Source organism: Physcomitrium patens, chromosome 1 (assembly GCF_059467195.1).
Source record: "Physcomitrium patens ecotype Gransden chromosome 1, ASM5946719v1, whole genome shotgun sequence".
Lineage (NCBI taxonomy): Eukaryota > Viridiplantae > Streptophyta > Bryopsida > Funariales > Funariaceae > Physcomitrium > Physcomitrium patens.
Genome location: NC_143410.1, coordinates 2,410,315 through 2,482,403, shown reverse-complemented (window position 1 = coordinate 2,482,403; position 72,089 = coordinate 2,410,315). Strand labels below are relative to the sequence as shown.

Here is a 72,089-nt window from a genome sequence, read left to right as displayed (position 1 = left end):
GTGGTTCGGAATGCAGTTAATTGTATGACCCTAACAAGTGAAACTTATGCACTTAGTCTTTCCTTGTGTTTAAATTCTCCTATACAGGTTTATTCTGGAAGGAATTGTAGAATAAGTAAAACGACAATCATATTTTTGGCGCCGCTGCCAGGGATCAAAAATAGCATTGAGTGTTAGGAATTAATTGCTGGATGAGTAGATGGGAAATAGGAAGTAAATTCAATAGTATATAATGAAAGATTATGGTTATTAAGAATGTGAACATTATAGTAAAGAAAACACGCCAGTCAAAAGAAAGACAAGAGAGAGCGCAAGCAAGAGAATTGTTGTGAAACAAGTAAGAACGCAAGTTAAAAAAGAAGCATCGACAAAGTTGAATTAAGCCATGGTTGCATGCTTGTTGGCATATCCGAACATACCCAAAAGCTGACCATTCTCTAATATTTCAGACATATATACTGTTAAGAAAATTACGAAGAGCACTCGTAGAAAAATTTGTCAACAGTCCAGCATATCTCTTGAGCTCGTTAACTACAAGTAGAGGAAATACAGAAGAATTGAGTACTTTGTTGGGTACCTTCTCAATAGCAAAAATTACTGATTCTGTAAAAATTGGTTACGTAGAATGGCATAAATTGCTTGCTCATAAGAGCCAATTTAGCGTATTTCAAAATCCGTTGTTTTTAACTCCAATTCAACTAATAAACTTATTTATGGATAATAATAGTAAATTGAGGAGGTTAGAAAGACTGAAAAAGATAATTGGACAAGGCAGTGGTAATTTTAATAAGAGATTAAGCAGCACATTGTCCTCTTCAATGGCGACAGGTGGTACAGCGATTCCAATAGCAGTACAAATGGATGATGCAAGCAATCGAACAACAAACATGGCTCTATTACTTACTTTTAGGGCCTTTCTCGGTGCGGATCCCAATCAACATTTGTCTCAATTTTTGACAGCATGTGTAGCCAATAATGGAAGAACCGAAGATATTTGGTTACGATGGTTATCAGCAACCTTAAAGGATACGGCATTTGAATGATACAACCGCCAATCAGTGGATCAATTTTCGAATTGGGAAGCATTGAAGAATATATTTTTAACCCATTTTTGGCCAATAGGTTTTGAGGATCGTCTTTGAGAGAGGTTACAGAACAACAAAATGACCCTAGGGGAGGCAGTGGAATCGTATTATGGCCGGGTGGCTGATATACTCAGTAAGTGGCTGAATCACCAAATATCGAAGACATTTATCTTATCCATATTAATCAATGGTTTGCAACGACCAGAGTTAAAAATGTTTGTGAAAGAAGCTCAACCCATTACGGTGTCTATATCCCTTAATAGAGCCAAGGTTTGGAAAGAATGCCATTAGGATCAGTTTTTAACTGTGAGAACTACGTTGATTCCAGTTCAAGGCAGTTGTCAAAATCCGGCTTGGAACGGATGAATTGATGCTTATGCATGGATGTTAGATACAAGGACCAATACCGATGCCAATATTCAGGGGCCAGTTAATGTCACTCCATTGCAAGCTATACCACCAAACGTCACAACAACGTATGCTTCCTATTTTCCATATCAACAACAAGCATTAATTGTGACAGAGTTACCAATAATATAAGCCCCAAAAGATTCCAATGAAGCCTTGTTGTCGAACTTGACGAAAAAAATGGAGGAAATGGCTATCAATATGGCCAAGGATAAGGAGAAGAGGCAAAAGCCTACCAATACTAGAACCAATGTTTGGTGGAGTAATTGTAAGGGCTACGGTCATTTGGTAACAGAATATCCCTCACCCTCACAAATGATGGGTCAATGTACATTTTATAGAAGAAAGCACTTAATAGCTAATTATTGGAATTTGCAAAGGCAACAATAATTCAGTAATCAGACCATGATCCCACCAACTCACTGGGACGTCAATTAAGTTCAATCGGAAAATACGTTTGGATGGAATGGAAATCGATCTAATCGATAAAATCGAGCATTCAATAACTTTCAAAGTTCCAATTTTAATCAAGGGTGTGCATCAAACCCCCAGAACTACGGGAAGGAGCAGCATAGGTATCAGTAATATACTCCACTAGCATCATCGAACCAAGTTCCCTCCATTCCAATGGGACAACCAGGATCATTTTCTAACCCTACATGGAACAAGCCTAGTAGATATATACCACTAGAGACATCCAATATGCCTGATGGAGGTACAAGAAGACCACTTTGTTGTTTCCGTTGCAGACAAATTGGCCATTATGCCAGTGAATGTCCCAATCCTAGAGCCAATGATGATTATGCGCCAGTTTGTAGAAATTGCAAGCAATCGAGGCATACTTATCAGCAATATAATGCTAGTTCAATTTTAATAATCAGGATCAGCAGATCTAAAACCAAGGAAAAATGGAGGAGATATATCAAGGGCCTCAAGATTCTCCGATAAATCGAGTGGAATGTGTCCAAGCCATTCTTGCTAGGAGTTAGCAAAAAGGGAAAGGACCAATTCAATATTTGGTTGATCTTGAAGCGAAGAGCCAATTTGACCCAATTATGGGGACATCCAATCTAGGTCTTGTTCCAGGCCTCTTATCCAGTATGCGACCTGACTCGGTTAGTCTACCCAATGAGTTATCGATTACAGAGGCTTTGGATCTATTTCAAGCTGTTTCGTTCTCGATGCTGTTTTGAAAAATATCCTGTCCATTGAAAGATCCTCTAGGAGGCTTGAATTCCAAGGAAGCTCTATCTGATGTTCCAATTTTGAGTCCAGGATGGAAGAATATCTTACCTCAAGGAGTTAAACTCCAACCAATGAAAAGAAAGAGGGTATTGGATATTATCCTAAATATGGAACTCTATGACATATTGAAGGATCTGGATGCTATTCGGCCTTCTATTTCTATGAAGCAACTTCTAACGGTCGCACCAGAGTGTTGTTCTATATTGAATTCATCGTTAACACGGCATTCGCAACATAATAAGGAAGTTTGTGAAGTCAGTTTGAAACCTGACCCAGGTGCACCAACCATCAATGTTTCGATTGACATTATTATGATCTCGGATGTTCAGGTGGATGGTGGTTCCAGTGTCAATTTAATGAACGTTGATACAATGGATGCTTTAGATTTGGAACACTTAATATCCACGACATTGATATTACGGATGACAGATCATAGCTGGGTTAAATCAATGGATATTTTATAGCGTGTTCAAACTATAATTGCTGGTATTACATATATAATTGATTATATCATCTTTTGGCTACAACGTTTGACTTTATCGTATCTAATTTTATTGGGACGATCCTAGCTTTATTAGGCGAAGGCCAAAAATGCTTAGGGTCAAGGTACTTTGACAATTGACAAGGGCAACAACAAAATGATATTACAAATATATCCAGTACACTATCATAGGGAATCTTGATTGCCAGCATCTGAATTGACGTCGAACGATGAGCTTAGCTCTGATGATGATGTAGTCACACCGATTATGGAGGCGTCCGTGGATGCAGCGCAACACCATGGAATGGTGTATCAATGTGGAGGTCCGAGAGAGTACTTGATATACCAAATGGATTCAGAAAACTCTGAGTATGTTAGTATTGATTAGATAACCAAGTATGATGTGTACCATGTTAGTATCCTAGATACAAGATTCAGTACTTTGCACATGTCGGAGTTACCGATTGATTTTCAACCAGCGTGGAGGTTGAAATAAAACATCACCGACGCACCTTTATGTCAAACTATTAACTTGGCGATCAGAGCAGAGCCAGGGACAATTAAGGTCTATGAAGGTATTAAGGACCAAGAGTTGACCTGTTGGACAAAATTTTTCTTACATCATAAGTCCGCTTTTGCTTGGACTTATGCTGATTTAAAGGATATTCCTTCTGACGTCTGTGAGCATCGTATCATTTTAGAGGAGAACGCTAAACTTGTATGGCGAAGGCAACATTGCCTTGATCTTAAATATTCCTTCATAGTGAATGAGGAATTAGACAAGCTTCTTGAGATTGGTTTCATTTATCCGGTGCCAAATAGCGAGTGGGTTTCTCCAATTGTCATGGTGTCAAAAAAGAATGGAAAAATCTGCATTTATTAGGATTTCTAGAAACTTAATATGGCCACCAAAAAAGATTACTTTTCGTTGCCTTTCATAGATAGTATATTGGACGCCGTAGCCAGTCACAAATGTTATTCATTCCTCAATGGATTTTTCGGATATAATCAAGTTCAAATTGCAATGGAAGACCAGCTTAAGATGACCTGTACTATGGATTGGGGCACATTTGCTTATCGTGTGATGCCTTTTGGATTATTTAATGCCACAGCCACCTTTCAGAGAGTGATGACTCAAGCCTTCCAAGACTATCTCCAGTTGTTTATGGAGATCTTTTTAGATGATTTTTGGGCATTTAGTACAAAACAAGATCATCTTAATTGTTTGGACAAATGTTTGGCTCAGTGCGTTAAGTTTGGAATATTGTTGAACTGGAAGAAGTGTCAATTTGGTGTTCCATCCAGTAAATTATTGGGACATATCGTCTCCAGCGGTGATATTGCTATGGATCCTGACAAAGTGTAGCATATAATGAACTTGCTCCGCCTAGAGATGGTCTCGGATGTTCGTAGATTTGTGGGCCATGTCAGTTATTATCAAAGATTCATTCGTTTATTCACAGTTATTTGTCAACCTTTAATGAACTTACTGAAGAAACCTTTGTCATATGAGACTAGTCCCATCTGGACCATGGAGTATACCGTGGCCTTTGAAGCGTTGAAGTCAAAATTGGTCTCTGCACCAATATTGTTGGCTCCTCATTGGACGGAGCCCTTTCATGTGTATGTTGATGCATCCAATGTGGCTATTGGATTGATGTTAAGTCAAAAAGATGACAAGGGTCTGGATCATCCTATCTATTATGCCAATCAGCAATTAGTGGCTATCGAATATACTTACTTTACTACTAAACAAGAAGTATTGGATATGATATACTCGGTTCAAAAATTTTGGCACTATTTGCTTGGATATCCATTTGTTTTTTATGTGGATCATGATGCCTTCAAATACATGATTAATAAGCCTCAATTGAGTGGATGCATTGTCTAATGGATCTTACTCTTACAAGAGTTTAATTTTATGATTGTCGTACGACTTGAGAAGAAACATGCCAATGCTGATCATTTATCTCGATTGCCTAATATTCTCGGGAACGAGCCTATCCCACATGCTCTTTCCGATGCCAAATTATTTGTGGTTGATGTGATTTCGCTCGAATATAGTGAAATCATTCAGTTTCTGACCTTCTACACCTTTCCATCGACTTTTACCGAGAAGCTTAAGAAGCGACTCATTCTGAAGAGTGCCCCATACACAATGATTTGTGATGCTTTGTATAAACAAGGCAAAGATGGCATTTTACGTCGTTGTATCTTTTCAAGTGAAGTACAGTCGATCCTCGAAGGTTGCCATTTGGATACTTGTGGTGGTCATTTTGTGGGAGATAGTACTGCTTGCAAGGCTTTAATGGCCGGATATTGGTGGCCCACAATGTTTTCTGATGCGCACCAATTTGTTCATCATTGTGATCCCTGTCAACAAATAGGTCGACCCACGGGCACTTCCGCCGTGCTGTTAGTTCCAATCTTGGCACAAGTTCCATTCGAAAAATGGAGTATTGATTTTGTCGATCCCATTGCACCCACGTCAAAACTTAGCGAGAAGCGATATATTTTAGTCGCCACGGACTATGTAACAAAATGAGTAGAGGCTATTGCTACCCACCATGATAATGCCAATATGGTGGCTACTTTTCTATATGAGAATATTATAACTTGATTTGGGTGTTCAAAGGAATTGGTTAGTGATCACGACACCCATTTCTTGAATGCTATCATAGCTGCCTTGACGAATACATATGAGATTAAGTATCAGAAAACCACCCCATATCATCCTCGTGCTAGTGGACGAACGGAAAAGACGAACGGAATTTTGTGCAAGGTCTTGATTAAGATAATTTTGGGGGTGGATACCGATTGAGAGATCAAACTCTTTGTGGCTTTGTGGGCATATTGCACTGCATATAAAATAACTACAAACTCTACTCCATTTCAACTAGTTTACGATCAAGAAATAATTTTATCCATCGAGTTGGAGGTTCAAAGTTTACGGATTGCCTTTGATGAACGACTGAGTGATAAAGAATCCTTACATTCTCGGTTGGCAAAATTAGAAGAATTGCATGAAATACGGGCTACAACTCTATTTCATATGCAACTCAAAAATATAGGAAGAGTTACTATGATAGTAAACTACGTCCGAAGATTTTTATGCCTAATGATTTGGTATTACTATATGATAGCCGGTTTAATCATTTTCTGAGAAAATTTCAAGTTCGTTGGCAAGGGCCGTATCGGATGATTGAAGGTTTTTGCAATGGGTCTCTTTAATTGGAGGATTTCATGGGCCATCGCTTCAATACCTGCATTAACGGGAACCGATTACGGTTATATAATACATAAAACCCAAGACAAATTTTTATTTTTTGGAGGAGGACTTTGAATGGATACAAAGTAGACCTAAGTATGGTATAAGTGCGTTAGGGTGTAGAAGTGGCTGAAAAGATAGTTAGTAATCATTAATATGTCAGATAGAACGAAGGTGAGAAACGGACAGTATGGATAACATATTGTCATGATCACCGGTAGTAAGAGAATAGGAGTGAGGCACCAGTTAGATGTCATTCTGTGTTGTCGTTCTTGGTTGTTTTCTGAGATTGCTAGTTCTTGTGTTTTTACGTTTTTCAGCGTAGTAGTTCCAGTTAAGAGTTTGAGAGGGAGAGTGTCATGGCAATTAAAAGTGTAAAGCGAGCTACAAACAAAGATGACAGTGGCTGAAATGTGAGAGCTAGACGCACATCAAAACCACCTTCTGTGATAATTATTACCAATATGGAGCCGATGAAGTTGAATATCTGCTGGACATCGAATAGAATAAAAGACTTTCGAAATGCGTAGTTGTTCCAGTTTTTGCAGCTGTCAAATCGCTTACCATCAATTAATGTGTCATTAGTGGAAGAATATATTGTGAACTATGACCCAGAGGATGGATCGAATGTGGTATAAGGACGAATTATCAGGATTGATGGAACAATCCTGGAAAAGATGCTATATCTTGCCATTGGAGAAATTGCGATAGGAGTTGATGACTCAAGCGACTTTAGTCCAAGAAGATATTTCAAGGGAAGTATGTCGGCCTTTGGGAGGAGCCAAGGTTGGCGGACTACTGAGGCAATTTCACCAGAATTCGTGAAATGGTTCCATTTTTTGGTGAGGCAGTTAAGATTGTACCGACACCCAACATATATATTCAAACGATTATTGTATGGAGCGGTAGGGGCGTTGGAAGGGATGGTGTTCAACTAGGCAATGTACGTAGCCACTCATATTCATGCAGAGATAAGAGCCAAGTGAAAATTGGAGAAATTCACTTATTTACTTTGTTCTAATTATATGTATGCTGTGATCGCGCACACATTGCGTCAAACAATGCCAGTAGAAGAAAGTCCTGTACCAGTATGAGTACCAGTGTCTTTGCAGGGAGAATGAAATTTGTTGGCATAGAATGTCAATACCGCGGATATAATACATGAAATTGGAGAGTCAAGTCGTATAGTGACACAAGGGGTCGTTCCAATTATTGAATCAGAATAGATTTCAATTTGTTTAGCAGTAGAAGAAGAGAATGAAATCCCAATTTCGATGGATATTAATCAGTTGGCGTTTCCACAAGGTCGATTGTCCAAAGGAATACCTCTTAAGAATACTTTATTGAAGCACATTTCACAAATACATTGTATGGTGCGAACATTGGATGTAGAGGGCAGTAGCAAACGAGATTTAGAGGACAATAAGAAGGTAATATCAAAGCAAAACCGAAGAATTGAAGAGCAAGAATGGATGATAAATAAAATTGGGGAATCTAATCTAGTATTGGAACGAAAATGGGTTCACCAATATGAGTCTTGGACGAAAAAAAAGAACACATCTTACGGATTATGGAAGGACAACGGGACAAATTGATCCAGAATTGCAAGACATGGGATTTGGAATGAGAGAAATTCAAACGACAATTGTAGGCAGAAAGAGACAAGGTAGAGTCATTGATGAAAGAAAAAGAAGCATTGAGTAACCAATCCACATGTGAAATGGAGAAGTTGAGGTCCGAAATTGAAGTTCTACAAGCTGAGGGGACAAAATTGATGGAAGAGTTAACAGTGAGAAGCCAGTCTCAAGTGTCAATCGAAGATGTTCCAGAATGGATGAGTCAGCACCAACATCAGTTGAAACTCCGTGATGCCCAAATCTTGAAACTTGAGGCTCAAGTCCTTGAATTGGGTGAGTATAATGAAGATCTATCAAATCGATTGAGGAAGGAGCCAATGGACGGATTGGAGGAAGAGAAAATTTTGAATTTAGAACTAGAATCAGTGGAACCTACATTTGATAATATAACAAATGATTAATTGGGTGGGCTAGAAGAATTAGTAATTTTGTAGATTTTTGTTAATTAGTTTTTAGATAGGAATCAATTGTGTGTTTGCGAGGATGTTGCACAGATAGGAATGGGGCTATGTAGAATAGATATTAGTTCGTTTTTGTAAGATATTGATAAAATAGATTAATAGTCCATAGAATAGTTAGGTTAGGAGGACAAATGATTGATTCAATTATTAAAAGCGGTTATTATAGAATTACGATTAGAATCTAGAAATCAGTAGCAATTATATAGGAATTGTAGAAGTTTGTTGGAGGGTCAGACTGTGATAGTCATAAGCTGGGATTAAGCTTGGTGCTTTCTCTTTATTTCTTTTGTTTTCTTTGTTGTTGAATGGATAGTTTCTAAATACTGAGAAGTGAGTATGTGGAATAAATCAGAAATTGATTTATGAGTTATTGATTATATAATTGGAGTATTGAGTGATTGAATTATATGAAAAGTTATTGGAAGATTATGATTGTTGTTTATTGTTGTATGTGTATGTTTCGACAGAGAAAGTCTGTGATTACAGGAATTCTGTGAATTCAGATTGGTTGGAGTGAAGTCTGTTATTCTTGGTGTTGGATGGAATTTATTGAGTTTTGAGCAGTCTTTTAAGAGTGCAGGGTTGCACATTGTGGTTATTAGTTGATGAAGGAGTATTGTTATTGGGAGGAAGCATTGTAGTATTTCTTAGTATTTTAGTGGTTCGGAATATAATTAATTGTGTAACCCTAACAAGTGAAACTCATGCGCTTAGTCTTTCCTTGTGTTTGAATTCCCCTATACAGATTTATTCTAGAAGGAATTGTAGAATAAGTAAAATGACAATCACATATTCATTGTGGTAAACTTAATCACAATGAAGATAATTGCTTCATATTACATCTACACAAAAAACCTAATTTGGATAAAGAAAAGGCCTTAGAAGCCAAAATTATTGAGTTAGAAAAGAAATTCAATAGTATGGCTTCATTAGACTAAGTCACTGGATTTCATATGGCTTTTAGAAGTAGAAGAAGTCTTTTTTCATCAGAATATTATATATTTGGTTCATCAAAAGAAATGGTGGTTACAACTGCCACACGTACCTAAACAAGAGGTAAGAATATAGCACCTATGATAAATAAGGTACTAGAACTTTTGTGTGGCCACTCAAACAATCGTAGAGATTCTAATATTTATATGTAATTACCTTTATTATTTGGCCTTGTGAATGTTAATTCTACAACAAAGCCTTCTATTTTAACTTCAATACAAGATGAAAATATTAATATAAAAAATACAGTACATTCTTTAGCTTATAAAATATTAAATATTCGTATATTTTTTAATATTGAGTTGTTGGCTTTAGAATTTAAATTAGTAGGGATCTTTCAATTGGCTAGTAAAATATTGGAAGTCAAAGTATCTATGCCATCATTAGAAGGATGTTAAGCAGTAATAAAACCTTTAGTACAAGAAGATTTAGCTATGTTACAAGCAAAACTTTCAACTAAAGCTATTGCAACATTTGATGAAGGTCACTTGAAGGCCACCAACAAAAATCATTTAAATGAGGTGTCATTGGCTACAAAGGTAGCATGTCTATGTACTTTTTATACATCCATAATCAATTTTCTTCATATCTCACAAACTAAGCACTCAAATATCACAAAATTTATATATGTAGCTTTTGAATATAATAATCTACCTTCTTCAAAATGTGTAAGCCAAAAATTTGGTGAGAAACTTAAGATATGGCTCCAACCATTATTATGAATAAAATCACTTACTTACTACGTTTGATTTAGATGAGCTAACTTCAATTCTCTATAACTTCATCATTTGAACTCTTAATTCATGAAATAGTATATGAAAAGTATAGTTAAAAAAGTATTTTTTCCAATCCTAACTACCGATCCTTTGTTGCTCTTTGTAAACGTATGTTATGTTCCAAAGAGTGACAGTAGGTATGAAATTAACACCTAAACTTTGAGTGCCAATAACTCCTTCATAAAATCTCCAAATTACATAAAATTTGTACTCAATATGTATCTAAAAACCTAAACTTGCTGATCCTAGCCTGCAAAGCTCAAATGCCCTCAAAAAAGAAATCCTAATCCCTAATAAGGCCTCAGGCAGCGTCCTTGAAGCCTATTGGGCATGGCCTTTGATTAATAGGAATGAAGATTTTCATTCCTTATCTTCATCCAACCATTCATCCATTTGGACTGAAGAAGCATGGAATTGACGAAGATGTTCTATTAGTAATGGAAAAATTCATTCCAATCATATTTACAATCACTACTATGATTATGTCAACAAAAACCTTATTTAATTGTAGTGCATTGGCATCTGATTTGCCTTGTGGAGTGGTTCTGTTAAAAGAAATATTAGTATTTATGTCCCATTTTATAGGACCAATTTATTTAAATATAGAATGAATCCATTTATTCTTTGAAAAATATGTGCAAATTTTTTTTATAAATGTGAAGAGATTGTATCTTTATTGGATATATTGAAGATATCAAAATCTTCTTTTTTATCTACCTTTGCCTAATCTATTCATTGGCATCCACCAAATGAAGGTATTATCCTTGTGGAGCTCTTTGCATATTGGAGTTCTTTACATACATTGGTACAGGTTTGGCAACAGTATTAGAGGCTAGACTCATTGTTTCATGGTACATTTACATGGATATTGGAATTGCATCTAATTAAGCAACATGACATCATCTCCAAAGATTATTGGTTATATATCTCAAACAACTACTACCATTCTTGTTTGTTTTAGCCAACTCCCTTATAATGTTACTCTTATTAGTGATTAAGATTTGAGGAGATTAGGCCATATACACTTATTGATTGTTGAATGGCTTTATCAAGGTCATTCACATGTTCAAACAGGTCACAATGTCATGTTGTGGTTTAGCTACCATGTGAAAATAATGTGATTATGTATTTAATGTAGAATTTACTTAACAACATGGTGAGAGCTATGTTACTGGATTTTAGTTGGTTATAGAATGTGATTAAATTAATAATTTAAAAGGAGGTTATTTAAAAGGATTACTATTAGAATTTGTATAAATTTATTTTCTTTTGATAGTAGTTTTTGAAATTGATTTTATTAGTAATAATTTTAAATATTTAGAATCGCCTTTATTAGACATTGGTGATCCTTGAAGACTTATTTTGGTTCTTTAATTGGTGCTTAGGGCATATATTGAGTAAATATTGTAAAGAAAAGAGTTGGAGAGAGATTTTGGTAATAAAAAGAGAGTTTAGGGCATCCATATAAATGAATGGAGATAGATGATGAAAATCTCCATTCCTATTGGTCAAAAATCATGACCAATGGGATTTGAGAAGGCTGCCCGAGGCCATATTAGAGATTAGGGTTGATTTTTCAGGGCTATTTGAGCTTTGAAGGCTAGAGTCAGCAATTTTAAGTTTTTGGCTATGGTTTTGGTGCAAATTTTCTATGATTTGGAGTTTATATGAAGGAGATATAGGCGCTCAAAGTTAAGGTGTTGATTTGGGAGGTACTGTCATAATTTTTGACATAACGCACGCGTACAGAGAGCAATTGAGGATCGGCGACTGTGACTACAGAGAACACTTTTGTGGATATACTTATTATTTACTGTATACTAGATTTTAAGTCATCATGAAGAAGTTATTGGATTTTGAAGTCAGTGCATGCAATCTAAGGGTAGTAAGTGACCTGATTTACTAGTAGTTGTGTCTTGAGCTATATTTTGAGAAATTTCATAAGGTTTTGGCTCAAATTTTCAAGAAATGTGTATATTTATGTTCGTAAACTTTGTACATAAGTTTAATGATATTTGAGTATTGGAAACTTGAGATATTAAGAAAATAGTGCTCAGGTGCTTGTAAATTAGGGTTTAGAGCATCTGCTAGGATTTCTTAGATGCCAGAAGATCAGGAGTGAATTTGCGGTTGGTTTTTTTTTTGGTAAAATTCAAGGCTAAATTCTACCTATCTTGTGAATTTTAAACAAATTGAACGGTTAGATCAAGAGTTATAAATTTCTAAAGTTTGGAAAGAGAAAACTCTTCACGGGAAAAATATGTTTTGAAGGAATTTTGCTATATTTTGAGTTTTATGCAAATTAAAGGAGTTTTGGAAGCTAAGAAAAGATAAATATAAAAGTTTAAGCTAAAATTTCTACAACTAGTTACCCAGTGTATTCCCTGATAGTAAATCACACGATATGACACTGGATTAAATAATCTTTGATCTAGTTTATTTACAAATTTGATGCGACTTATATAATGGTGGTTTATGCATAAAAATATACCACTTGGATATATTTTTTAAAATTTGCTACTATTAGATGACATTCAAATCCAAGTATTGAAGAGTTATCAATATATTTATCAATTCTTTGGTCCCTCAATCTTTCTAGATGTTGTCACCTTTGGGTTCTTATACTCATCAACTTTGTTTGTTTTGGACCAACCTAGCATTATCTCACATGTTTACTAAAGCACTTTTTAGAATTAAATAACCTCTTGGATGTCATATAGATAATATTTTAGATGATAATCAAATTTTTTTGGTTGTTACTAAGGCTCATGAACATCTTCTTGCCTTGGTTAATAAAATAGAGGCATCTTGTCGCATATTTCTTATATTTTTGGTATTTCCAATATCTTTTACATTTTGAATATATGAACTTGGTATGGTTTGGGATGTCAATTCACAAACTTATGAAGAATCTAATGCAAATGAAAAGGAGTATGCCATGGGATTTTTAACTGGGACTGCAATTGCTTATGATCTTTATAAAGGACAACATCATTTTTTTCTAGGCCAAGTTTTAGACCTCAACACTTTGATATGGATTTTTGGCATATGCTTTATTATTCAAAATTATTTTTAGGACTATATTAGTATTCTAAGATCAAAGATTAATGGTCAAGAGGCAATGGATTTTGAACATACTAAGATTGAGGAATTTAAGTCATTTTTTTGCTTATAAAGACATGCAATGGATGAACTATAAGCTTAAGGTGTCTTTGTAATTTTAGTTAAAGACTTAGAAAAAACAAATGCTCAAGAAACTCTCTCACAAGATTTTTCTTTTAGAAGACATCCTATGTTCTACCAACATTTTTAATTCATCCAAATATTGTGGCGTTGAAACCCTTCATTTGATTAGAAATGACGATGTTGGATGCATAAGAATTGTTTCTTCAACAAATTAGCAGTTAAAGGCCTAACTAGCATATAAAGGTGTTCCATTGGTGAAGAAAGAAACCACAAAATTTGATGATTGGCCATTGGAGCTAAGGCCACATCTTACTGACGCCGAAATTCAAAAGTTACAAGCTTTTATCCACTTGTATTGCAATTATTTTTCTTTAAGTCTTTAAGATCTTGAAGGTTATAAAGACAAATCTATTCACATTCAATTAAAAGATGATCATCTAATCTTCCCACGATCTTATAGATTTAGTATCTCAAAAAAAGTTAGTGTCTAAGTCCATTGCTAAGAGTTATTAGCTACAAGCTTGAATGAACTTTTTAATAGTGAATATGCTTGTGCTATAATCATGCCTTCAAAGAAGGACATTTTTGGCAATTAGACAGAGAAGCAGATGTGTGGAAACTACTGTCGAGTTAATTATAAGATTAAGTTTGATTGATATCCAATGCCAATGTCAAAAGAATTATTTGATGTAATAGGATTCTCTTGAGTATTTAGCACTTTGGATATAAGATCTGGTTATCACCAATTACTATTACTTGTTGAAGATCAAGTGAAGACAACATTTTAGGGAATTGTTTAAGATAACAAAGATCAACTCTATCATTAAAAGTTCCTTCCATTTAGTCTTAAGAATGCACTAATTAAGTTTCAACAAGTGATGGACAAAGTTTTATCTAGCTTATCATTTTTCAGATGCTATATTAATGATGTTATCATTTTTAGTAACATCCCATAAGATTATAAGAGACATTTATAAGTAGTATTTAAGCGATTATGGCAATAGAGATTATACTTGCATCATAGAAAGTATAAATTCTTTTATGAACGATTACCATACTTAAGTCACATGATTATACCAAGCAATCTTATTATACAACAAGTTGCTTGCATCATAGAAAGTATAAATTCTTCCATGAATAATTATCATACTTAAGTCACATGATTATACCAAGAAATCTTATTATACAACAAGCAAAGATAGATGCCTTGCAAAAAATACCAACAGCAAGTAATATTTCATGAGTTTAGAATTTCTTAAGATTGGTACATTACTATCAAAGATTTATTAAAAACTTTAGCAACATTGTTAATCTTTTAACTATTTTCATATATAGAGATCTATCATGGACTTGGAAATGTGAGAAATAACTTGCATTCAACATATTGAAGCAAAAATTGGATTCAATTCCAATGCTTCGATGTCTGGATGTCAATAGACATTTTCAACTATACACAAATTGGAGTGTAATAGGATTGGAAGGAAACTTGATACAAAAAGATGATATAGGATAGAAATATGTTATTGCATTTTTTTTAGAAGTATTAACAATATACGGTCAAATTACTCATTTTATGAAGAAGAAGCTTTGGCAACAATTTGGACCATTACTCACTTCTGACCTTACTTGTATGGTCAACATTTCATATTGGTAACTGACCATCAACCTTTGAAGTGGCTTATAGAATCAAATAAGCTTACTGGCAAGCTTACAAAATGGACTTTGTTGCTTTAAGAATACGACTTTGAAGTAGATGATCCTAATGTTTGGACTCAATGTCAACATAAACGTCCAGAGTTCTTTAAACAAGTCATGCCTATAGCTAAAAAAAACTTATTTATTATTCAACATTGTGATACTTTGAGATATGCTTGCATCCATAGTGGACTTTATCAATTCCAATTACAAAGATTCTCTAAAAAAATTATGTATATTTGTAACATTCTTGGGATAGAAAGAGTTTGCATCAAGAAAGCGTTGGTCTTTTGGCTGCTACTAAATGTTCAATCAAGTTTAAGATATCAAAGTTTGATGTATATATGTATGATATTTTTTCTTTTAAGACAATTACATCAATACATAAGCCTAAGTACATAAAAAAATACCCAAATATATGTTAAAACATCTTAAAATCTTATGTATCATTATAGAATTTTTTTTCTAAATTTCAATACTTCATATCTCAAAATCTAACCATCTAAACAAACTAAAATTTTACATGGAATATTAATATAATTTCAAAAACTACCCAAACAAATTTTAATTGCAAATTTGTTATGGGTCTTGAGATATTGCCAAAATCCTACTAGTAGCTTCAAACTCTTGTTTACATATCCTTGACTGCAATTTTCTTCATGTCTCACAAATTAAGTATTCAAATACCATGATAATTTGATCTAAATATTTTTAACCTAATATTATGGAAATTTTGAAGCAATAATTTATGCAAAAATTTAAGATATGACTCCAATCATTACTAACAACAAAATAACTTACTTACTATCTTTGAATTACATAAGATGTCTTCAATGTCTTATAATTCCTTCATCTAGACTTAGAATTTATCAAACAATATATGAACAGTATAGCTAAGAAAGTGCTCTCTCTAATCCTAATTGTTGCCCTTCGTTGTTCTTTGTAAGCATATGTTATGCTTCAAAGAATGACAATAGGTACAAAATTGATACTTTAGTTTTGAACACCTATAACTCCTTCATAAAAACTCCAAATCACACAAAATTTGCATCCAATCAATATCCAAAAATCTAAACTTGCTGATCCTAACCTCCAAAGTTCAAATGACCTTGGAAGAGAAATCTTGATCCCTAATAAGGCCTTGAGTAGCCTCCTTAAAGTCCATTGGCCATGACATTCAACTAATAGGGATGAAAATCTTTTTTCTTTGCCTTCATTCAACCATACTTTGCTTTCATTCTTTCCAATAAGCCTCCTAATAGTTTAGACTTTCATCTTTAGACTCCAACCTTTTCTTAAGCTTTATACTAAATATATAAATCTTACATAATATAAATACTATAATAAAAATAGATAAACCTCTAAATAAATTGTTTTCTATCTTTTTGACCTTACACAATTCATATGCCACATATTGAAGGCTCATACCAAAGTCTTATTGAAGAACTGTGCCAATAGCAAAGTCGGAAGCATCAATGTCAAGTATACATGAAAGATTGGGATCATATGGTTGTAATATTGAAGCAGTACAATCTAATGAATTTATATTAATTGTCAACTTTTATGTTGATGATTTAATCATCTTAAACAATATCTTAAAGATAATAGATTTGTTGAAAATAAAGTTAAAAAAGAAGTATAAGATGATTGATTCGAAAGAGCTTCACTATTATTTAAGAATGGAATTTGTGAAAGATTATGCTAAAAAGATGATAATAATGATCCAAAGCAAGTACATTGAAGATGTGTTGAAACGATTTAACATGAAGAAATGTAAGCCTACATATAAACCTTTGGAGGACAATTTGATTTTGATGAAGCTCATAGATGAAGAATTTGCTAAAGTTGAAGGTCAAATGCTAGATATTCCATAATAGATAGCAGTAGACTCACTTATGTATGCAATGGTTGGCATAAGGGTGGATCTTGCATATGTAGTGAGTATTATGAGCCAATACATATCAAAGGCTAGAGCAATCCCTTTGGCAACTATTAAAAAGATTATGAAATACTTAAAAGGTATTTTATATTTTAAATTATATCATGAAAGTAATAACATTACTTTGCATAGTTATTATAATGCGGATTGGATTAGAATTGCAAATGATAGAAGATCAATAACGGGGTATGTTTTCTTTGTTGGAATGAAAGCAATTTTATGAAATTGCAAGAAACAATCAATAATTATAAGATCAATAATGGAGGTAGAATACATGGCAGTAAATTATGATACAATGGAGATAATATGGCTTAGACAACTTTTGGAGGGCATTGGAGTAGTACAAATAGAAACAACAATAGAATGTGACAATCAAGGATATCTTGCACTTATAAAGAATCCAAAGCATCATCAAAGACCAAGTACATTGACATTTAACATTACTTCATAAGAGAGAAGATTGAAATGAAAGTTATTAATATAAAGTATTATGCAACAAAAGACATACTTGTTGATTTGTTGACAAAGACATTAGTAAAAGATAGGCATTGCATGTTGATAAAAGAATTAGGATTGAAAGCCTTTGACCAATAAAAAAAATAAAAGTGTTAAAATAAGTAAATAAAAATAAAAGTAGAATAAGTTATACTATAAAACATATTATTTTAAGTAAGTTATTATTAATCAAAGAGTTGACTCTTGATATATAAGAAGGCTAAGAGATAAGGTAGATGAACGGATAAAGGATCATAAATATATAAAAAACATACTAAAAGAATATTTTTATAGTAGATAAGATATCAATAAATAGTCGTGATAAAATATTAGATAGATGTATTCATCAAAGTATGGAAGTTTTTTATTAGAGTAGTAGCCTCCATTTATAAGTAATGGATGTTGGAAGTCAGAGATATCTTACTCCATATTCTCTTTGTGAGCAATCTTACTGATGTTAAATGTTGTAACTTCAAAATTCTTTTTGTTCAATATATATAATTTTAATTTTTTGATATAATCACCAAAATAAAATAAAATTTTCAATAGTATTTATATAAATATATAATATATCTTATTGATTTATATATATATATATATATATATATATATATATGCTTATATTAATTATTACTTATATATAATAAATGTAATATGTAATAATCTTTAAATTTTGATTAAAATCAATATATTAAATTTTAATTTTTTAATAATTTTTTTTATTTTATTATAATATTAATCTAATTAATTTATTTTATATTATATTTTTAAATATTATAGATAATTTTTATGATAAGTATATAAATCTTTATAGAGTCTTATATATTATTTTAGATTTTATTAGAATTTTTTGATACTTTAAATTAAGATTTAAATAGAAAATTTAAATTAATTCTTGATAAAAAATTAAAAATAAAAAGAATATTAAAATTAATTAATTGATAAATTATATAAACAATATGTACATCTTTAGATATCAAAAGCTTAAATTAAAATCTTTCTAAATTATATATATTATTATAAGCATATAAAATATTTTAATAAGTTTAATATTTTTAATATTATAAATATTTTAAATAAAATATCTATTTTTTAATATTATTTTCATTAGATTTTTTTCTATTTTGAATTTTTTTCATCTACACCTTTATTGTTTTAGAAGGTGAATTCTGAATTCTTGACCTTTAAATGTGTTTGTGTGAAATTAATATATTGATTTGATTTTGTAAATCATAGAAGATTTTATATAATGTATCTTGATTTTGTGAGATTTGGCTCATGATTTTTATTATCATGCTTAGAGTTTTGTGTTCATATAAACTATCTAATAAGAATTCTAATGATAAACTTCTTGCAAGACTATCTTACAAAACTTATCTAGTCTTTGAAATATTGTGCGTTATTACTTAAAGCTTTACATTGAAGAGATTTTTGCTGTTATATTAAATAAGAATTTGTTCTCAAACTCTATATTTTACATAGACAACTTCCAAGTACACTAAACAGATTTTAAAAGTAGCTCATTTAATTCAACTAGCTAGTATGAATCTAAAATAAATTATATAATTGTATGAAATAGAAAGGTGGCTTGTGATAGAAAATCATATTTTTAGTGCATATTAACATACATTATGCATAAACCTTTCATATACACTTTCTTCATTAACACTTTAATTTTAATAAATTATAATCTAAATTATTAAAATAATACCTTAACCTCTAATTTTTATAGAAAACATCTTTAATATGTTACAATTATAAATTGAAATATATCTATGATCTACTTGTTGATAATTATAAGAAAAAAGTTACTCTTATAGGTCATATATAAATAATATGTCCAACATATTTGTAGTTTTTACGAAGATGTGTTGTTGTTGATGTTGCTTCAATAGTTTCAAATTGTGCAGAAGAATGTTATATAGATGTCTCAATATGTATTTCACTTCTCAATATGTTCTTTATTCTATGTCAACTTTTCTTTTAGATGACTTACTCTTGGATTTTTCAACTTCATAATAACTATTGCAAGCTTCAATAATTCATCATATATTTCTTTTTGTTGATAGAAAGATTATAGATCAAATATACAACTAAGAAGATTATAGATAAGGTTGAAAGATTTAGAAGAAACTTCAATTTGTAGTAGAATTACAACTAAAAATTCAAAATTATTTACCAAATGATATTTATAATAAAATTTAGTAATTGTCAAAATACCACTACTCCTTAGTAAACTTTGAATATAATGCTTATAAAGAAGATCCAATGTGTTTTTCATTGTCTTTATATAAGAAGAATTATTATCAATAATTGTTTCTCTTTCATATTTATATTATTCAAAAAACAAGTTTAAGAGCATATAAAAAAACATGGTTCACAACATTGGTGAAGAAACCAATATTGTGATAATTAGATACATAGGTTTATTTTAAACTCTCTTCAACCTTGATTTCTTTTATTATATTCTCAAAAAAGTGAGAAAAATTTGCACTTTTGTAAGATCTTTAGTAGACATTTTTAAATATGATTTCAATGCTGAATATTAACTTTTTATTTATGATGTAGTAGTACTTCTAAGATGAAGGAATTTATTTGTTTAAACTTTAACAAATTGTTTTATGTGTGGTATCTAGATATTTTGTAAGTATACAACAACTACATGAGCAATAATGGAGATGTACTTATTGCAAAGAAAAAACCATTTTAGATTAAAAAAACTCTTCAAAAGAAGTACTAAACATAGTAGTTTAATCTATAAGAAATGAAGACCATCATGTTTCCACCTCATTTGAAAAATACTTCTTATAATTTATTAACAATTTTTTTGAATATGTCAAATATGGAATAAGGTATTTGAAGTAGAAATTTTTAATTCAATGGCATTTATTAATGTACAAATGCTAGCCTTCTACAATGTTAAAAATAAAAAAAATATAATATAAGATTAATTAAAAAAACAAATGAGTGTATAAAGACTTACAGATGTGATAAGGTAAGACAAATGGAAATAGTAGCTATTAAAAACCTTTATTATTGGTTATATTTTTATGATTGTATAAGTTATATTTATTAAAAATTACAATACTATTAATTCAAATACAAATGATGGTTTAATGTTGAAGTAGATGCAAACAACCTATGTATTAATTTGTGATGATAGATGGATTGATTTAATAAAAAACGGATCTATTCAAAAAATTTCTAAAAAAAACTTAATATATTTTTATGCAATTTTTTCATTTGCCTTAAAAAAACTTATTATTTTAAGTTAAAATTTTTTTACTTCAAATCTTTTTTAGTATAAAATTTTACTATGTGTATGCACATGGGCATGGCATATTGGGAGGGTGTCCATGTAATAAAAAAGGAGTGTCTATCTAGTGGTTTCTAATTTTAAAACATAAAATTAGCAAATTAAAGTAAAAAATTATATTTTTTTTAAAAAAAGCCAAAATCTTCTAAATAATTTTTAAATGTTATATACTTATCAATAAAACTAGATTGTCATTCAAAAAAATTACAAAAATTTAATCCAAAAATTTAAGAATTTGATAGAATTTAAGAATTAATAGCTTAAGAATCCAAAAATTTAAGAATTCATTAACTTAATTTTATTGAATAAACTATATATCCATCTATTATAAATCTTTTGAATTTATTTTTATTTTTTTATTTTTTTGATTTCTTTTAAATTATAGACTATCATAAATTACATAAAATAAACATCAATTAATAAATACAACTTTAATCATTATATCTTTATTTTTATATTTAAAAATCTTGAAACTTGTTATTATTACTACAATGTCAATAAAGCTCACAACCCTTCAAAGCTGAACCTTTTTAAAATTTACACAAAATGTCACACTTATTATTTTAAATACATTTCTAAAAACTTTGGCACTTTTGCAAAGGGATTGTTACAAGTTGCTCACCATCCGCACGTGCATGCAAAAAAAAGGCACACTTATTATCATCAGCGAACAGAACACCTGAACGCATAGATGAATGAGATTCATCCCACGCAGACCAGGAAGTCGAATCTAGTGGGCTTCCAACAGTGACTCTTGTGGTGCATGGGAGCACATTCGCTATATTATACCTCTCACTGCTTTGCTGTATCTAGGCCATCTAGATAGGAGCCAGATACAGACCACTAACCCACACACAGTACCCCTCTGGCATTGTACAATACTTGGTCCAAGTATTTGTACCATTTCATCTCAGATACGAATACACCTCCGTCCATACTCCCCACACCAAAAGATTCTTTCTTCATCCGTCCACCCGCAATTTCAGAACACAACAGCAGAAGGTCAGTATTAAGAAACGAAAAGCCTCCATTCACACCTGCAAGAGAGAATCAAAGTAAATCGAAAGGCCCCAGAATAGTACCCCCGTTCATCTTTTCATCCACTTGACCAGCTTTTATAATCTATTAACGGATTGCATCCAACTTGTACATGGATCCTTTGGATGACAGCCCTTGCCACGAAAGTCATCTATCTTGGAGGTGGAGAGTAAAAACCTAAAAGTAGGGCAATAAAGGTAAAGTTAGGGGAGGAGAAAGGAAAAGGCAAAGGGGGAATGGCTGCAAGCAAGGGAGACCAGGAGCTGCACATCCGTAGCCGCAGTAGCCCGAGGCCTCGCGAGAGCGTAGCAGAGCAGCGTCGTCGAATCCATCGCTCCCGGTCTCAGCGAATCCATCGCTCGCTCTCTGGGGAGGAGGAGGAGGAGGATCACACCAAAGCTTTGATGAGCCAAGGCGCGATCATTGACTAGCTAACATTAATACCCAGCAGCAGAATTCTGGATGCCTCAAAATCCCAGAGAAATTTTCCCTCTTGTAAACAGGAGCCACCCAACCGCTCTCCACCACAAAATCTATCCTGTGATGAAAGCAACGAACCCGCTTTCCCTTGATAATTCTTCTAGACGGGGCCAGTGCCAATACTGGGAGAGGCAAACACTCCCATCCTGTGTTGCATCACCCTCTCCCTCTCTCTCTCTCTCCCTCTAGCCTCCCCTCTTCTCTGTGTTGTCGTCAAGCGTCGATGCTGGATTTCGCGGACAGATTACTAGTCGGAAAGATTGCGCAAGTCTGCGCATTGTTAGTGAGGAGGCAAATGCAGCTAGAGTGAAATTTGGGCGATAGATGTTGTGTGGGTGAGAATTGGGCAATAGTTGTGCGGAGTGTGGAGTGTGGTCGTCAGTTGAGTGCAAGATGGCGGCAGCTACAGCGTGTGTTTCCACTGGTTGTTGCTCTATTACGAGTGCCAGAGAGGGCTATGGCCGCCAGCAGCAAGGGAGTCCGAGTAACGCAGCTGCGAAGTCGCTTAGCCGGTCGTCGTTCTGTGGGGACAAGGTGGCTGCGTCTTTGAAAGCCCAGGCTTGGTTACCTGCAACTCCCAAGCGCCAGAATGCCGCCATGGGTCCTATCCAAGTTTCTTCTGTCTTGGCAGAACTCGACGAGGCCCTTGTAAGCTTTGCCTTATCTTCGAACCTACTCCATGAGTATGCGAATATTTGCGTGATGCGGTTCGTCTACTATTTTTCTTGCTTCTATCTTCTTTCTCCCTCTCCCGTTCCAGATTGGCCCGGCTACGACGAAGCCTTGTGTAATATTCCACTCACGATTTGGAATAGGATAATGTGTAGGGACTAGCTCTGTCTAATGCTGCGTTGTTAATACGAGGGTGTGAGACAGAGCTTGCCTTACGTATGATCCCTTCACTGTTAAAGAATGGAACATATTGGAAGAAACCAAAATGTAGCTATTTCGTTATCAGTGCACTTATACGGAGCTTCTTTGTGAAGGATCCTTGGTTCGAATGGACTTGTTCAGCTTCATTGACACCACTTTAAAATTAATTTTCTTGGTATGATGTCCTAGCATCTGAAGCTCTGGACGATCTATGCATTCTCGCCAGTATATTGGCACTCTCTTGACACTGTCTTGACACTCGCGTTTCTACTGCGAAACTCAACGCATTCAAGATATGCAGAGCCATAGGCTAGTTGTACACATGCAGTTAACGAGTATTCAAAGCTTGTAGTCTTAAAGGCGCACGAATCAACGAATCTATGAGCGATTTCTTCAAGTAGCTGTCTTACTGCGGCAAGCCATACCTCAACGATTGTGTTCTCCTCTTTCCATGCTCATCGATGCTTGGGCTGTCAAACAGATATATGGTTTGGAAAGACCTCAACGATATTTTTTGTTTTCCCAAACCTCTGAGCTTGGATTAGACTAATCCTTCGAAGAAATATCGTGTGAACCTTTTGTTAATTCAGGATTCCTAGTGTTTTCACAGTTAAGTGAGCTGTATCCGTGTTTCGCAGGAGGACGGCACCGAGGAGAAAGCCCGGGTTGATCCAAGAACAGTGTTGTCAATCATCCTTGGAGGTGGTGCGGGGACGCGGCTTTATCCCCTTACGAAGAGACGTGCAAAACCTGCTGTGAGCCCCATTTTCCTCAAATTCTGTACTCATTGTTTGAACTCAAATGTCTTCGAGGATGAGATTTTTATTTAAAGAATGTTGGTTTAATTTAATTTAATTAAATTTTTTATTTAAAAAAATCCTGTACGCTACAGTCATCACCAATGGTAGGTTGGCTTTTTTTTTTTTTAATTTTTTAAAATTTTTTATCTGTTTTTGACGCTGGTGTCATTGAGCAAAAATGTGTAAACTAGCTTATAATGTCTGAATCTGTGTTCATATCAGGTGCCTATCGGTGGAGCGTACCGGTTGATTGATGTGCCTATGAGCAACTGTATTAACAGCAGAATTAACAAAGTCTTCATCCTCACTCAATTCAATTCCACATCCCTCAACCGTCATCTTGCCCGCACCTATAATTTTGGAAAAATTAACTTTGGAGATGGTTTCGTTGAGGTAAGTGGCCAATCTCGCTCATGATATCGCTCCTTGTACTGTGAGGATGTATTGCTCTGTGAAGAGACTGAATGTACTAGTCTCGATATCAAGAATCACGTCACAGTGACATTAACTCCTAAAAAAGTAGAACTTGTGTGGAAAGCAATAAAGTCCCAAGTCGTCTATCTACTCACAAAAATAAAAATAAACTTTATCTTACTGATGATCTGTGACAGTCGATCTCATTCAATTTACAATTTTATGATTTGTGCGGAATAGGTCTTGGCAGCCACTCAGACTCCAGGCGACAGAGGAGCTGATTGGTTTCAAGGAACTGCAGATGCCGTCCGGCAATATTTGTGGTTGTTTGAGGTACACTCTTAATTCCATTGCAACTATGTTTTAAGGATTGTTGTGTCTACTAGTTGGAAAATTCGTTCGGCAATTTCATTCCATCTTCATTCTAAGCAGCAATAGAAGCATCACCTTCACTTATGTTCCATCCACGTGTTTATTGTTGAAGGATGCCAAGAATAAGGTGGTGGAGGACGTGGTTATCTTGTCCGGCGATCACCTCTACCGTATGGATTACATGGACTTTGTCCAGAAGCACAGGGACAGTGGTGCCGATATCACAATATCTTGCGTGCCCATGGACGACAGGTATTCAGTGGAACCACAACATCCAGAATTTCCGTCTGAGAATTCACTGCTGATGGACTTGGTTTCTACAGTTTACTTACAGATTAGTGACTGTAGTATTAATATGTTTCACGAAGCGGTCGTAATAATGTGGAAACTCACTTCATCTATGCACTATCTGAATCTTATTTTCTCTGTGAAGTAAAACGCCTCTGCTATTGGTGAATTACTGTGATAACTGAGGAACGGCCCTGCGACTAATTTTCCTATTCGATCTGCCTTGTAGCCGTGCTTCTGACTATGGGTTGATGAAGATCGACGATGAGGGACGAGTCCTTTATTTCAATGAAAAGCCTAAAGGCGATGCTCTGAAAAGCATGGTATGTTAGAATAGGAGCTTTCTTGTAGTTGAACGAGGCTGTCTTCTGGATCATCTATAGGGCTGCTTTCTGGAACTACACATATTTTGAACCTTGAAGGAATTGCTCTAGTTCAGTGAAGTAGTACTCTGTTGCGGGTTATGTATGAGTTGTCTGATTTTGAGTTGCTGACTGGTTTTCCAGCAAGTGGACACAACAGTCTTGGGTCTGACCCCGGAGGAAGCCGCTGCGAAGCCTTACATTGCATCCATGGGTATTTATGTGTTCAAGAAGGATGTTCTTTTGAAACTTTTAAGATGGAGATACCCCACTGCTAATGACTTTGGTTCAGAAATTATTCCCGCTTCTGCGAAGGAATTCAACGTGCAGGTATGACCTTGCCAATTCTAATTTTAGGTTCTCAGAGTGCGCAGTTCGAAGATTGTGTAGTATTGATTGTGTACTAGACTTATTCTTACCTCTTCCTTTCTCATAACAAATGAACCAAAACTGTCGCTCCCTCGCCCCTGTCCATCTTATCCAAAATTTGGTGAGCATCAGCTATTAGTTCTTGGCAGATTGCAGAAATTATCTGCCATTAAAATTTTGTTTTGTTTTCGCAGGCATATTTGTTCAATGACTACTGGGAGGATATTGGAACCATCAAGTCTTTCTTTGATGCTAATTTAGCTCTTACTTCTCAGGTATTGCCTTCCTCTCGCTCATAGATGTTTTTTACTGAAGGAAAACTGTGTGTAGTCAATCAATTATGTAACCTGTGAATTGAATTACATTAGGATCATATTAAACTTGAATATAGGTTTGTCTCTCTACATTTTTCACTTCTCAATCGATTCTTACACAGTGTTGTGTGTGTTCGTCTTTCCACAGCCGCCCCAGTTCAGCTTCTATGATGCTACAAAGCCTATCTTCACATCTCCACGCTATCTTCCTCCAACAAAAATTGAACAATGCCAGGTATCCTTATCTGCCATCAAAATTGAGCCTTTTTAGATTCTGTGATGGTTGGTCACGAATATTATCTCGTATTTTCAATTCGGAGAATGTTTATGTAGCAACAATGCGCTTACACTTGGGATATTTAATGCCCCATTATCTAATTAAATCTCTCATAGTTCAGCCGTGTAATAATCTGGCTGACGAGTCTCACTGGATTTTGCAATTTCAGGTTGTAGATTCAATTATTTCGCACGGATGTATTTTAAAAGGCTGCAGCGTCAATCATTCGATTGTTGGTATTCGATCTCGTCTGCAGGAGGGTATTGTGTTGAAGGTAAGAGAATTAATGTGATTAGTGAAGTAGGACAGTCGTTCGATTATCTTGCATTCAATCAGACTTCTGAATTACGTATTTGCGTTGTGTTACTCCGTGATAATGTGCAACAACTTTCGTAAAACTTACTCGCTGAAGTGCATTTGTTTACCAGGATACAATGATGATGGGAGCTGATTTCTATCAGACAGAGGAAGAAGTGGCACAGTTGTTAAAGGCAGGAAAGATTCCTCTAGGAGTCGGTGAAAACTCGAGAATCAGCAACTGCATTATTGACAAGAATGCCAGAATCGGCAAGAATGTTGTCATTGCTAACACCGACGTAAGCAATCACTGTGCATTCTGACACTTGATAGTCAAACTCATTTTTCATGTTCAGTGCAATATTCATGAAATAGGTTTAAGTTGCAGCTAATGGTCCACACGGGTTGTGTGCAGAATGTGCAAGAAGCATCAAGACCGGAGGAAGGTTTCTATATCAGAACAGGGGTGACAGTGATTGAGAAGAATGGGATCGTCAAGGATGGGACCGTGATCTAACTTCAGATAGGCCTACAGTTGAATGGTTCCAATTACCGGGTTGAATACAGCGTGTATCCTGTCACCTATCACTAAATTTTTTGAGCTCGATTGAGCAGTCGAAAGGAGAAGACACAATTTTCAATGCTCATATGCTCGTAGGAGGAACTAGGTCTCAGTTGACTACTTTGTCAGCGTGAAATAGCCTTCGAATCTAGCGTGGTGATGCTACTAGTGACAATGGGATAATGATTAATTTGACATCGAAAGAAACATTGCCCCTAGATTTTCTGTATCATAGTGCTTCAATTTAATTCCACATTCAGTATAGGTTTTCTTGTGTTTCAATCCTGCCACATTTTCTTATCATTCGCATTTTGGGATTAATTTCGAATCTTGTACCTGAGTTTGCAAACCTTCATGACTGAAGATGGAATCACTGATTTGAAGTGTGGTACATTGAGCATATTGATGATGCTAAATGGGTCCTCAGTATAAGGCAGTACACTACAGCCTTTCTCTTCACTCTGCGCTCCGTCTAGTCTATTCCGAAACTCGGAGACCTAGCAGTTGGCAGGTGAAGGAATCGTGTGCATTGGCAGAAGGACGAAGCACGTTGATTTAGTAGTTTGTCAAGCAACCAGCTCACATGTACTATGATTCCAAGAGCAAGAATATAATAATACAATCGCTCCAAAGAGATCAATTTAAGAGTAAATTTAACATCAAGTACCTTGCAATACCACCCGTTCACTGCTGTACGTGGGAGATTGTTGCGTGAATTTACTTTTACAGCTGAGAAGGTAAATTTGGGTTAGAGCTGCCTTTTCTGTGCACCACATTTGTTCCATGAGAATAGGGTGGATGATCGCATCGCTTATTGGAGCAGATGCGCAACACCAGCAGAAAGCCAAACAGCAACTGATTCTCAAGCGACTAGATTCAATGTCGGACCTGAGAGGTGGCCCATACCCTGTGATTTATGGGTATGGGCCACCTATCATATCTTCCATGTGATTTACTCATTTTCTGTGCTGTGAGCCTCTGCTGGTATTGTGGCCATGGACCATCCTCTTCTAATCATAGCTTTCTTAACCGCTAAGTGCAAACGCTGACTCCACCCTGTTAAAATTAACTTGGAATCCCTCCTCCAGGCTCTCTTGTGTCCAAGTGCTTGACAAGACATTCCAACAATCACTGAATCGATTATTTTCAGCATTCCAACGAAAAGCATGTCATGACAGAGGATTAGACTAGAACTTTGATGGCAAGCTTACTGGCTACCGGTAGAGCTATTCCAGCGACTTAAGCGACACTCTTCTTATGTGCATCTTCACCACGGAATGTACCATGTCTCAAGACTTAAATCGCCTTGAAGAAATTATACAATGAACAAAGTTTTGACGAGGGGTGAAATGTTTATCTACACGAGTTTTAGCTCATTTCGAGGTAACTGGTGTTCTTCGGTGCTGTTAGCTACTGTGTGGCATGAGCGGTTGAAGTGCACATTGGAACTGTAGAAACGCATTTGGTCGGAAGGGTTGTGCTTAGAAGAGTCCAGGACCTGTCTGGTCTATCGGTCACTCCGAGTTTCAGAGCTTTCCTCATCCATTAAAGAATGGTATGCTTTGACATTACTATGATGCACCTATTGCTGAGTGAGAGCAGAAGAGTACAGAGATGAAACGAGAAATAAGATGAGTGATTGATGGCCCCGATAAAAAATTGATGGGTAATGTTATCGTTCTTTCGTCAGCCATGCCTATGTTCATCAAATTATGATCTAAAATTTCACAGGAATTATAGGCCGAGTGAACTCGAACTCTATTTCTCTATCTTTCGAATGGAAGATTGATCGTTGACAACAATGAAGCTTTGGTGCATAACTAAACTCAGCGTTCTTTTCGTCAAATTGGATTGGTGTCCGTGTAAATGAGAGTCTCATATTTGCAGCCCATGTTATCCAATGCCACACTACCGGTTTTGAAATGTTTCTGGTATCAGGCAACCTGGGGAATATTTTCCCAATTATCCTTATTAGCAACCTCAAATTGCAGCTAAAATGGCTTATCCAACCTTAGTCGTGCCTTAATGAAACTCTTAACCAATGGAGTTTCACTACAAACAGTGTCCTACGATTTTCAGCACCCTCTACTTTCTTTGTAGCTCTCTTCACTGAATCCTTCGTCGCTGCCCAGAACCTTTGCTGGACTGATCTCAGTTGCAGGCACCGTTTCTGGATCGCCTACATTCTCCTGAACCGTGGCTCTGCTATGTTCGTTGCTGATTGTACTTTCTCCCTCTTTTCATTGTCTCTGATTCTCAATTTTTTTTCCCCGCTAGCCCCTTTCTAGCTGCCTGTTCTGTTCCCTCACATTTGCTGGATCACTTCGCAAATCGTTCGCCCCTTCTTCACTGCTGTTGCCCCATTGAATAAAATAAAATAAAATATTATGCTACCAATGTAGACCCATCTTAATAATTGTTACAATTCAAAATTGGATCATAAAGACAACAATCAACAATAAATACAAAATGAGAAGAATCAATTATTACTACTTTTAGCATCAAGTTGAAGGTCCTATAATAATAGACATAGCTAATAAAGTAGGTTTAGAATTTTATAATATTTCCAAGTTTTTAGAACATAATCAATTCACAGAATCAAGAATAAATTTGATATGGACCAACCTTGTTTGTGTGACTTAGTCAAGTTGAGTGGAATAGGACAAAATCTAGACTACAAGTACAAATGAAATTAAAATAGAATAGGTATCATCTTTTAATACCATATTTTTAAAAGTATTTGTTGAAGTAAAAGTAAAATAACATAAAGAAGAGACAAGTATAATAGATCTATTAGAAGTATTCTTAAGCAAAAGACACAAAGCAAGGCACTATGATGTAAAAGGATTATTTGATAGCTTTGAATAAGAATGACAAAAGATGTTATGGACATCAAACAAGAAGATTTTGGAAATATTTTTACAATATTCTATTAGACTCTAGAAGGTTTCAAAAGATTTTAAAAATATTTTAATAAGATGTTTTAGAATATTTTTAAAATATTCAAATAGAATATTCTAAAAATTCTTAAAATATTTTACAAGGTTCTAAAAGGTTCTTAGAACATTTCAAAATATTTTAGTATATGTATATTGGAGTCAAGGTTAAGGGAATCCTCACTCTCAACAACACATCTCTTGGAATTCTAGCTCACTTCTCTTGGTGTTAATTTTGTATTCATTTGGTTTAATCAAGTTCTTACAAGCTAACTTGTTGAAACTCTTCTATTCAACTTCTTGTTTGGTCCTTTGCATAGTATATCTATGATAAAAGAAACAATCTACTTGTAAAAATATTGTTGTAAATAAAAATATTCCGAATTACAAAATCTAGAGCTATTATGGAACCAAGTACAGTTGAGATGGAACAAAGATATGACTAAATTAATTTAGTACAAAATTCTAATAGAAGAAAGTATAACAAGGCAAAAATAACTTCTCTACCAAAGACTAGCTAGCAACCATGAATTAGTCAAAATAGGATAAAATCAAGTTGACTTATAAGTAATTGGAACAATGGCTAGAAGAAATCTAAATTGAATGCTTGTTAATTTATAAAACATTTAACTAACATAAAATAAAAACTTATAATCTAACATTTGATTTGATATTTCTATACAATAAATAAATACATAAATAAATAGAATTAGCTAAAATAATTATATATATATAATTATTTTAATTTAGATTTTTTAAATATATATATAATAAAAAAATATTAAAAAGTTAATTGATCTAAACTTTTTTGTGCAGCTACTTTTTATGGATACAATTTTTCTGATTTCTCTCCAAAATCACTTCATGCCCTAATTGCTTAAAATGGCTTTATATGAACACATGCTTATTGAATGTCAAAGAATTTAAAAATAGATAAATAAATAAAAATAATTAAATCTGAATTCAATGTACTAAAAAAAATCAGATAAGTCCTCCAAAAATTGGTCAATCAAATACCTAATTGTAATAAACACTGCACATTTTAATCACATCTTTACAATACTTTACATATTAGTAACTTTACAATAAACATTTACTAAAACGTCTATAACAAAAATATTTGATTGCCATTTGACATTGTATCTCTGATTGTTTGCAAGAACATATTATCCCTCCTATATCATTCATTAAAAACCATCATTCCTTTCAGAATAAAAAGGCTAGATCTGAACATACATTACAAGGTTTAGAATATAGAAGTATGTATCAAGAAAAGACTCCAGCAAGAAAGAGCCAGAGAGGTTCAACAGAAATGACTCATCCTACAAGTTTACAATTTTACAGGCTCTTTTAAAGGAATCTACCTACGATTTCAACCTACGATCTCTGTAATGCTATTTCGAACATCTTCGAAGAAACATAAACACAATATGCATCCAGAAGCCTATTAATTTACATATGTAAAGCAAAAAGGGAAGATCAATCCTCTCCTCCAAGCACTTGAACGAACCACACAGGCAAGGACAGTGGCTACAGGACTCACACAGAGCTACTTATGTAGATCCAACCATGACTCTTTCCTGGCGAAGTTGTGTTGCTGAAATTGATAGTGTGTAACTCCGAAATTCTGCAAACTGGATCAGTAATAACTTCAAACCTGGAGAAAAGAAATGACCTTGATTGAGAGTTGATGGGTGCAGCTCATACAGCTGCTGATGTTGCAGACTCAGAAGATGATTGCTGCAACAGGAATTTCATGCGCCGGTAGTTGATAGCTCAAGTCCAATCAAAGCTTGATTCGGACCTGTTACTGGTTCTCAGAAGAAGTTGTGTGTTATATGCATTCCATCACTTGGTTGAAGTGATGGCACTCGTAATGCCTGACTGATTGTTCTCCTAAACAGCCGCTTTGTCAGCTGGGTCTGCTTGGATTGCCCTTGCTGTGGTGCGACATAGCCCACTCTGCGCTTGTTGTTGCACAAAGCTGCATCCTCCAAAAGAAAAAAACGAAAAATGAAGAGGAGCGGATGGAACAATCTCATGATTCTTTCATCATGCCCATTTTCAATAGACCGGCGTCTCCTACTCTAAAAATATCTGGGGTTTGATATATGATTTTGTTTTGTTTTGTTTTCTGTTCTTTTTTTTGAAATCATGACTTTCATGGCAAACTCTTGCGTATATCTCCACTGCTGAATGTTTTGCTGCGAGAAATCCCAGCTCGCTGCCAAAGGTGCCCCCTAGGTCTTTGAGGCGCCCCACTCTCAACACTCCTCCTCAAAATCTGACGCATGGCCTGAGCCAAATGCGCAGCGGGGTCTTGCCGCGTGAACGTGTTGTACTTTAGACAAAGCTTCATGTGGGCGCAAACGGCGTCGTCCATGGACGTCTCAGGCCCCATGCGCAATCGTTCCTCCTTGACAGCCTCGCCGCAGAGCCCACACACCAGGCGACCACAGAAGGTCTCTTTCGTACGAGCGATGTATCCTTGAGTGCACTCTTCAGTTAGTCCACAACACTCGCACTGGGCCATGCACTCCTGCTGCTCCTCCTCCGCGTCCTCCTCCACCGGAATCGATGTGAATGTGAAATCGGATAAGCTGCCCACGATCTCGGCTATGTCGTTCGACTCAGGCTGAGAGAGCGTCTTCCGGAGCAAGTGGTGGTGCTCCTGGAGGCTCTGTGACTCGACAAAGCTCTCAGGCCGTGTGAAAGAGCACATGAGCTCTACCTGCGCAGAACCCATGCTGTCCTCCTTTTTGAGGCTCGTCGAAAACCTAGATACCCTAATTGGAGATGCCTTAGCATCCCCTGGACGAGGATCAAAGGTAGCTATGTCTCCGTTATTTCTTGCAGGATGTAAGAATCACAATGAACTTCTTAGGATTCTTAAACCCGCACAGAGAAAATCGCAGAAACCCTGATTGCCTCCCGTAGCTGTTGCGGAGCAAACCCCTCCCCTACCCAACACACACGAACTCCCAGTGCAACAAATGAGGAGCCTGTCTAAGGCGACAAATCATCATATAATGCAGTCAAAGTGAGTAGGATAGCCTCTTTCACGAAGTCTGTGTCCGAATCGTGCTTCAAAAGCGCGTAACCGACAGGGGCTTTCGCTTGCACAACGCGTCATTGGGTCCAATCCCATGGGATTCTATGCGCCTCTGCTTCTTTCTTGAAGCATGCGCCTGTCGACGCACGCCGTCCGCCACCGACTCGCCTCGGTATCAACAAGTAACTGCAGAACCGTCGCGGCTCTGCTCAACTCGTCAACAAAGTGGCGTCCAATACTAGAAGAGTTGCCACTCAGGGACCGGGAAGAAATTAAGGTAGGCCCAGCTAAGACTTTGGATTTTGTGGCATCAATCAACCGGCAGCCTGTTCCATCGCCTCTGTCACTACCTTAGCCTTTACTGCATGTACAGTTTGGACAAGTTACAACCTCATTTACTGAACGTAAAACTTAGCTCTAAATGTACGACGTGTGCATTCTGCTTGCAATTTTACACAAAGTGACAGTGTCAAGACAACATATCAGTGCATTTTTTACACCCGCACTGTTAAAAAATCAAAAAAATCAAAGAAAAATTAGAACCATGCAAGAATCAACTCGACTGTCTGAGGCTCAAACCATTGATGGGTTCAAGTAAACTTTACCCAAAACGCTTGATGTGAACCCACCCACCCACCCTGAGAGCAAAAGCAACTGATCATGTGGGCGAGAGGGGGAATCCATGCGCAGCTATGCGGTGATTCTGCAACGATGCAGCAGCGGTGATGCCGCTCCGCCGCACCGGTGCCAAGTTTCCGTAGTGAGGTGCTGCTCCCCAATAACCCCGCTTTTCCAATCATGGGACCCCCCCACCTCCGATGGTGCTCCTTTCGCAGCCCATGGAGCTCGTGTTGTCCGCAACTCCGATGATCCACACGGAGCTTACTCCGTGTACACTACTTCGAACCTTGACTGCTCGCGACAGCATCGTGTTCACCGCCGACGGGGTTTTCAAAGTGGATGTCCAACTTTGCCCTCTTTGAGAAGAGCTCTAAATCCTACTTCTGATCTCTTTATTTGCTACACCATTTAAAGCTTCATTACGAGTATTGCGGGTTGTGTTAAAAAATTGCTGAAATTGCTAACATTTTTGCCTAGAATGGTATGGCATTGCTAGAAGATGCCAGGTGGTTGTACCAAGTGTGTTCACACTTTGAATCTTAACAGGTAATACTGTAACCTTGTCCATAGGGAAACAGAAAATGTGTACTCTTCTCATATATATATGTAGATACATACAAACATGTATGTATGTATGTATGTATGTATGTATGTGTGTGTGTGTGAATTGTATGACAAACAAATTAAACATCTTTTCTTTATATGTTTTTTAAAATGACAATTTGCTAAAAAGCCATTTCGTTGTTAAGGATTTAGAGTGTGGAGCTTGATGATATTTGTTTTCAAATTGATTTGATGTGATATAGAATGGACTCTTGAAATAGTTATATAAAGAGAAACATTTTAAGTATATCTGGATTTTTACTCAAGCAATACCATTTTTAAACTGTTTTCCTTTTCAAAGTAGCTTATGTAGTAAGATTTGTTCACTTTAGAAAACATAAAATTAGGCGATAACAATGTAAATGCACATAGTCAAAAGAATCGAAATTGAACAAGAAAAATTGTATTAAATTACAAGTATCTGTAGATGAATCCCATTTAATTCGAATTATATAATGATTTGAGTATCAATTACTAGAATTTTAAGATACATAAAATATTCAAAATAAAATCATCAATAAAAATGCCCACAACAAAATAAACTAATGAATGAATAAAAAATCCTACCCTAAAATTATCAAAGGTGAACACAAATACTATAAAATGAAAAAAAAATATATCTATTTACATGTCACCCAGAGCGCTGTGTTTGAGGCGACACCCGCCCCTGAGCCCAGGCACGAGCGGGCGCCGCCTGAAATACAGCTCCCCGAAGACGCTGTGCAAAACTGATCTGCTTCGCAAAACTGTGAGAAGGCACTGGAACGTGCTCCGCGCCTACTACCGCTGTACACTCGTGTCTATCTCCTCCACCACCTTCGGCCTTTTGTAGCGTTTCAGCCACAGCGACGAACATACTACCGACACCGATGACGCCGCCATGGCTGCACCCGCCACCCACGGAGGCAACCGGAACCCCGTGCTTGGGAACAGCGCCCCCGCAGCTATGGGGATGCCCAGCACATTGTACCCCAACGCCCACACGTAGTTCAGCCAGATCCTGAAGAACGACTTCCGTGACAAGTCTATCCCTGTGATCACGTCCTCCAGGTTGCTCTTCATCAGCACGATGTCCGCCGCCTCGATCGCGATGTCCGTCCCCGCTCCTATCGCCATCCCCACGTCCGCTGCGACCAACGCTGGCGAATCGTTGATGCCGTCCCCCACCATGGCCACCGACGTCCCTGCCGCCTGCATCCCACAAACCTCAGCGTCAGCATGCTTGTTCACCAAGCGTCCTCATCACTCGCCTCTGCTTCCCCCATTACGCAATCCAATCCCACCCCGGCGCTCGCGTTCCCTCCCCAGGTCAAACTCCCCCCGCAGCCCCCACGCATGCTCGTGCACCAGGCAAACCACGAACCTGCATTTCTTCCACGATCCTGGCCTTGTCTTCTGGCAACGACTCTGCGTGCACGCATGGCCTCTCGATTCCCAACTCCCTCGCAATCGCCACGGCTGTGCCCCAGTTGTCCCCCGTGACCATCATGCTGCGCACGCCCATTGACTTGAGGATGCTGATTACTCTGGCTGCTTCCGGCTTCACTGGATCCGCGATGGACACCACCCCCACCAACTCCCTCTCGATGGCAACCATCACTCCCGTCCTGGCCAAAGTCTCCACATCGCGCAAGTGCTCCTCCGCTTCTTCCGATATGTGGATCCCGTGCTCCTTCATCAGTCGCATGTTCCCCACCAGGGTCGCCTTGCCGTCCACCACGGCGCGCACTCCCTGCCCTGGAATGGCCTCGAAATCACGCACCTCGTGTTGCTGCTGACCATGGGACGAATGCTCGCCGCTGATCTTCCTGGAGTACGCGACGATCGCTTTTCCCAGTGGGTGCTCGCTGTTGACCTCCGCTGCTGCGATTGTGTCGTAGAACACGTGCAGAGGAATGTTCGTGAGCAGCTTGGTGTGAACGACGATGGGCTTCCCGATTGTCAGCGTCCCGGTCTTGTCGAAAACCACCGTCTTCACCTTGTGTGCAGCCTCCAGTGCCTGACCCCCTTTGATCAGGATCCCCTGCGTCGCGCCCTTCCCTGTGGCAACCATTATTGCGGTGGGTGTGGCCAGGCCGAGGGCGCAGGGGCACGCGATGACGAGCACTGATATCCCGAACTGAAGTGCCAGCTCGAACTCGTCCATCGCAGCCGGAATCCATGACTTTGGGTACGAGCGTGCTTTGCCTCCAACGTACCAAGCCAGCCACGTGACGAACGCCGCGACCACCACGGCGGGGACGAAGTAAGTGGAGATGCGATCCGCATACTTCTGGACCGGAGCTTTGCCCATTTGGGCGGCTTCCACCAGCCGCACAATTTGTGCCAATGCGGTCTCCGCCCCTACGTGTGTGGCTCGAATGTGTATCACGCCGTGGTCGTTCATGGTGCCTCCTATCACCTTGTCCCCTAATTTCTTCGGTACGGGGCGGGCTTCGCCTGTTATCATGCTCTCGTTCACGAAGGATTGTCCCCACACCACCACACCGTCCGTGGGCACTTTCGAGCCCGGTACCACCTGCGCAAGCCAAAACGACTTTTCATTGCAAGAACGGGCACAACTACAATCATGGCTGCCACGCTACCCACTAGGACCGCTTCACGGGAACGACACGCACCGCAACTCTCTAGCACAAGCTTCTACAATGGCCCACATACAAACCCGACTCTGTTTCCAACCGTCCGACTCTCCGAATCGGTATGGACAGCCGCATCCAACAACCCCCAGCGAAAGCCCAAGCCTGAAACGTAGCACCTACAACACCAGCGCGTAGGCCTACCTTGATGATGTCTCGCCGCTGGATGAGCTCGGCCCCGATTTCCCTCTCTCCTGCCACGTCCCCCTCCTCGTCCAGAGTGAGCAGAGTCGCCTTGTCCGGAGCGAGGTCCATCAGCTTGGCAACGGCTTCCGAGGTCTTCCCCTTGGCCATTACTTCCAAATACTTTCCCAGGATGATAAACGAAATGAGCATCGCGCTCGTTTCAAAAAAATCCGTGCCCTTGAACGTAGGAGACGTAGCCGCCCGCAACACTATGTACACAGAATAAAAGTACGCTGCGTTCGTGCCCATGGCAATTAGCACGTCCATGTTCGACGACCCTCGCCGGAGCGCCTTGTACGCTCCCACGTAGAACCTTCTCCCGATAACGAACTGCACCGGAGTCGCAAGAATCCACCGCAGCAAAGCTCCGATCGACAAGCCGTTCAGCCTGCCGTGCTCCAGACCCTCCATAATGCCTGGTATGTACATAAACACCATGGACAAAAAGAACACTGGGACCGTGAACACCAAGCTCCAAAGGAAGTACTTCTTGTGGTGCTGGATCTCCAAGCCCCTGTCGTGACTCCCACGACCACGAGGTGCCTCCAACTTCGCTGTGAAAACTCCCGCCTGCTCGATGGTCTCTATGAAAGTCCTCGGCCCAGCCCTGTCGGGCTCGTACGATACTGTGACCATCGCATTGCTGAAATCCAAATCCACCGATGTCACGCCGGACAGAGCCACCAGCATCTCTTTCACGAGCTGGAAGTCCGCTGCAGCCGTCACGCCTTCCAGCTGCAGACGGATTCTGTTCGTCTCTTCACCTGCGATCAGAAGCTCGGCCTCGTAACCCAGGTCATCTATGGCGGCGGCAAGCTGGACGTGAGAAATCACTCCAGCATCGTGCCTCACCTCGCACTCCTCCGTGGCGAGGGCTACTACGGCCTTTTGCACTCCATCCAGCTTTTTCAGCGAAGACTCTATGGAGTTTGAGCAAGAGGTGCACGTCATGCCCTTGATACGAAAACGGCTGATGCTCCCGCTCCGTTGACCGGCATCGTCCACAATTGCTTCCGCCTCGAACCCCGCGTCCTCGATCGCCTCCCGAATGCTTTCCTCCTGGATTCCACTTTCCCCGTGTAAGATTCAATGCCTTCCAATTCCACCGCTGCCCACATCCATCTTACTTCTGAGCTCCTAGCTGCCACGGTCCATCTGGCGGATTGCTAAATTGACCCTCTCACCACATGCAAAGTTTTGGAGCACCCCTCACTGCACACCTTTCAAGTCGTTTCCTACAACATTGCTACAAGCATCTTCTTGCCGTCCGCATTGCACCGCGTGCTGCGCGAACGATCCCCGCTTCACCGGTCCCGACGGAATTCTGAACAACACGGAGTGGGAGGAATTGTACCTGTACGAAGGCGGGCCTGTACACAACTTGAGCCCGGTTCTGCAATACTGACACCGTTGCTTCCTCGATGCCGGGCAACCTCTTCACGGCTTTCTCGATGGACCCCGCACACGCTGCGCACTCCATCCCTGTAACCTGTACACCCAATCAACACATACATATGAAATGACGACCCCGTGGAATCAATTGCCAAACCACACATGTCCCATTTGAACCAGCCCCACGCACGTTCTACCACTGGATCAGAAAGTCGAGCGGCGCCGCTAAACGTTGCTAGCACGATCCGCTTTCGGCCCCTGGGGTTCTCCTATGCAACAGACCTTTGAGGAATTCTGCTCCCATTCATCGCTCTCATGTTCAAGTGCTCATCACTGCTTTTCTCGCGAAATCCCCGACTTATTCCAGCGCCAAGCACTTTCACCACGACCGTTCCTACTGGAATTTAACAGGGACTCACAACAGAGATCTCCCCTCCTCCCAGGCCGGGCGATAACCTGCCCAGATATGGCGTAAACAAGAAGGCAAGAAAATCACTCCAAAACAACTCCACAACCACGCCACTCCGGCGTTTCAATGCCGCTGCTAAACCCGCACTTTGTGAGGGTTGCATTACAGACCTTCAAATTTGCTTTGCGAATCTCCGAGACGTCAACTTCGCCATGCAAGGGCGACAGCGGGTACCGCGGCATTGACGGATACCGAGTTGAAGACGACAAACTGCGCTCCAGCAAAACATCCTCCTTCTTCTTCTTTCTCCTCTCGCTCTCCGTCGCCGACCCCGTTCGAGGTGCAAGCACAACTTTCATCAGCGACTGCATCGCTCCACAACCACCTCAATCCAGCTCTCACGCTCTTCAACTCTCTTCTGCTCCCTCTCTCTCTCCCTCTTTTACGAGCCTCTCAAGAAATCCTCTACAACCTCTTCTACCTGCAATCACGACCGTCCCCGCTCCGAAGCTTACCGCAATTCTCACGCCTGCGCTCTCAATTCCCGCCCACGCTAATCCCAACGACACAAGGTCCTATTCAAACAAGCGGCTGATGCGACACCAGGTCCTCCCCACGTCACGTTCCCCGTCATGCAACTCAGACAGCAGCGCGAATAGGCGCAACACGAACCGTATCCAATTTCAATCCCTACGCTGACTCTACTCCACCACTCTCTCCCACCCCTCCTAATATACCTCACGAAATCGCTGCGCCGTCACCACGGAACGAATTCCTTGTGTCGCACTTTCATGGTGGATCCCAGGATCTCGAATAAGTTCTCGAGGTCTCGAGAGCTGCAGGACCCTTGCGTTGTTCATGAAGGTGGGCCCCACTGTCAATGCCGTGCTCGGCAGGCTTGTCTATTAACAGCTGTCCAATGAAACAAAGCGAACGATCCCCCAACACCCAAGCAAAATATACTCGACCAGAAGCTTCATGCCCAGTTTCGACCCCAACCCACTCACGGCATCAGGGCATGTCCAGATAGACGTCGGAGGGGTCGGGACAGGAGGCCGCGAAAGCATCGCAGACGGCTCACGTTCACTGATGTCTCGCGGATGTCGCCATTCACGATTTCCAATGGTTCATGAACACACTCATCTACTGCAGTGCCGCATTGCGATGCCGTTGCGAACACAGTTGCGAACGCAGATGCGGAGCAACCCGATGACGAACACTTCTGTCCGGGTATCTGCGTCTTGCGGACGAATCCTGGTCGTTGTCAAGGAGTAGCTCCACCGCTTGGCCTTCAATCTCCTCAGCAGTGCTCAATTTCAGTGTTGCTGTCACACCGACATCTCTGTGTTGTATCCATTGAGCGCATGCACGCCGGCTGATGGTGATGGGGCTCCTTTGCTGTGCGTAAGGTAGACAACCCATTTCAGATAACTTAAGCATTTCAGCATATATGCAGTAGGTGCATAAATGGAAAAAAAAAAAAAACCAAAACAAAACAAAACAAAAAAAAAAAAAAAACGGGAAAGATCCGGCAAGCTCCTCCTCACTGGCGCTTGGATTACTGCGAGGATGTGTAATACCACATATCTGGCCTGCGAGCTATTGCGAGGTCCAATGCTCAATACCCTGACACATTGTGTTAGGATTTGATAAATTTATATACAATAATTTAAGCAAGTAAGATATCAATTGAGGATAGGACTTTTTTAGGATTAGGGTTTTAGTTGAGCCTAGCAGTGGAGGTTGCACTAAAGTGAGTCATAGTGCCTATAGTACCATTTGTAGTGGGATTGTAATAGTGTGAGGAGACAACATGACGATAACCACGACCTATGCTGTGATACTAAAAAGCAAGTTGACACATGCATCCCTGTCTCTTACAACATTGAAGGTGTAGTACAAGAAGAATAGATCTAAGAAAGAATAATTGGAATTTGAATTGGTTGCTACTATTGAACAAATGGAGCGGCTCATAGATATCCATCCCATGCGAGCATCACCAACTAAGATCCTTTCTAAAAGATTTTTTTGTAGCAAAAAAGATTTCATACTAACAAAATGTGTTGTTTGGGTGATATTAAACGAGGCCAAAGTACCAAAAGAAATGGATTATTTTTAAAAGAAAGTCATAATAGCATATATTGTGGAAGACAATCAATTACCAAAAATCATATAAGACTATGTGACAAGTATCTCAAAAGAACTTGGAAAAGAATTGAATTTAAGTCGCAAATTAGATCATGGCTTCTTCTAGGTCATAGGAAAGGATGTGTCAAGGACATGAATCTCAAAGAAAGAAAACTCAATACACTCTTGTATCACTCAAAAAGATTAAAAAATCACTCAAAGATAGTAATATATTGAACTAGAATGGCTATTGCTAAAGACAAGAATATTAAAAAGTCTTAAAACAAGACTAAGGACTAAAAAAGCAATGACAACAATGAAGAAGGCTTTACTCTTGCTTCTATATTTACTATCTAACAAGGAGCTATATGACAATGTTCTATAGGATCTCCAATACGTGTTCATTTTATAAAGCATATGTTTTAATTTGCAAGACAAGTTTCTTATATATGCACCATATTGTTGCCATATTGTAACACAACTATATGGTAAAAATATAATCAAAAATAAAATTTTAATTAATATTTAATCATCTTAGTTCAATAGTAATTCAAGACATTTAAGCATGGCTTTTATAAAAATCTCTTAGTTTATTTTCTTATCTTAATAGCTAGTAGATTCAAGGTTGGTTAATAATTTTACCTTCTAAACTATTAAATTTCTTTTATTGGCTTAGAAAGGCCATAAATTGATAAAAAAAAAAAATAGTATAAAAAAGATAAATAATTAATATAATTGATACTAGACTTAAGTTGAAGATAAGATCAAACTAAAAAATCCCTAGGATAGATTGGATTGATATCCGAGGATTAACCATTTGTGGAACATACTTGAAATCAAACCTCCAGTCACTAAAATGGCTGCCTAGAGCAAAATAGGGATTCATTTGAAGATCGGCAATTGGAGTTTGTAAGCTAGCTTCAAGCTTATTCCAAAGTTCTAAGTCTTGTTTTCTTAGGATTTGGAATGAATTTTTAATTGTTGTTCAAAATCAAGATTTGTATCAATAATTTGGAATTTATGCAATATAATCAGGGCTAGCACTCTTCACTACTTCATGCAATTGGTGTCACTGCTCAACATTGTCCAAAGAAGCGATGCAATTACAAAATGAGGAATACTACCATCAAAGAAAATAGTATGTCAAAAAATAAGTTTGTCTAGCTACAATAGGGACAGTGTAGCTAGAACCTTATACAATATCTAATGAAGGTCTTATTCTCTCCTCAAAACCTTCTCTTTATTTTACAATAAATGTTATTTTAGGACCTTAACATCACAAAGCCTCTATCTTATTAGATTCAAGAGCCTCAGCTTGTTTCTTAGATGAAGAATTTGCTAAAAGATATAGCATATCTTTAATGAAGAAAACTAAACATATTCATATAGAAGTCATAGATGGTCGTCCATTGTCTTCAAAAAATTTTATTCATGAAACTCTTCCTATAGAAGCAATAAATAATAATTATAGTAGCTTTGTAATATTTAATATGATTAAATCTTCTTCTAATTGAATAATTTTAGATTTATCATTGCTAAAAAAATATAATCCAAAAATAGATTGAATTTCTTGTAGTCTTGATTTATTTGAAAGTATAACTAAGAATATAATTGATCAAGTAGAAAGACATAAGTCTACTATAATTAAATCTATATTTGTAGGTGCAAAAGCTTTCTTGCATGTTAGAAAAAAAAGATTATCTTATGTCATTCATATTGTATCCATTTCAAATGGTAGAAAGACTTCAAGCGGCATTCTAAGCCAATATTAAGATTTTCAAGATGTATTTGAGAAAAAGAATGCTGATATTCTACCAAAATATTATCCCTATGACTATTCAATTGACCTTTAAGAAGGAACTCAAGTGCCATTTGGACCAATTTATAATTTATCATAAAATAAATTGGCTAAATTCAAAAAGTATATTGAAAAAAATCTAGCCAAGAACTTTATATGCCATTCCAAATTTTCGACAAGAGTTCTAATTTTATTTGTAAAGAAAAAAGATGGATCATTGCAAATATGTATCGATTATCAAGGACTCAATAAAATCACCATCAAGAATAGATATCTACTACCTTTGATATCAAGACTTCTTGATTAATTATATCAATCTAAGATCTATACAAAAATAGATCTATAAGGGGCATACAATTTGGTATGCATCAAAAAAGGAGATGAATAGAAGACTACATTTTGAACAATGTATAAACATTTTGAATATAATGACATGCCTTTTGGACTTATAAATGCACCAATAGCTTTTGAATATCTAATGAATGATGTTTTTTGAGAGTTTTTAGATGACTTTGTTGTTTGTAACCTAGATGATGTCTCAATCTATTCTAATAATATATAAGAATATGAATTTTATATTTATTGTGTATTACAAAAACTAAGAAATACAGGACTTTATGCCAAGATAGAAAAGTGTATATTCTACACTACTCAAGTCGACTTCTTAGAATACATCATTTCAAATGATGGATCCTAAAAAATTTCAAACTATTATAGTTTGGAAGATTTCAAAAATGGTAAGAAATGTCCAATGTTTTGTGGAATTTTCCAACTACTACCAGATCTTCATCAAGAACTTCTCTCAAGTTGCAACTCCACTTATCCATTTGACTTATAAAAACAAACTTTAATGAAATCAAGAAGTAAAAGTAATATTTCAAGCTTTGAAGAAAACCTCTATTTTTACACCAATCTTATATTACATTGACTCTTGTAAGATATTTTGTTTCAAAATAGATGCATCAAACTTTACTTTGGATGCCATATTATTATATATAGAAATAGATAATAAACTTCATCTAATAGCTTTTCATTCAAGAAAATTTCTAATAGCCAAGATCAGCTATAAGATTTGTGTCAAAGAACTTCTTGCAATTATAATTTTTTTTGAAGAATGATGCAATTATCTAAAAGGTGCTTCTAACCCAATATTTATTTATTCCAACCATAAGAATCTTAAATATTTTATATAAGAACCTGTTTTGAATCATGGCCAAGTCAATTGGAGTATGTCTTTATCAAGATTTGATTTTAAGATTACTTATCGACTCAAAAAATACTAAAGTTTGTCAGACACCTTTTTTAGATATTTTTGTCTTGTATCATAAGAAGAAAATACATCTTTTCATTAACAAAGCATGATTCTCTTGATGTTGGAGCATTTTCATCTTCAAGTAATAAAATCAATATTGACTATTGATTCAACTCTTGTCAAGTAGTTTTGATCAAGTATATCCTTTGATCCTTTTATTTATGATACCAAGAATCTTTCTTCTAAGTCTTATGATGCTTCCAAGTTCAAGTTCAAAAAAAACCTACTCTATTTTAAAAGACACTTATACATTCTAGAAGGAAAAGCATGTTTATGTATTTTTTAAATATGTCATAACTTTCCAACGGCTTGACATTTTGGATACAACAAGACTTTAAAACTTATATCTAGAGATTTTTAGTAGTTACAAGTATGAAAGGGAGTGAAAGACTTTGTTTAGTTATGTAACATTTTTTCAAGGTCAAAAACTCTTTATTATTGACTTTATTGACTTTTCCAACTATTACCTATTCAAGAACAACCATGGTCTTTTGTTTCTATGGATTTTATCAAGGATCTTTGAGTCTCAAATTCTTATGACTCTATATTTATGATAATAGATCATTTCACCAAGATGGCACATTTTGTACCATGTACAAAAGCTATTATATATAAAAAAATAGTCAAGCTTTTTCTTGATAATATCTATCGATATTATGGATTACTTAAGTTAATTTAGTTTGTATCAAGATTTTAAAAAAATCTTTTCAAGATTCTAAAAGTAGACATAAAACTATATTTGGCTTTCTATTCTCAAATTAATGGACAAATAGAGTGTATAAATCAAGCTTTAGAATACTATTTAAGGTGCACCATCAATTACCAACAAGATGATTAGACAACTCTTTTGCTATTGACAAAGTTTGTTTATAATAACATAGTATATTTTTCTATATAATAAATATATATATATATATAATTTTTTGCTAATTATGGTTATTATCCACAACTTAATGGTTTTAATTTTTGAAAAGTTGATAATCATGTGGTAGAAGATTTGGCAAAATATTTATTTGAATTACATACAATAATGAAGGGACGTCTAAAAGATGCTAAAAAACAATAAAAGAGCAATGTGGATGCTTATCATAAGGAACAACCTCATTTCTACATTGGTGATAAGGTATGGTTACTTTGTCATATTATTAAAATTATTTGTTCTTATGACAAGTTGAATTATCATAGATTTGGACGATTTCCTATTTGTGAACAAGTCAATTCAGCTGCTTATCAATTATATCTATCATAGTCTATGAAAATCTATTCCATATTTCACATGTTTTTTTAAAAGCCATATAAAACAATGAATATCCTAAGAAGAAGACAAATACCACCGTTGTCGTACTGTAAATGCTTACAATATGTAAAAATTAATTAAAACATATTATATGTTAATAAATCTAGATGTGTGTTCGAGTGGCTAATAGATTAAATTAAAAGGAGTTGGTATAAGAAACTTTACTTTGTTTCTTTACTTGTTTTGATTTTGACATTAAAAAAAAAAAATATAGGACCTAAATGTTTAGTATGAAGCCTTGGGAGAAGGTGGAAGCTTAAGGATGAAAATCTAAACTAGAAGGATGCTAATTGGAGGAATGAAAGCAAGTCATGGTGAGATGAAGGCAAAGAATGTGAAGGAGTTATAAGGAGTTGAAGGCGGCGCTTTCAAATCAAAGGTAGTAAGTAAGCGGTTTTGTTTGTAGTAATGGTTGGAGCCATAACTTGAGTATTCGAACGAATTTTTGACTCAAACTTTTTGGAGAATGTACATTTTTGTGTTAAAAAGCTATACATATAAATTTCGTAGCATTTGAGCTTATATTTTGTGAGATATGAAGAAAATTGCATGCAGGTATATAAAGACAAAGATTTGAAGCGGCTGTTAGGGTTTTCAAGATATCTCAAGATCCGCAATGAATTTACAATTAAAAATTGTTATAAAAGTTAATAAGAATACATCAGTACCTCATGTAAAATTTGAGTTTGTTTGGACGGTCGGATTAGGAGATATGAGGTGTTGAAGTTTGGAAAAATCTCCACATAAGAATATACAAGGTTTTAGAGGATTTTATCATATTTTGGATGTTGTTGGTTACTTGAGGCTTGTGTATTTGGTATAATTGCTCAAAAGAGAAAATTTATATATAAACTTAGGGCTTCCTTTATTTTGAAGCTTGATTGAATGATTAGTGACAGCCAGAAGCCTAACATTTTCTTAAGGCAAATTCTCTCTACCCCGACACCGCCTTCTATAGAAGTGGGTAGTAATAAGAAATTTGAGGTGGAAGAAGTTTTAGACTGAAGGTGGCATCGACATAGGTTGGAATATCTTATTCATTGGCTCAGATACAATATTAGTAAATAGACATGGGAGCCAATAAAAAATCCTACAAATGTAGTAGAGAAGGTCAAAGCTTTTTATCAATGACATCCATCAAAATTAAGATAAGAGATAGTAAACCTTTACTATAAAAGAATTACAATTTATGAAAGATTACATTCTACCTCCTATCCTTGTTTGTAATTTCTATATAATTGTGGTGTTAAGGATATGGAGAATCAATAGCCAACGAATTTAACTCAAGAGCCATCATTTACTAACTTATTAGATGAGATATTGCAACTATCAAAGCCTTTAAGACAAGATAATAAAGGTGAAGACTTTCAAGAATGACATGTTTTTTCTCAAATAGATGGCAAGATACAATGTGTTTAATTTCATGACCTAGGAAGAGTCTTTCAATGTTTGGTGTCAAGGACAAGAACTCGATGAAAAATAATTCAGATAAGTGAGCCTTCACTCAAAGAGAGGTAACAAAATATATATAAATAAGTATATATATTGTAAGAGAAATTGGAATGGCTAATGCCAAAAGACAAAAAAACTAGAGACCCTTGATACTAGACTAGAAGCAAGAAAAGAGTTGACAAGAGTGAAGAGAGCTTCACTCTTGCCTCTATATATACTATCTAACTAGAAGCCACGTGGCTATATTCTATAAGACCTCCAATATGTGTTGACTTTCTACGCCACATGTCTTTGCTTGCAAGGCAAGTTTTCTATGAGTGGACTACGTAGTTAGCTTGTCCTTCAAGCTACCAACATGTGTGGCACATGGCTAACTTGTTGACCAAGTTTCTAACCTAAAAGTCAACTATGGACTCATATAAGGTCAAAGCAGCGTCTATGAAGCTTCTAGGAAGTTTCTCTAGAAGATATTGCACAATTAACCTACTTTGAATATTGAATCAACAGTCAATATTGATTTCATTGCTCGGAGATGAAATTTCTCCGGTTTCAAGAGGACTGTTCTTTTTTGCTCAAAAGCTATATCTCCTTCTTTTGGTGCAAAATAAGAACGTCTAGATAAGGCATCGGATAAACCTTGTTGTTTTCCTAGCCGATAAGTGATAATGAACTCAAATCTTGACAAAGACATACTCCAACGAGCTTGACGACGATTCAACACGTGTGCTGACATGAAATACTAGAGGTTCTTGTGATATGTATACACAGTGACTGGACTAGAAGCGCCTTCTAGATAATGACGCCATTCTTGAAAGGAATCCACGATTGCAAGAAGTTCTTTATTGTGGATCTCATAATTGATCTCGGTTGCTGAGAATTTTCTTGAATGAAAAGCTATCAGATGAAGTTTGTCATCTGTTCCCATTTGTGATACAACTGCACCCAAGGCAAAATCTGATGCATCTGTTTCCATAAAAAATGCCTTGGAAAAGTCAACATGATATAAGACTGGTGTAGAGACAAACGATGTCTTCAAGGCTTCAAATGCTGCTTCCGCTTCTTCATTCCATTGCAATTTATTTTTACTAGTCAAGCATGTAAGTGGAGCTGCAACTCGTGAGAAATCTTTGATGAAGATCCTATAGTAATTGGCAATTCCAAAGAAACATTGGCCATCTCTTACTGTCCTTGGAATCTTCTAATCCATGATTGTTTGGACTTTCTTAGAATCCATCATGAGACCATCATTTGAAATGATGTATCCTAAAAAGTCAACTTGAGTAGTGTGAAATACACACTTTTCCATCTTGGCGTACAATCCTGCATCTCTAAGTTTTTGTAATACTTGACGAACATGTATTTCATGTTCTTTGACGTTCTTAGAATAGATCAGGATATTGTCTAGATAACAGACGACAAAATTGTTTAAGAATTCATGAAATACATCATTCATGAGATGTTGAAAAGCAGCTGGTGCATTCGTGAGTCCAAAGGGCATGACATTATATTCGAAATGTCCATACCTGGTTCGAAACGCAGTCTTCCATTCATCTCCTTCTTTGATCCGTACTAGATTGTATGCTCCTCTTAGATCTATTTTTGTATAGATCTTAGCTTGATTCAACTGGTCAAAGAGTCTTGATATCAAAGGTAATGGATACCTGTTCTTGATTGTGATCTTGTTGAGTCCTCGATAATCAACACACATTCGTAAAGATCCATCTTTTTTCTTTACGAATAGAATTGGAGCTCCTGCTGGAGATTTTAAATGGCGTATGAAATTCTACGCTAAATTCTCGTCAATATATGTCTTGAGTTCAGCCATCTCATCTTGCGATAAACTGTAAATTGGTCCAAATGGTGGCTGAGTTCCTTCCTTGAGGTCGATTGAACAATCATATGGACGATGCTCACGAAGAATATCTGCATTCTTTTTCTCAAAAACGTCTTGATACTCCTGATATTGACTTGGAATGCCACTTGAAGTCTTTAAGTTTTCAGAAATAGGTGCAACATAAAAAGCAAAAGTTGATCCTTCTTTTGCTGCGTGTATAAATGCTTTTGCACCTATCAGTGCGGGTTTTACTATACTAGACTTATAATTTTTTACTTGGTTAGTAGAACTATTAATAACGCTCTGGGAAAAATCAAGTTTACTCGAATTCCAATCTATTCGAGGGTTATACTTTTCTAGCCAGGATAAACCTAAAATAACTAGATTGGACGGGGATTTAATTATGTTAAAAGCTATGTAGCTATCATGACCGTCTATTGTTACTTTTATAGGATGAGTTTCATGAGTGACATCTCCAGAAGACAAGGGACGACCATCTGTCACGGCCATAATCATGTAAGCTAATAATTACATATAGAAATAGATAGAAGTAAGTAAAAGTAGATAAAAGTAAATTAATTCTATAATATTTAATATAGAAGCTTCCTAGAAACTTCTTAGACGCTGCTTTGACTTCATAGGTGTCTTTAATTGACTTTTTGGATTAGAAACGTGGTCAACAAGTTGGCCATGTGCCACACATGTTGATAGCTTAGAGATCAAGCTAACTATATGGCCCGCACGTAGAAAAACTTACCTTGTAAGTCAAGGCATGTGTCCTACAAAGTCAACACATATTGGAGGTCCTATAGAACGTCGCCACGTAGCCCCTTGTTAGATAGTATATATAGAGACAAGAGTGAAGGCTTCTTCACTCTTGTCAACTCCTTTCTTGCTTCTAGTCCAGGTTCAAGAGTCTTTAGTTTCTTGTCTTGTGGCAATAGCCATTCCTGTTTCCTTTTAATATACCTACTTATTTATATTTTGACTTATTATATCGAGATAGCCTTTTTGTATATTTTCCCTCATCGAGTCTTTGTCTTTGACAGATTGTCAAGAGTACACTTACAATATCAGAGCTTTGTTTTTCTTGAGTGAGAGTGGATTACTCCTTTCTCTTGACAAGACATAAGCGTATTAGAAGTTTGCGGATTATCCACTTCTAAACTGATATTGTTCTTAGTATCTTCTTTGTTATCAAGTCTTTCTTTTCTTTTGTCTTGAGCAGTTTCAAACAAATTTTTCTTAGTGTCATTATGGCAGAGCTTGTTGAAATGAAGAGTGCAATGCCACAAATGCAAAAGCAAATGAGGGAGTTAATGCTTACGATGCATCAACTCAATTCACCAACACATGAAAGAACAAGAATAGCAGAAAGTGGGGATATAGAGATGATCGGAGCTGCTTCAACATCTACAACAAATCACGTTCCTTTTCCAATTGTACAACATCCTGTAAACACTAGAGAACCAAGAATTGCCTTACCCGAGAAATTTGATGGTACGAGATCTAAGTTTCGAGGGTTCATTAATCAAGTACAATTGGCAATTGAACTTCAACCGCAAAGCTATCCAACTCCAAGATCACAAGTCAAGTTTATTGGCATTCTACTTTCTGGTTCTGCATTATCTTGGTTTTCGTCTTTTCTTGAACAACGAAATCCAATATTGGACAATTTGGAAGCTTTTTTGGCGGAGTTTCGATCTATGTATGGTGAACACGATGCAACTCGTGTTGCAACAAATAAGATCCGAATTCTGCGACCAGAAAATCGCTCAATAACAATGTATGCTTCACAATTTTGACAACTTGCAATCGACATCAAGTGGGATGATGCTGCACTCATCAGTCAATTTCTTTATAGATTGCAATACGAAGTAAAGAAATTGATGCTCAACTTACCTGATCCTCAAACTTTGAGTCAAGCAATCGATTTTGTGGTAAAATGTGATAATCGACTTTTCAAATTTCGATCTAAGAATCATTCACGGGAACCTCAACGTTATTACTCAATGGCAACATCAACATCTTTGCCAAACGTACATTCAGAAGTAGAAGACATGCAAATTGACGCGGTACGTTTTAAACCTCTAACTGAGCAAGAAAAGATTCGTCGTCGTCAAGAAGGATTATGTTTATATTGCGGAGAACCTAAGCACACTGCTCAACATTGTCCAAAGAAACAACGCAACTATAAAATGAGGGGTACGACGGTCGAAGAAGACAACATGTCGAAAAACGGATTCGTCCAGCTACAATAGGGACCGTGCAGCTGGAACCTTGTACAATTCCTAATGAAGGTCCTATCCTCTCCTCAGAACCCACTCCATGTTTTATAATAGACTTATATTTAGGACCTAAGAATTACAAAGCCTCTGCTTTATTAGATTCGGGAGCCTCAGCATGTTTTTTAGATGAACAATTTGTTAAAAGTCATAAAATACCCTTTGTACAGAAACCTAAACCTGTACATGTAGAAGTCATAGATGGTCGTCCCTTGTCTTCTGGAGATGTCACTCATGAAACTCATCCTATAAAAGTAACAATAGATGGTCATGATAGCTACATAGCTTTTAACATAATTAAATCCCCGTCCAATCTAGTTATTTTAGGTTTATCGTGGCTAGAAAAGTATAACCCTCGAATAGATTGGAATTCGAGTAAACTTGATTTTTCCCAGAGCGTTATTAATAGTTCTACTAACCAAGTAAAAAATTATAAGTCTAGTATAGTAAAACCCGCACTGATAGGTGCAAAAGCATTTATACACGCAGCAAAAGAAGGATCAACTTTTGCTATTTATGCTGCACCTATTTTTGAAAACGTAAAGACTTCAAGTGGCATTCCAAGTCAATATCAGGAGTATCAAGACGTTTTTGAGAAAAAGAATGCAGATATTCTTCCTGAGCATCGTCCATATGATTGTTCAATCGACCTCAAGGAAGGAACTCAGCCACCATTTGGACCAATTTACAGTTTATCGCAAGATGAGATGGCTGAACTCAAGACATATATTGACGAGAATTTAGCGAAGAATTTTATTCGCCATTCAAAATCTCTAGCAGGAGCTCCAATTCTATTCGTAAAGAAAAAAGATGGATCTTTACGAATGTGTGTTGATTATCGAGGACTCAACAAGATCACAATCAAGAACAAGTATCCATTATCTTTGATATCAAGACTCCTTGACCAGTTGAATCAAGCTAAGATCTATACAAAAATAGATCTAAGAGGAGCATACAATCTAGTACAGATCAAAGAAGGAGATGAATGGAAGACTGCGTTTCGAACCAGGTATAGACATTTCGAATATAATGTCATGCCCTTTGGACTCACGAATGCACTAGCTGCTTTTCAACATCTCATGAATGATGTATTTCGTGAATTCTTAAACAATTTTGTCGTCTGCTATCTAGACGATATCCTGATCTATTCTAAGAATGACGAAGAACATGAAATACATGTTCGTCAAGTATTACAAAAACTTAGAGATGCAGGATTGTATGCCAAGATGGAAAAGTGTGTATTTCAAACTACTCAAGTTGACTTTTTAGGATACATCATTTCAAATGATGGTCTCATGATGGATTCTAAGAAAGTCCAAACAATCATGGATTAGAAGATTCCAAGGACAGTAAGAGATGGCCAATGTTTCTTTGGATTTGCTAATTACTATAGGATCTTCATCAAAGATTTCTCACGAGTTGCAGCTCCACTTATACGCTTGACTAGTAAAGATAAATTCCAATGGAATCAAGAAGCGGAAGCAGCATTTGAAGCCTTGAAGACATCGTTTGTCTTTGCATAAGTCTTATATTGTGTTGACTTTTCCAAGGCATTTTTTATGGAAATAGATGCATCAGATTTTGCCTTGGGTGCAGTTTTATCACAAATGGGAACAGATGACAAACTTCATCTGATAGCTTTTCATTCAAGAAAATTCTCAGCAGCCGAGATCAATTATGAGATCCACGATAAAGAACTTCTTGCGATCGTGGATTCTTTTTAAGAATGGCATCATTATCTAGAAGGCGCTTCTAGTCCAGTCACTGTGTATACAGATCACAAGAACCTCGAGTATTTTATGTCAGCACGCGTGTTGAATCGTCGTCAAGCTCGTTGGAGTATGTCTTTGTCAAGATTCGAGTTCATTATCACTTATCGGCAAGGAAAACAACAAGGTTTGTCTGATGCCCTATCTAGACGTTTTTATTTTGCACCAAAAGAAGGAGATGCAGCTTTTGAGAGACAAAGAACGGTCCTCTTGAAACCGGAGCAATTTCATCTCCGAGCAATGAAATCAACATTGACTGTTGATTCAACTTTTCTCAAGAAAATCCAGTCTAGTATGTCCTCAGACCCTCTTGTTTATGATATCGAGAATAATTCTTCCAAGTTCCATGATCCTTCTAAGTTCGAGTTCAAGAATAATCTATTATATTTTGAAGGACGCTTATATGTTCCAGAAGGAGAAGCACGTTTACGTGTTCTTCAAGCACGTCATGACTTTCCAGCAGCAGGGCACTTTGGATATAATAAGACTTTGGAACTCATATCAAAAGATTTTTGGTGGCCACAAATGAGGAAGTCAGTCAAAGACTTTGTACAATCATGTGATATTTGTTCAAGATCAAAAATTCCTCGTCATTGACCTTACGGACTTCTTCAGCCATTACCTATACCAGAACAACCATGGTCTTCTGTTTCTATGGATTTCATCACAGATCTTCCAAGCTGAAGATCTTATGATTCTATATTTGTGATAGTAGATCGTTTCACCAAGATGGCACATTTTGTGCCATGTACAAAATCTATCACAGGTGAAGAAACAGCTAAGCTTTTCATTGATAATATCTATCGCTATCATGGATTACCTAAAGATATCATATCGGATAGCGGAACTCAATTTGTGTCAAGATTTTGGAGGACCCTTTTCAAGATTTTAAAAGTGGACATAAAGCTATCTTCGGCTTTCCATCCTCAAACTAATGGACAAACAGAGCGCGTAAACCAAGTCTTGGAGCAATATTTAAGGTGTACTATCAACTACCAACAAGATGATTGGACAACCCTTCTGCCATTGGCAGAGTTTGCTTATAATAATACGGTACATTCTTCCACGCAACAAACACCTTTCTTTACCAATTATGGCTATCATCTACGACTTGATACTTTTGATTTTTCAAAAGTTGATAATCCTGCAACAGAAGATATGGCAAATTGGTTGTCAGAGTTAGCTGCAATAATGAAGACGCAATTGAAGGAAGCTCAAGAACGACAAAAGATAAACACAGATCTATATCGTAAGGAGCAACCACAACTCAATGTGGGTGATAAAGTATGGCTACTTCGTTGCAATATTAAGACTACCCGACCTTGTGACAAATTGGACTATCGTAGGCTTGGTCCCATTTCTGTTTCTGAACAGATCAACCTAGTTGCATATCGGTTACATCTACCGGAGTCAATGAAGATCCATCCTGTATTCCACGTGTCTCTTCTTGAACCATATAAGACAGTGGATATACAAGGAAGAAGACAAATGCCACCGCCTCCTATAGAAGTAGATAATAATGAAGAATTTGAAGTGGAAGAGATATTGAACTCAAGGCGGCGCCGAAATAAGCTGGAATATCTTGTTGATTGGCGCGGATATGATATTAGTGAATGCACATAGGAGCCATCCAGGAATCTAGCAAATGCATCAGCTAAAGCCAAAGTTTTTCATCAACGACATCCATCGAAATCAAGATGAAAATCTCTCTTATAAAAGAGACAAGATTGAGGCAAGATAACATTCAATTTCCTATCCTTGTTTGTAACTTCTTTGCATTTGTGACGCTAATTAGATGGAGAGCCAACAACCAGTGGATTCAACTCAAGAACCTTCGTTTGCTGACCTACCGGATGAGACATTACGATTGTCACAACCTTCAAGACGACGCAATCGAGATGAAGATCTTCAAGAACAACATATTCTTCCTCGAACAGATGGTGAGATACAACGCGTTTGGTATTACGATTTGGGAAGGGACTCTCGATGTTTGGTGATTTTCCTAGAGATAGGAACTCCTGATGGTGTTCCGAATATTCTGTTCGAAGGAAGTTACGAAGGCCTCAACAATGATCAAATAATTGGGTGGTCTTCTTGCCCTGGTATGGGACACTATCGATGGTTGAGAGGCCCTATCAATCATCTTCGAAGAGAACAGAGATCAGAGTATGTGGCGAATACAATTTGTCGCATCATAAATTTCCTCAACATATGATGACCGCTCCTTGTGGAACTCGTCTCTAGAAGGGGGGGTAATGTCATGGCCATAATCATGTAAGCTAATAATTACATATAGAAATAGGTAGAAGTAAGTAAAAGTAGATAAAAGTAAGTTAATTCTATAATATTTAATATAGAAGCTTCCTAGAAACTTCCTAGATGCTGCTTTGACTTCATAGGTGTCTTTAATTGACTTTTTGGATTAGAAACGTGGTCAACAAGTTGGCCATGTGCCACACATGTTGTTAGCTTGGAGATCTAGCTAACTATATGGCCCACACGTAGAAAAACTTGCCTTGTAAGTCAAGGCATGTGACCTACAAAATCAACACATATTGGAGGTCCTATAGAACGTCGCCACGTAGCTCCTAGTTAGATAGTATATATAGAGACAAGAGTGAAGGCTTCTTCACTCTTGTCAACTCCTTTCTTGCTTCTAGTCCAGGTTCAAGAGTCTTTATTTTCTTGTCTTGTGGCAATAGCCATTCTAGTTTCCTTTTAATATACCTACTTGTTTATATTTTGACTTATTATATCGAGATAGCCTTTTGGTGTATATTTTCCCTCATCAAGTCTTTTTCCTAGACACCATCTATGACTTCTACATGTATTGGTTTAGGTTTCTGTACAAAAGGTATTTTATGACTTTTAACAAATTGTTCATTTAAAAAACATGCTGAGGCTCACGAATCTAATAAAGCAGAGGCTCAGTATTTCTTAGGTCTTAAATATAAGTCTTTTATAAAACAAGGAGAGGGTTCTGAGGAGAAGATAGGACCTTCATTAGGAATTGTACAAGGTTCCAGCTGCCTGGTCCCTATTGTAGCTGAACGAATCCGTTTTCTAACATGTTATCTTCTTTGACTGTCGTACCCCTCATTTTATAGTTGCGTCGTTTCTTTGGACAATGTTGAGCTATGTGCTTAGGTTCTCCGCAATATAAACATAATCCTTCTTGACGACGACGAATCTTTTCTTGCTCAGTTAGAGGTTTAAAACGTACCGCGTCAATTTGCATGTCTTCTACTTCCGAATGTACGTTTGGCAAAGATGATGTTGCCATTGAGTAATAACGTTGAGGTTTCCGTGAATGATTCTCGGATCAAAATTCGAAAAGTTGATTAACACATTATATCGCAAAATCGATTGCTTGACTCAAAGTTTGAGGATCAGGTAAGTTGAGCATCAATTTCTTTACTTCGTATTGCAATCCATAAAGAAATTGACTGATGAGTGCAGCATCATCCCACTTGATGTCAATTACAAGTTGTCGAAATTGTGAGGCATACATTGTTACTGAACGATTTCCTTATTACAGAATTCGGATCTTATTTGTTGCAACACGAGTTCCAAACTCTGCCAAAAAAGCTTTCTAATTGTCTAATATTAGATTTTGTTATTCAAGAAAAGACAAAAACCACGATAATACAGAACCAGAAAGTAGAGTGCCAATAAACCTGACTTGTGATCTTGGAGTTGGATAGCTTTGCGGTTGAAGTTCAATTGCCAATTGTACTTGATTGATGAACCCTCGAAACTTTGATCTCGTACCATCAAATTTCTCAAGTAAGGCAATTCTTGGTTCTCTAGTGCTTACAGGGAGTTGTACAATTGGAGAAGGAACGTGATTTGTTGTAGATGTTGAAGCAGCTCCGATCATCTCTATATCGCTACTTTCTGCTATTCTTGTTCTTTTATGTATTGGTGAATTGAGTTGATGCATCGTAAGCATTAACTCCTTCATTTGCTCTTGCATTTGTGCCATTGCACTCTTCATTTCAACAAGCTATGCCATAATGACACTAAGAAGAAAAATTTGTTTGATACTGCTCAAGACAAAAGAAAAGAAAGACTTGATAACAAAGAAGATACTAAGAATAATATCAATTTAGAAGTGGATAATCCGCAAACTTCTAATACGCTTAGGTCTTGTCAAGAGAAAGGGGTAATCCACTCTTACTCAAGAAAAACAAAGCTCTGATATTGTAAGTGTACTCTTGTCAATCAGCCAAGGACAAGAACTCGATGAAAAATAATTCAGTCAAGTGAGCCTTTACTCAAAGAGAGGTAACAAAATATATATAAACAAGTATATATATTGTAAGAGAAACTGGAATGGCTATTGCCAAAAGACAAAAAAACTAGAGACCCTTGAAACTAGACTAGAAGCAAGAAAAGAGTTGACAAGAGTGAAGAGAGCTATAAGACCTCTAATATGTGTTGACTTTCTAGGCCACATGTCTTTGCATGTAAGGCAAGTTTTCTATGAGTGGACTACGTAGTTAGCTTGTCATTCAAGCTACCAACATGTGTGGCACATTGCTAACTTGTTGACCAAGTTTCTAACCAAAAAGGCAACTATGGAATCCTATATGGTCGAAGCAGCGTCTATGAAGCTTCTAGGAAGCTTCTCTAGAAGATATTGCAGAAGTCACCTACTTTTATCTAATTTTACATACTTTTATCGACTCTTGTAGGTACTTATATGTATATCCGTGATATTTGGTGATTTTATTGGAGGTAGAAACAACTCTTGATGGTATAATAAATATTTTATTTGAAAATTTTTTTGAAAGTTTTAACAATGATTAAATAATAGGGTGGTCTTTTTGCATTGAAATAGGACATTACCGATAGCCAAGAGGACCTATCAACTACCTTCAAAGAAAACAAATATTAAAAAATATGATAAATATATTTTGCCGCATCTTAGACTTCTTCAATATGTAATTACTCTTTTTTGTAGAACTTATCTTTAGAAGGGGGAGTAATGTCATAGATATATATCTACTATAATTATTATTTAGATAATATGAATAAATAGAAGTAGATAAAAATAGATTAATTTTATAATATCTTCTAAAATAACTTTTTAAAAGCTTTTTAGATATTATTTTGACTTTATATGTATTTGTAGATGTGTCACGAATTTAGAATACTGATTGGAAATAAGAAGCTCAAGAAGAATTGGCAAGAATTAGATTAATGAGATGAATACAAGAACAACACTAGAGAGGTGAGTTAGAGCTCGAAGAGGTGTATTGTCGAGAGTGAGGATCTCCTCAGTTCTAGCTCCTATACATACTACCAGCTAGGAAGCTTCTCAAGTAGCTTCCACAAACTAGGAAGCTTTTCAAGCAGCTTCTACGAGTTAGGAAGCTTCTCAAGCAGCTTCTACAATCTATGAAACTTCTCAAGGAGCTTCCATGAGCTAGGAGGCTTCTCAAGCAGCTTCCACTAACTATAAAGATTTTCTAGAATCTTCTAAAATCTTCTACAACTTCCTAGTATATGTCCTTAACATCACTCCTCCCTTTAGCTTCGAGGTCTTTGAGAAGCACTCCTATTGCGAGTTAGTACCAACGTAAGAAGTTGAAAATTTATCGCATAGTATCTGTAATATACTCCAATTGTTGTTTGAGCGACAAATAGTTCATTGATCCTTGTAACCAACGATAGTGTCCTACGCCTTTGATTTTTGACCAGGCATGAACTTTCGTGTCTTCATTGTAAAAATGCCTTATAAATATTCCTTTGGAAAGATCATCCTAGGTAGGGTCTACCTCAAACACAATCATTAGCGACTTCTTACTATGTATCTTTTGTCGTCTTTGTAGTACAGGTAATTCTTCATCTTGGGGTCATTTTTGTGAGATATTCGGTTGACAAGACATAACTGGTATGGTATCTATCTCTTGTCTATTCATATCACACCAAAAAATATAAGCACTAAACATAGAAGAATGGGCTCAAGTTACAGATTTATAGTCTCTAACTATGCCTTTTAGAGGTTCCACCTCCCCTTTCTTTGTAAAGCCGAGGATTAAGAGGCTTCAAGGAGAAGGAACTTCATTGTAAAACTTTCATCGAAAGGGCTTAGGTTTCTGAGGATAGTGCGAGTGAAACTCCTGTACCTTTTGCCAGGCATTGATAAGATTTTTTGTTGGTTCCCATGTGTGCTCATTGATATCATAGCCGCTCTAATGCACTATGTACTCCAATTTTTCTACTTACGTCGTAAATCTAGTACCTTTTTTACCTCGTATTCCTCGTGGTTCTCAATTTCAATACTAGGTAGCGGACATTGTACTCTTCCAAAAAAATCTGACTCTCGATAAGGTTCCAACAAAAAAACATGAAAGAGTAAGTGTACCTTCATAGAAGCCGGTAATCCCAAATGATATGCCACTGGATTGATTTACTTCTGGATGACAAATGGTCCCAATCTCCAGTAGTCCAATTTATGACATGGCTGCTTGGTTTTGATATTCCGTCGAAGCAGCCATACTTTATCTCCAATTTTGAAAGTAGGTGCCTGATTCTGAAATTTGACTATGAACGCCTTGTAAGCTTTTTGGGTGGTTTGCAATTAAAGCTTCAATATAGTTTGAAGCTCCGATAGTTGTTTTGCAAATCCTTTAGTTGTCGGATTGTTATTGGTTGATGGTCTCAACAAATCAAGCTTCAGATGATATCCATAGTTGAAAAAGAATGGTGTTTGTTGAGTTGTCGCAAAAAGGGTGTTGTTATATGCAAACTCAGCTAATAATGGAAAGCCAAAGAAAGCTTGATATCTACCTTCAATATCTCAAAGAGAGATCTCCACAACTTTGATACGAATTGGATTCCTCAATCCGACACGATATCATCTAGTAAACCATAATATTGATATACACTATCAAGAAAGAGCCTTGATGTATCTTTGCTTATCGATATTTTTTTGCAAGGGACAAAGTGTGCCATCTTTGTAATCCGATCTACTACAACAAGGATGCTCTCAAATGAATTCGATGGCAGCAATTTTATAATGAAGTCCATGGAAATTGAAGATCATGGTCGATGTAGAATAGGTAATGGCTAAAAAAGACCATAAGGAGGATGCCGAGGGTTCTTGGATCTTAAACAAATGTCACAAGAGAGGACAAAATCCTTGACATCCTTCTACATTTGGGGCCACCAAAAATCTCGAGAAATAAGTTTCAAGGTCTTATTGAATCCAAAATGTCCCACAGCTGAAAAGTTGTATCGAGATTAGAAAACTTGGAATCGTGTTGGTCTCTTTGGAATATACAACCGCTCCTCAAAATGTAAAAGATCTCCTTCTATCTTAAACTTGTCATTATTTACACGTTACATGATATTGAAGGCTACAGAATCTCCAATAGTCACAATACGTACTTGGTTGAGGAAGTTAACATCAATTGGCATTATAGCAGAGCAAAGCTTGAATTATTCTGACATCAACAATGTTGTATACTATTGATCAAACGCTGCCTCTCCAGCCTTTGGCGCCAGATACGATCTCCTTGATAATGCATCGGATAGTCTTTGTTGCTTCCTAAGCCAATAAGTAATAATAAAATCAAATTTGGATAGCAGTATATTCCATCAAGCTTAACAACGATTCAAAACCTGAGCCGACATGAAATACTCCAAATTCTTGTGATCCGTGTATACGGTCACCGGATGTGCAGCTCCTTCGAGAAAGTGACGCCACTCTTGGAAAGAATCTACTATCGCAAGAAGTTCTTTATCATGGATTATATTGTTGATCTCGGCAGCACAAAACTTTCAAAAGTAGAACGCAACCAGATGAAGCTTCTCGTCTATGCCTATTTGTGAAAGTATAATTCTTATAGCAAACTCTGAAGCATCGATCTCTAAATAGAAGGCCTTTACAAAGTTCGGATGTACCAAGATTGGAGCCATAGTAAATGCCATCTTAAGATCTTAAAATACTTTTTTCGCTAGAAATCTTTATTCAAGCTTGTCTTTACATGTCAATCAAGTGAACGGAGCAGCAATTTGAGAGCAATTCTTGATGAAGATCCGATAGAAGTTAGCAAAGCTAAGAAAGCATTGTACATCTCTAATCGTTTTTGGGACTTCCCATGATACAATTGCTTCCACCTTCTTAGGGTCCATCTTCAAATCTTCCGTAGTTGCAATGAATCCCAAAAATTCCATCTCAGTTTAGTTAAATAAGCACTTCTCTAATTTGGCGTAAAATCCTTGCTTGCAAACTTTTTCAAGGACTAGATAAATGTATTTTTCATACTCTTCTAATTTTTTGGAAAATATCAAAGTATCATCTAGATAGATGACAACACAATCGTCAAGGTGCTCCTGAAAGATATCATTCATCATATGTTGAAAGATCATCGGAGCATTGATAAGACTGAAAGGCATGACATTATATTCAAAATGGCCATACCTTGTACAGAAAGCTGTCTTCCATTCGTCTCCTTCCTTGATTCGTACAAGGTTGTAAGCTCTTCTTAGATCAATCTTTATAAAGATCTTTGCATGCCCAAGTTGCTCCAGAAGACTGGATATCAAGGTTAATGGATAATGATTCTTCTTTGTCACCTTGTTGAAACCTCAATAATCCACACACATTCATGGCGAGCCATCTTTCTTCTTCACAAATAAGTTTGGTGCCCCAACTAGCGACTTTGAATGATAAAAGAAGTTCTTGGCTAGATTCTTATCAATATACTTTCACAACTCTGCTAACACCATCTCCGAAAATTTTTAGATTGGGCCAAAAAGTGATTGTGCTTCTTCTTGTAAGTCTATGACACAATCATATTATAGATGCTCCGGTAGCATGTTGACATTTTTCTTTTGAAACACGTCTTTAAAATCCATATATTGCTCCAAAATACTTGTTGTCAAAATCTTCTCTCCGCTAGTTGGAGTCGCATAAATGACAAACGGTGTACCTTCTTGGGACGATGTTAGAAATGTTCTTGCTCCAATAAATAAAGATTTTTGATTCGAGATCTTCTAACAGGCTTACTCTCAGGATGTTTTATAGAAAATGTCATCTTTTGTAACCTCCAATCTACGGATGGATTATGCATTTCTAACCAAGAAAGACCAAGAATAACAGGGTTTGATGGGATTCTAATAATATTGAAAATAATATAATTACTATGGTCTTTAAACATCACCTCTATAGGTTCTGATTCATGGATGATACTACTAGATAATAAAAGTCATCCATCTATTACTTCTATGTGAACGGGTTTACATTTTTATACTAGAAGTATCTCATGATGCTTAGTAAATTCTTCATCTAAATAATAAGGAGATGCTCTTGAATCTAATAACGCTAAGGTTTTTAGTTTTTGAGGGCCAAAAGATAGAGGAATGGTAAAGCAATGAGTACGCTGAGAAAAAAGAAAGGAACTTCATTGTTGTTGTGGTAATGAATTGTCTAGCCGCACAGTCCCTATTATGACTGGGCATCCTCATTTTTCTGAACAAATACACCTCTGGTCAAGTTGAGCCTTCTTTTTCTTCTAAAGTGGTTTATTGCTAAAGATCAAGTAAGGCCTTAATCTTCACCATCTTCTATTTAACATCAATTTCATCAAAGTGCAACCTTGATGAACCGATAGGCCTCAAATGTCAAAGACAAATCCTGCTACTTTGGTAATTGAATCAATAGGAAGGCTCACTAGATCAAGAGCAAGTTTACAACAAGAAATCAAGACTTAATGGAATTAGAACAAGGACTTGGAGTAGATTCATTGAGAATGGTAAATGGAGAAGTGCAGCCTCATATATCTACTCAACGACCTATGCCAAATTTTATACAACAAGCTGAACCATCACATATATCTACATTTCTACTTGTGAATGTGGTAAATAACTCGAGGTAAGCTCTAGCTTCTCTACCAACAGTGTCGACTATTATACTATCTCGACCTTCTCAAATAAGGATGCTATCATGAAGACTACCTATAGTAGTGCCTCGAGGACTTCTTGAGAGGACAATGCCTCTTAATTTTTCACAATTCATAGGCTCTAGACATGAAGATTCTATAGCCCTTGTTGAAAGATTTTTGGAATTAATGACCTCTTATATGGTGTCTAAAGATGGTTATTATTTGATTTGGTTTTCTACCATATTAGTAGAAGGTCCATATGCATGGTATATGTCCTACAATGCACAAACATTCAAGACATGGGATGAATTGTTAATGGCATTTTTAGATCGATTCCAACCTTCAACGGGACAACAATAAGTAGTTGCTGCTTTAACAAGTATGTGCCAGCATCCCATAGAGGAAATTTTGGCATATATAAGGCGTTTTAAAGAAGTTTGTAGTAGCTTTGTCAGTGATTTGCTCCATGATACTACTATTAGAGATTACTTTCTTAAAGGACTAAATCGGTCCTTAGTATCTTGAGAAATTTGGACGCATAGGCCACAAATATTGGATCATGCAATCGGAGTTGCTCTATTCATTGAAGAGACTGAACAAGAAAATAAAAGAGCTAGGGGTCGAAGAGAAGATCTAATCCCTAGCTACCTTCCAATAAGATATGACCCTCATGCAGGCTATGCAGAAAATCCTATGAAAGATTCAAGATATGGTAAATATGCATATCCATAGGTACCACAGCTTAATTTTGTGCAACCTTTGGCTTCAAGAGAACCTCCTCTTTTAGCACCTACTACTTATAATCTTGTAGTAACTTTGGAGAGATTAGATATTGACAAGGCTAGGGAAGCACGAGAAGATAGAATGCTTAAGGCCATAGAAACTTTGGAAGAATAGATTTCATGCTTGATAAAGGATGGAGGAAGGCCTCTATCATTTCAATATGAATCAGGAGCTCATACAATATTATTATGGTATCCAAGTTGTAGATAACAAGGTCATTCAATGCAAAATTGTCCCTATGCTCGACAATTTCAAGATATAATGTAAGCTAGTCAATTACTACCACCTTATAGGCCTCTACATCTTCACCAAGGCAAAGAGGCTTCTCAACTACAAAAACAAAGATATCCACTATGTAGAACATGTGGAAAATTCCATATTCTTGATACATGGTAGATAGAAAATAGAATTAAGTATTCTACTTATAGAGGAATTCATCTATTAGACCGATGCACAAGACTTAATAAAGTCATTCCATTGCAACCACCAACGATAGATTTTGTAAGACAAGCGGTAGAAAATTTGTAGGGTATAAGGCAATTGGAGCTTGAATTACAACCAAAAAGACCACCTAATCTATATTATGATAGAAAGAGTGATAAACAAACACATCATCTACCAATGGCTGTGCAAACTTTACAAGGTGTGGTTTCTTTATCACATAGACAAAACTCTCAAGATAATTGTTATATGGAGCCTCAAAAATTGCCAATACAAGGTACCAATTTGATATCTGCAGTACCAATTGAGAACTTATTATCCAAGTTGCACTTACCAACTTTGGTGGTTATACGAGGAGGTGCTAGAACTACTCTCTAAGGAAAGAGGGAAGAAGAAGTAGAAGACGTGAAATCCACATCTTCATCAGAAGAATCACTTCAGTTCCAAGAATTGAATAAGACCGCTAAAGAAACAACAAAAGAGGTGCAATTTGAAGATACATATTAGATGGAGCTATCTGATCATGATAAATTTCAATTTGTAAATAACAATGATTTCAAAGCATCCTTCTTATCAAAGACTAAAGCTAAGAAATCCAAGGTGAACAATCCAGCAGACCTTTATGATTTGTGGAAAGACCTAGCCTGTGTAAAGGTAAATATATCTTTTGGATAATTCATCTAACTAATGCCTTTATTGCGAAAACAATTGAAGGAAGTTGCTACAATACCAAGGCAATCTAAGAAGTTTGGAGAATCTCGAAGGATTAAAGAAGAAGAGTTGGATTGGCTTAATTCAAAAGAAAATTATGATACAGTTGAAATAGAAGTGGAGATTGCAGATAAATTCATATCAAGTACTATTGTAGATGATGGTAGTAACGTCAATATCATGCTCCTATCCACAATGTTGAAGTTGAGACTCCAAGTCACACACCGTTCTATTTTCAATTTGAAGACCGCAGACTAAGGAATTTACAAGCCACTGGGTATGATTAAAAACTTAAGGGTATGATTAAGAACTTAAGAATTAGGACCGGTGGAGTTGATTATATCTTCAATTTTGAAGTAGTGAAGATGAAAGAAGAAGAAGGCAGTTATCCACTATTATTAGGCTGGAGGTTTTTGATAAAATGTAGAGGCAATGTAAATTAGTTATCAAAAAGACCATACTTTATTTACGGAAGTCAAGAAAATAGAACAACCATATTAATTAAGCCTGTATTCTTCATAAAGAGAGGTGAAGAAATGGTAGTAAGACAAAAAGGCTCTGGATCTTTGTTGGTAGGATCTTCCACAGACCTAGGATCTATTAAGTGCATTGAACCGGATTTATATGATTTGAAGATGATGGAACTTTTGCACAATAGTTGGCAGAGAATCCCTATTTAGAAGAAGAACAATCAGTACACTTTTTAGAAGCAATACCAATCATAGAAGAGTCCTCAGATTCTTTTTGTTGGAATATGGCTACGTTGGTTGAGGAGGTGGAAGAAAAAGAAGCCTTCCGATTTGAAATAGATGATACACAATTAGAAGAGTTTAAAGCTTTAATGCAAGATGAAGACATTCAACTCCCTTTGAACTTCAAAAAGACTTCAAGTGGCATCCAAGTAGGCCATACTCTCTCAATCTATTCTTCGGTATCGAAGGATTGGTACCATGGATCTACAAACCATGTGCATGTATGTTCTTCTGATTGGCAAGAGATAGATATGGCACTAAAGAGAAAAGAGCCCAAATTAATTAAGATTGGCTCTCATTTAACACATGAAGAGGTATGTAGAATAGATATTAATTCGTTTTTGAAAGATATTGATAAAATATATTAATAGTCCATATAATAGGAAATTCAAGAGGACGGATGAGTGATTTAATTCTTAAAAGCAATTAATTACAGAATTACGATTAGAATCTGGAGAATCAAGGAAAAGTATATAGGAGTTGTAGAGGTTAATTAAGGTGCCAGATTGTAATAGTCATGAGCCGAAGGCCATCGTTGTAATAGTGTGAGCCGGGATAAGCTTCGTGCTACCTCTTTTCTTTTGTTTGTTATTTTCTTTGAATAAGAGGATTGAAAGTTTTTGAATATTGTGAAGTGAATTATGGAATGGAAATGTGATTGGTATTATTTGAGAAGAAGAAAGATTGAATGCTAAAATTTGATTGTAGTTCAGTAGAGAGAATGAGTATGTGTTTGTGTGAAACACCGTAATGTGAATGGCAGTTCTATGTGAAGAATTCCAGTGATTGGAATGAAGGTAACTGTGTGTTGAAACCTATAAGGGCATAGTATTACAGTTGGAGATTATGAAGGTGAATATATTAGTAAAAATAGTAGTTATTGGTATGACTGAATTGTTGTAAGGAAGAGACCGGTAAGGTGAAGGAGGAGATTATAGTTTTCTTGTGTAATTAGATATTGGAAATACAGACGATACATTCAGGAGGTAATTGATTGTGTGACCCTAACGTGAACACTATCGTACTGTAAATGCTTACAGTATGTAAAAATTAGTTAAAACATATTATATGTTGATAAATCTAATTTTATATTAGAGTGGCTAGTAGATTAAATTAAAAGGAGTTGGAATAAGAAACTTTACATTGTTCTTTATTTCTTTTGATTTTGACATTAATATATATATATATATATATATATATATATAGGACCTTAATGTTTAGTATGAAACCTTAGGAAAAGGTAGAAACCTAAGGATGAAAATCTAAACTAGTAGGAAGCTAATTGGCAGGGATGAAAGCAAGGCATGGTCGCATGAAGGCAAGGAATGGGGGACTTCATTCCTATTGGTCGAATACCATGCCCAATGGGCTTTAAGGAGGGTGCCTATAATTTTAAGAAGGATTTTGGCGACTTTAAAAGAGGCATTCGGAGATTGGAAGCTAGGTTTGTAAATTTTAGGATTTGAAGAACAATTTGTGTACAAAAATTAGAGGATTTGGACTTAGGATGAAAACGTTATAACCGTTTGAAGTTAAGGTGTTTATTTAAGCCATACTGTTATTCTTTTGAAAGTACGAGGAGTTTTACAGTAGCTTTTGAAGATCAGAAGGTGCGATTGGAACGGCGATTTCAAGGCCTACATCTTGCATAAAAGAATTATTACTTTTGGAGTCCATATGAAAGAATTATAAGGAGTTGAAAGCGACACTTCCAAATCAAAAGTAGTAAGTAAGCGGGTTTTTTTTGTAGTAATGGTTGGAGCCATAACTTGAGTTTTTGAACGAATTTTTGGCTCAAAATTTTTAGAAAATGTAAAACTTTGTATTAAAAAGCTATAAATATAAATTTCGTAGCATTTGAGCTTATATTTTGTGAGATATGAAGAAAATTGCATGTGGATGTATAAAGACAAGGGTTTGAAGCGATTGTTAGGGATTTCAAGATATCTCAAGATCTACAATGAATTAGCGGTTGAAAACTGTTGTAAAAATTAATAAGAATACATCAGTACCTCATGTAAAATTTGAATTTGTTTCGACGGTCGGATTAAGAGATATGAGGTGTTGAAGTTTGGAAAAATTTCCACATAAGAATAAACAAGGATTTAGAAGATTTTATCATATTTTGGAAGTTGTGGGTTACTTGAGGATTGTGTATCTAGTGTAATTACTCAAAAAGAGAAAAATTATATATAAACTTAGGCTTCCCTTATTTTCAAGCTTGATTGAATAATTAGTGACAGCCAGAAGCCAAACATTTTTTTGAGGCAAACTCTCTCTACTCCAACAACGCTTAAGCAACTAGTTATTTCTCGTGTTCGAATCCTCCTATACGGGTTTATTCTGGGAAGTTTCTTCCAAAATAAGTAAAACAAGCAATCACATTTTGGCGCCACTGCCAAGGAGTGATAATAGCTTTGAGTGTTAGGAATTAATTACCAAATGTGTGTTAAAATTGGCAATGGAAGGCGATTTCAATAGTGTTTGAAGCAAGATTATGGTTAATAAGAACGAGAGCATTGCATCGAGAAAAATAAATCAATTGAGAAAAAGATAGGGAAGAGCGCAAGGAAGGAAATTGCTTAGAGATGAGCAAGAACGTAATCTTAAAAGGAAGCATCGACAGAATTAGATTAAACCATGGTTGCAAGCTTATCGATGCATCCAAACATATCAAGAATTGGACAGACAGGTAATTCTGCAGTCGTATGTACCGTTAGAAAAACTGCCAAGAACACTTGTGGGAAATTTTATTAACTCTTCTAGTGGAAATCTTGAGGCCGTTAACTGAAAGAGAAAGAGGCGTAGAAGAATTTGGTACTCTATTGGATATTTTTCTAGTAGGGGGTACTGCTGAAACGAGCAATAGTGGCTCTTCAGATTGGCACAAATTGGTCGCCAATAAAGATAACTATATTGTATTTCAAAATCTGATGTTTTTACCTGCAGATCAATCAATAAAACTAATTACGGAAAATAACAATAAATCAAGGAATAATAAGAGCTTAGAAATTAGAATAAGAGAAAGCAAAGATTATTTTAAAATGGAGTTTAGCGAAACAAGAAATTCAATGGTGTTAGGAGGACAAGCCATTTCGATTGCAGTAGAAATTGGTATAGTAGGTGATCGTACGACTAGTGCGCGCCACTACCTACTTTTCGGAGATTTTTGGATGTAAATCTTGATCAACATTTGTCTCAATTTCTTACAACATGTATAGCTAATAATGGCAGAACTGAAGATATTTGGTTGCAATGGCTGCCAGCGACCTTAAAAGACACGATGTTTGAATGGTACAACCGCCAACCAGTGGATCAATTTTCGAATTGGGAAGCATTGAAGAATACATTTTTATCTCAATTTTGGCCAATTGGTTTTGATGACCGCCTTTGAGAGAGGTTAATGAACAACAAAATGATCTTAGGGAGGCGATGGAATCGTACTATGGCCGAGTGGTTGATATACTCAGTAAGTGGCCGAATCACCAAATGCTAGAGGTATTTATCTTACCCATATTAATCAATAGTTTACACCCACAAGAGCTAAAAATGTTTGTAAAGGAAGCTCAAACTGTTATGGTGGCTGCATCCCTTAATAGAACCAAGGTTTGGGAGGAATGCCATTATGATCAGTTTTTAACTTCGGGAGCCACAATGATTTTTAACTTCGGGAGCCACAAGGTAGATATCAAAATCTGACTTGGAATGAATCAGTGGGTAGTTATCCATGGATGTTAGAAACATGGGCCAATTCCAATACCAATATTCAGGGGCTAGTTAATGTCACCCCATTACAAGCTATACCACCGAACGTGACAACAGCATATACTCGATATTTTCCGTTGTCGTGTTGTAACACGAGTATACCGTGAAAATATAAAGAAAGGGGACTTTTATTAATGTTCAGTTACCTCGAATATTAGGAGCAACGACCAACTCCAGTGCAAATACTGAGTGGCCAGGTTCAGTCACCCCGTTATAGTTAGCCAAGACATACTGAAATGCTCCATTCGATTCCAATAACGGGAGTCAGCAGGAAGGGAAAGGACCAATTCACGCGACGGGTGAGCCTGGTTCGAAGAGCCAATTGGATCCAATTTTGAGAATCCAATCCGGGTCTTAATACTGGGCTCTTATCCAATATGAGACCTAAATTGGCCGGGCAACCCAATGCAGTCTAATTACGGGAAATTCCAGGTCTTACTACGGACCTTAGCCAATCTGATGCGAAGACCAATTGGACCCAATTACGCAAACATCCAGATTACTACTGACATCTTATCCAATATGAGACCTGAATTGATCGGGCGATTCATAGTGGACCCGAGTATGGGATTTCGATTCTGTTTCAGGCTGTCCTATTCTCTGTGCCATTTCAAGGAACGTTGTTTTCGGTAAATAGATCTCTTAAAGGTAAAAATGGAGGAGAAAGCTTTGATGGCGAGAGCCAATTTTGGATCTAAGCTCTGACGGTGGGAGCCAATTCCGGATCCAAGACGGAAGATTGAAGAAATTCAGAGGATAAGGTTAGGTGGAGATTAAGTTTTGGGGAGGGTTTTTTTTTTCAGATCTGAGGGGAGGGGGGGTTTTTGGATCGAAGAGCTAGCTTCAAGTTTTTTTCAAGGATACTAGTTCGGTTTTTATTGGAGGTTTTTGAAGATTAAGGGGATTGGAGAGGAGCTTCATGCTTCGGGTCGGGGAAGAAAAGACGGAGAATTGGATTTTTCTTCTTCACAGAGTTTTGGGAAGACTGAGGCAATCGTTGCTGAAGTCAGTGTTGTAATGGTGAATCGAGATTTTTAATGAAGTGGGTGTGATCACTCTTGACTGTTTGTGAAATCGAGTTACGTCTGTGATTGAAGGATTAAAAGGGTGTCTATAAGATTGAGTATGTGGAGTGAATGAAATTTATTGGGTTAATCTAACAAGACAGTCAGTGGATACAAGATTGTAAGTACAATGCGGTATCGAAGATTAGCAGATTGGGTTGTTCGTGGTTCTCTGTAACGTCTAGAGACCTACCGGCTCGGACAAAAGGGACTTTGACAAGTAGTCGAAGGGCATCCGTATAGATTTACGGTGTATTCTTGCACTCGTTTATATTCCAGCAGTCAAAAACTGATAGACTGCTTGATTATTGGCAAATCTCCATACTACCTTCTACTGCCAGATGCCCAGCGCGTTCTCGAGCAAGAAAGCACGTAATACGACATCGTATCAACAACAAGCGTTAACTACAGCAGAGATACCAATAATGTCAGGCCTAAAAGATTCCAATGAAATCTTGTTATTGAATTTGATGAAGAAAATGGAAGAAATGGCCGTCAATATGGTCAAAGATAAGGAGAAGAGGCAAAAGTCTACCAATACTAGGACCAATGTATGGTGCGGTAATTGTAAGGGCCACGGTCATTCTGTAAAAGAATGCTCCTTACCCTCACAAATAGTGGATCAATGTACATTTTCTCAAGGAAAGCACCTAACAGCAAATTGTTGGAATTGGTAAAGACAACAACAATAATTTAGTAATCAGACCATGTTCCCACCAACCCAGTGAGACATCAATCAAGTACAAATATGAAATACGTTTGGATGGAATGGAAATCGATTCAATCGACAAAATTGAGCATTCAATAACTTTCAAAGTTCCAATTTTAATCAAGGGTCTGTATCGAACCCCCAGAACTATGGTAAGAAGCAGCAGAGGTATCAGCAATATGTTCCACCGATGTCATTAAACCAAGTTCTCTCAGTACCAACGGTGTTGGGGTAGAGAGGTTTTGCCTGAAAAAAGCGCTGGGCTTCTGGCTATCACTAATTGCTCAATCAAGCATAAAATAAGGAAACCATAATTTTATATATATAAGTTCTCCTTTTGGGACAATTACACCAAATACTTAAGTCTTAAATAACCAACAACACCCAAAATATGGTAGAAGTACTCTAAAACCTTGTATATCCTTGAGTAGAAATTCTCCCGAAACTCAACACCTCATAACTCTTGATCCAACCGTCCAAACAAGATCAAAATTTACATGAAGTACTGATATGTTGTTATTAACTTTTACAACAAATTTCAACTGCAAATTCTTCGCGGATCTTGAGATGTCTTCAAAACCCTAATAGTCGCTTCAAACCCTAATCTTTATATACTCGCGCGCAATTTTCTTCATATCTCACAAACCATAAGTCCAAATGCCACGAATCTTATATAGATAGCTTTCTAACACAAATTTTTACATTCTTGCAAAGTTTGAGCCAAAATTTCGTTCGAAAACTCAAGTTATGGCTCCTAACACTACTTTGAACAAAACCGTTCACTTACTGCCATTGATTTGAATGCGCTGTCTTTAACTCCCTATAACT

The 72,089-nt window shown here is 36.8% G+C and overlaps 3 protein-coding genes across 3 annotated transcripts; 1 reads left to right on the top strand and 2 right to left on the bottom strand.

The window, feature by feature from the left end:
• Positions 1-22,634: 22,634 nt before the first annotated feature.
• LOC112288026 (glucose-1-phosphate adenylyltransferase large subunit 3, chloroplastic/amyloplastic) lies at positions 22,635-27,713 on the top strand. The gene is made up of 12 exons (XM_024531783.3): positions 22,635-23,151; positions 24,015-24,131; positions 24,399-24,569; positions 24,831-24,923; positions 25,075-25,214; positions 25,480-25,573; positions 25,757-25,942; positions 26,176-26,256; positions 26,444-26,530; positions 26,742-26,846; positions 27,001-27,168; positions 27,285-27,713. Exons 1-12 carry the CDS (start codon positions 22,897-22,899, stop codon positions 27,384-27,386), a joined length of 1,599 nt encoding a protein of 532 aa, XP_024387551.1. The 5' UTR covers positions 22,635-22,896; the 3' UTR covers positions 27,387-27,713.
• Positions 27,714-31,612: 3,899 nt separating this feature from the next.
• Positions 31,613-33,764, bottom strand: LOC112285840 (uncharacterized). The gene has a single exon (XM_073537689.2). It carries the CDS (start codon positions 33,111-33,113, stop codon positions 32,529-32,531), a length of 585 nt encoding a protein of 194 aa, XP_073393790.1. The 5' UTR covers positions 33,114-33,764; the 3' UTR covers positions 31,613-32,528.
• A 1,266-nt stretch (positions 33,765-35,030) lies between these two features.
• LOC112285834 (putative copper-transporting ATPase HMA5) lies at positions 35,031-40,086 on the bottom strand. Its single transcript, XM_024527093.3, has 5 exons — positions 39,437-40,086; positions 38,820-38,954; positions 37,424-38,524; positions 36,007-37,161; positions 35,031-35,834 (listed from the first exon to the last, which is right to left on the bottom strand). The coding sequence occupies exons 1-5, from the start codon at positions 39,635-39,637 to the stop codon at positions 35,424-35,426; spliced, it is 3,003 nt and encodes a 1,000-aa protein (XP_024382861.3). The 5' UTR covers positions 39,638-40,086; the 3' UTR covers positions 35,031-35,423.
• Between the last annotated feature and the right edge of the window lie 32,003 nt (positions 40,087-72,089).

What these genes read in the sequence shown, in the direction of transcription:
- LOC112285834 (XM_024527093.3), bottom strand. Translation starts at nt 39,637, where the DNA reads ATGCAGTCGCTGATGAAAGTTGTGCTTGCACCTCGAACGGGGTCGGCG. An exon ending in TTCGCAAAGCAAATTTGAAG is followed by an intron (nt 38,955 to 39,436) that starts GTCTGTAATGCA and finishes TTGGGTGTACAG; the next exon opens with GTTACAGGGATGGAGTGCGC. An exon ending in GGATCGTGGAAGAAATGCAG is followed by an intron (nt 35,835 to 36,006) that starts GTTCGTGGTTTG and finishes TGTGGGATGCAG; the next exon opens with GCGGCAGGGACGTCGGTGGC.
- LOC112288026 (XM_024531783.3), top strand. Translation starts at nt 22,897, where the DNA reads ATGGCGGCAGCTACAGCGTGTGTTTCCACTGGTTGTTGCTCTATTACG. An exon ending in ATTTAGCTCTTACTTCTCAG is followed by an intron (nt 26,257 to 26,443) that starts GTATTGCCTTCC and finishes GTCTTTCCACAG; the next exon opens with CCGCCCCAGTTCAGCTTCTA. An exon ending in AGGAGGGTATTGTGTTGAAG is followed by an intron (nt 26,847 to 27,000) that starts GTAAGAGAATTA and finishes TTTGTTTACCAG; the next exon opens with GATACAATGATGATGGGAGC.
- LOC112285840 (XM_073537689.2), bottom strand. Translation starts at nt 33,113, where the DNA reads ATGGGTTCTGCGCAGGTAGAGCTCATGTGCTCTTTCACACGGCCTGAG.